The 72,089-nt window shown below is 39.9% G+C and overlaps 1 pseudogene; it reads right to left on the reverse strand.

Annotated features, from left to right (window-relative positions):
* Positions 1 to 38,227: 38,227 nt before the first annotated feature.
* LOC145120506 (AT-hook motif nuclear-localized protein 23 pseudogene) lies at positions 38,228 to 39,641 on the reverse strand (annotated as a pseudogene).
* Positions 39,642 to 72,089: the final 32,448 nt, after the last annotated feature.

The raw sequence follows: 72,089 nt of genomic DNA on the forward strand, positions 1-72,089 counted from the left end.
TCCCATATCCATTATCTCGGACATAGATAGTAGATTCACTTCGAGGTTCTAGCAGTCGCTACAAAGTTCCCTAGGAACTAGGTTGGACATGAGTACAGCCTACCATCCACAAACCGACGAACAAAGTGAGAGGACTATCCAAAGCTTGGAAGATATGTTGCGAGCCTGTGTGATCGACTTTGGGAAAGCATGGGATATTTATTTACACCTTGTCGAATTTTCCTACAACAACAGTTATCACACGAGCTTAAAGGCTGCTCCATTCGAGGCCCTCTATGGCCGAAAGTGCAGATCCCCTCTGTGCTGGGTTGAGGTGGGTGATACCCAGTTAGCTAAAGGACGAGTTCCTGAAAGCACTCTCACGGGTCCGATGATCATTCGGGAAACGACAGAAAAGATCGTTCAGATTCATGAACGATTGAAAGCCTCTAGAGACCAACAGAAAAGCTACGCAGATAAACGAAGGAAACCGTTGGAATTCCAGGTGGGCGACCATGTTCTATTGAAGGTCTCACCCTGGAAGGGCTTAATACGCTTTGGAAAGCGTGGAAAGCTAAATCCAAGATACATAGGGCCTTTCAAGATTCTCGCTACAATCGGCCCTGTAGCTTACAAACTTAACTTACCCCGCGACCTCAGTAACGTACATTCTACTTTCCACGTCTCGAACTTGAAAAAGTGTCTGTCCGACGATACTCTAGTAATCCCACTCGACGAGATCGAGATTAACGAGAGCCTCAACTTCGTGGAAGAACCTGCAGAGATCATGGACCGAGAGGTCAAGCAAACGAAACAAAGCCGTATCCTGATAGTGAAGGTTCGCTGGAACGCCAAGCGAGGACCGGAATTCACTTGGGAGCGAGAGGATCAGATGAAACTGAAATATCCTCGTCTTTTTACTTAGTTATTGGTGACTACTTATTTGTTTAAACTCTAATTTCGGGACGAAATTCCTTCTAACGGGGGGATGATGTGACAACCCAAAATTTCTACTTTGTACAACCATTCACTTCAATAGAAGTCAGAACTGTTTCTGCTAACTTTTGAGCTGTGTAGAGTCAGTTTGAGTGTTTTAAAGCTTAGTACTTCGGGAGATAACTGGAGAGAGGATGCTCTAGGGTTTATTGTGCATCAGTAAGGTCTCAAAACTCCAAGAGTTTGGAGTTTACAGCCTAAACATGGAGTTTACGGCCGTAAACTCCAAGGAGTATAAATATGACACTTAGTCATTTTACTCACTTTTTTCACATTTTCAAGACTAGAACTCGAAATCCTCTCAAGTATCATCCGATTTTCCTTCTTGATCTTCAACTTTGTAAGTGTTTCTTGCCCTAATTAGTTGATATCTTACTTAATCTAGTGATCTTACATTATTTCATCCGTGAAATCATTCCATATGTGTAGATCTTCAAGTGTTCTTAGTTTCACCAAGAACACCAAGAACACACACTAGTGTTCTTGGACTTTTAACACCCTTTCAAGCTCCTTTATTGTAAGTACTCTTACCCAAGTGTGTAATAAAGCTGGTTACACTTATTAATCAACTAGAAAACACAATGAAACACAGGATCAAAGGTGTTTACGGTCCAAGCATGTTCTTGGACCGTAAACCCTAATGAAAGGGCCATTGTGTGCCCTAGTCCCTTAGCAAGCCTTGGATACTAGTCTAGATCACATCCTTGAAGTGTGTAGGACCTTAAACATCGAAAACATCAAGGACCATTAGAGTTTACGACAGTAAACTCATGGAGCAGTGGTCCATGGGCCGTAAACTCCTCAAAGGGGTGAAATGTTGCCACAATCACTTCCTAAGGTTTAGACTTGAAGTAAGGATGCTTCATTATGACTTTTAGGACTTCAAAACACAAAATGGTAGAAGTACCATGAGTTTACGGCCGTAAACTCATGGGTTTATGACCGTAAACTCCAAGGGAGTTGGTTCCAAAACCGTAAACTCATAAAGAGTTTACCCTTGGACCCTAAACTCAAAAGCCAAGCTCTACAACCCTTAGATGCAATCCTTAGTACTTATAGCACTTAAGTAAAGTGTTTTTCATGTCCTAGGATGTCTTAACTTGGTTAATTAGTTGTTAAATGACTAATTGGATACATATATGTGTTATTATATGTTAACTAGGATCCTTGTGTGTGTTCAAGTCTTCACTTGACACTTAGTATCCTATACCATCCGTTCATCCAATCCACTCACTATAGGTGAGTTCATACCCCTTAATCAACCTTTTAAATGATTTTAAATGCTTTTATGGGGGGGATACAAGTTGATCTATTATAGTTATTATATCAATCACATGTGATTAATAACTACCAAACAAGTGGATTTCTTACTTTTCAAACTGTGTTATCAAACAAACTACTTCAAACTGTTTTACAAACTCTTTTACATGTCAAATACTTTTACAAACTCTTTTACATGTCAAATACTTTTACAAACTCTTTTACATGTCAAATACTTTGATTAAACTCTTTTAAACTTATATTCTGTTAATTGTGTATCTATATAGATATAGTTATATAAGTAGGATTGAAAGGACTTAGGACTGATAGCTCACCCTACCTCCTGTTCCTCGTTTGGTTGTGGACTTAGAGTATCGGTTGTTTGTCCGAAGGTCGTTTGAATCCTAGTTATATATTATGTATATGTATATAGATATAAAAGTTCCTTCTTTCTATTCAATGCCTTTGGGTAGAAAAGGTATACAACATGTTCATACATACATACCATACTACTAGTAAACTACAATAGGCGTAGTTTAGGAAGTTACTAATACTATTACTAGAACAATCATACTATACATTACAATACAGCTAGTACATACTATACATTACAAGACAGCTAGTACATACTATACATTTTACAAGAAAACATATATGCTAGACAGAGAGAGAACAAACATACATGCTAGACAGAGAGAGAACATACATACATACTAGACATAGAAAGAACACACAATACAGCTAGTACATACAATACATATACAAGAATATTACTACAGTTATGTGAGCCACGTAACGGAGCATGGCATCACCTGTCATGGCTCGTTTTGTATCCAGAATCTCCTTAATTGGAGAGTGTTGAGTTTGTGTATAGATCTATACTGGATTGACTATCCTACACTTTGTTGCTCACTACAGTGGGACTTGCAAGTCTACGGGTGCCAAACGTCATTTCTTCCGACGTCTTACATCGTTTTGTTCTAAGTTGGTAGTATGGTACAGGCCGATCACATGGTACTTTAAATAACAAATGGTTTAAGGTAGTTAGTACAGAAGTAGTTACTTAATACAATACTACAGTACTATTTTATTTCCCATTGCATTCACTTCGTGATCTTCACACAAAGAACCGTAATGCAAAAACTATATTTTTGGTTAATGATAGTCAGATTTGGGAAAATACATACTCTTACAAGAGACATACACACAAACACTTGATGCCTTGGTATAAGGCTACTTTTAGTAGTAAAACATACGGTTTCTAGGAAATTCGAACATTTTACAAACATACTCAAACTTTTACAAACTTACACATCACATACTTACAAACACTTTCATACAAACACAGACACTAAAATACTTATGACCTCACCAGCTTTAAAGCTGATACTCTCTTTCAAAATCACTTGTATTCTCACGTCACCAGTAGACAGGTACCGATGCCAGGTTTTGAGAAGATGGAGCTCGTGCAAGACTCATATTTTATTTTGATTCATATTTTTGGTGTCTATAAACTTGAAATAACACACTTGTATTAAAATTATTTTATTAATGCAATGGATGATGTTGTTGCTTGTTTACTACTATTCATTGTTGTGATACTGAACATGACGTCCTCCACCCCCGAACGATTCCGGCGTTCCGGTTTTGGGGTGTGACAAAATTGCCAACGACTCAGGACACGAAGATGACAATCCGAAACTTCCTCCTCTAATGCTCAAAACTCATGCAAGAGTACTCATAACGACCCTGAAGTTGGTTTCCCAATCAACTTCTTCCCTTCCTATACTTCATATTATAGCCCATACTCTGAACCAGAAATTCTCAACCGCCGAACTAACCTCACAAGCCAACCACCTCGAATTCACCATTTTAACCTTGAAGGATTCCTAACCATCACAAGGTCTCCGACCAACGGCCACTTGCCGTGGAGACACTCATCCTTTCTCAAACACGTACTACATGCACTATCTCACTCTACACCTCTCCTTGACCACCAATAACGCTGGTCTCAGGAATCCGCACTGCAGGCCTCTTTATCCAGTTCTCTAACCGTTCTTGAACAAATCTCTGATCTCCTCAAAAGTACCCGGTTCTCCCCCACTCAGGGTTCGAACCATCACCAATTGGTTCGCCAACCATCTAGCCCACAGACTGTTTTTACCAATAACATCGCACCTACTCTTGGAAGGCGATACACAATGCTCGATAATCCCCCCGATGGAGGTCAAGCAATTCCCAATACCCTGAATCTCCGATGAAATCCTCAGAAACTTCTCATCATGACTTCCTCTAGTCATTCAGAATCTCGTACCATCCCACTACCGGACATCTCAACTGTCTAGTCGTAACCCTGACTCTCAGTCTGAAAATAACGAACTAACATATTCGTCATCCTTGACTCTTCAACCAACGTTCCATCACGTGGGTTGTAATAAGAGTGGAGTCCTCATTACCACACTCGATACTCATCATAGACAATAAGAGCCACCGCTCCAATACTCTCTTCTTGATCGTCTGCCGTTGCAGCTAATACATGCCCTACTATGCTCAAATAGGGTGTATCCTTGTCCTTAATCATCTCAGTCCCCGCTGACAACCTGCTCATGCTCGAACATTATCTCTCGGCAGACATACTGCCCAAAATACTCTGATGAAAGATCGTAACCAAAGCTACCCCACAGGGCTCACCCCCAACCTTGGAAACCGAAAATCTCAATACCTCTCTTGTTTCTCACAGGAACAGAAATAACACCGCTCAGGTCACAGAAAATGACATCTCCACCATCGGCTGATTGCTCAACTCATGCCATAATCCTCCATAACCGCCATCTCTACTCATTCTTGAGTCTTGCGACTCCAATTGGCATCTCACCAACAATCCCTCGGAGCTAACTCGATTTCCTTTTTAAGGGATGCTTCACTAAAACTCATTCATCATGGACCTCTAGCCCCATACTCTTTCACCTCTGATCTCAGTCTAACCAATCACCACGGAATAACTGGTAGAACCAATAACACTAACTGCCACGGGTCATGGTACTCGAACCATGTGGCCACCTCTCAATCAGCTATGAATCATGGTACCAGAACCATGTTATCTCTTCTTAATCCGCTACGAATCATGGTACCCGAACCATGTTATCTCTTCTCAATCCGCTACGAATCATGGTACTCGAACCATGACATCACCTCTCTATCTGCTACAAATCATGGTACACGAACCATGAAATCACCTCTCGATCTGCTGCAAATCATGGTACACGAACCATGAAATCGCCTCTCGATCTGCTGCAAATCATGGTACTCGAACCATGGAATCACCTCTCGATCTGCTACAAATCATGATACACGAACCATGAAATCACATCTCGATGTGCTACAAATCATGGTACTCTAACCATGGAATCACCTCTCGATCTGCTACAAAGCATGGTACACGAACCATGAAATCGCCTCTCGATCTGCTACTTAAAACCTCCGGAATGTTCCCTGTATCGAGTATGGGTCCTCTGCTTTCAGTAGTACGGGCCCATACTACCTGCCACATCTACCCATACTTTCCACACGGACCATCCCCGAGTTCCTAAGTAGCTGCTCGACCTTCTCAATCACCAACCCCGTCATGCGTGTTTGCTCCTCTACGAAATATCCTACTCTGTCAGCGTACTCATCTGACTAGGGTCACCCTTTCCTTGGCTCTTCCTAGGTTCTCACACTTCTCCGCCATCAGCTGTTGAAGAACTCCTTATGATGCCAGCCATCTACCTCCTGAATATCGTCATATTCACTTAGTAGTTGACTCTCATCATCAAGAGTTCCACAAAGCACGAAGCAAGCAGCATTCGGCCATCGAATAATCTCTACCAACATGTAAAACCACTCTAGGTTATTACCCACTTGCTCTCCTCATACTCTAAGGATACCACCGAACCCAAGCAACTTTACCCCACGCGGGCATCTGACTACCCTCTCAGCGGACTCCATAATTGCTCATCTAGGTATCTCTCCTAGATTACTCCTCTACTCAAATCCCTCTCAAAAAAGATTCCTGCTAGATACTCTTACTCAGCACATACTCGAAAACACATCACCAATAACAACAACTCCTAGGCTAAGGCATCATAAATCAGGCCACTCTAGTCCTAAAATATGAAATACTTAGCCTATCTCTAACATGCATAATACGTCATAATTATCTCATAATACAAAAGTAAGATATTTTAGGGAATCACCATTCGGGCTCTGCCTGATTGTACACACTGCTCTTTCTCGTTTTCCCGTGGAAACTCTCGTTCACTTTAGAAAAATCATTTCTTTGAAAACTTTTCTCAAATCCCCAGTTTGAGTCCAGATTTACCCGAAGGTGCATCCGAATCCCTCAAACCAAGGTTCTGATACCAACTTGTAACACCGTAATTTTTCAAACAAATTTTTCATTCTAAAATCGCGTACTTTCAATAGCATATTGTATAGAAATCTCGTTTATTCAAATTACAAAACACAACTTCATTAGTAATCCAGGATCCTCAAAACATAACTCTCTCTCTGGTGTGTACAATCAAGCCGGTGCCTTCCTGAGATCCTCTGAGATACCTGAAACACATAACACATAACACGGTAAGCACGAAGCTTAGTGAGTTCCCCAAGATACCACATATAACACATACTAGCCACTCGAGGCTATAACTCTGTTGGCCTACTGGCCCTAACTCTGTGGACCCTCTGGTCCTAGCTCTGTGGACCTTCCGGTCCTAACTCTGTAAACTCTGGAATATACACATCATAAATCACATAGAAATAATACAGTGCAACACATCACATACATAGAATACAAGATACTCTGTCACATAACTCCACTTACCACTTAAGGTAAAGTATAGTGAGAAGACCCACCTCGCATGATGTTGGATACCCTCTCGTGCTCGATAATCCGACCTAGCCTCCTCCTATCAAAATGATAACATCTCTAATAAAAATCCTCTCATGTTCTCATCCCTAATAATGGGTAGAAGACCATTCTACCCCTCTCTGACCTCTCTTGAATCAGCTTGACCAAAACCCCAAGGTCAACTGAAGTCAACTCTAGTCAACGGTCAAACTTTGACCAGACTCGTCGAGTGCACTCGAGTGACTCGGCGAGTCCGTGCGTGTCCTCTGAATCCTCAAAAGCCTCACTCGACTCGTCGAGTTAACCTTTCACTCGACGAGTTACCACTGGTCACGAATCGCGGGGCAACCCGACTCGACTCGTCAAGTCCCCATATGGACTCGGCGAGTTCCCTCCATGGCAACACTCAAAAGACCTTCTGAGGTCAGATCTGTTTCTCTAACTTATAGATATGACCTTACGTAAAGGTTCAATCTTTAAGCTCATGCAACCCTCTTATGCCCTTATGTGAAGAAATAGCTCCTAAAATGGCAACCTAGATCCATAACCCCAAAGGGACTGCATAAAGCTGGAAGATTGGGACTCTCTGGACCTCTTAAGGTCCAGATCTAAAGCTTATTCCACATTGGGACCTCATATGCATCATATACTATCCAAGAAAGGGTAAAGAAAGCCCTAGATTCAAGGATTTTACACAAAAACAGAAGGAAGGGGCGAAATACTACCTCAAAATGGAGATCCTTGCTTAGATGTCTCAGGATAACAACCTCCTTTGGTCCTTCAAGCTGAATCCCTTCACTTCATTTGAAAAACTACACCAAAATTACTTGATTTCATCACAACAACTCTTTCTTGGCTCCAATGGGGATTTAGGGTTTCTCACAGGAGATATGAGGCGCACCCACGGTCATAAGTTCCTTTAAATACGCTCCAACCACGGAACTTAGGGTTTTCTCTGCCCAGTACCTACTCGACGAGTCCATCCTTGGACTCGTCAAGTCTGCTCATTAAGTCCACGCGGCAAATCTCGACTCGACTCGACGAGTTGGTCCCTCAACTCGTCGAGTCCCTCCTCAAATCTCAAGATTAACATACACAATAATGTCCCTGAAAATCCGGTTGTTACATTATCAGTGATAATATACTGATAAATTTGGATGAACCTTCTAATTACAAGGAAGCCATGACGGGCCCTGAGTCTGCCAAGTGGAAAGAACCAATGGACAGCGAGATCAAGTCCATGTATGACAACCAGTTTTGGAATTTGGTTGACAATGTACCAGGTCATAAGACAGTTGGGTGCAAATGGATCTTCAAGAAGAAGACCAACATGGATGGAAAGATACACACTTTCAAGGCATGAGTGGTTGCGAAGGGCTTTACTCAAACCCCATGGATTGACTATGATGAGACCTTCTCACCAGTGGCTAAGATTAAATCTGTTAGGGTTATGCTAGCCATAGCTGCGTTTCATGATTATGAAATTTGGCAGATGGATGACAAAACTGCTTTCCTGAATTGAAAATTGGTTGAGGATGTTTACATGAGTCAGCTAGAGGGTTTTGTGGATTCTAAGTAGCCTAATAGAGTGTGTAAGCTTGAGAAATCAATCTATGGATTGAAGAAAGCTTCTCGCAAATGGAATCTTTGCTTTGATGAGAAATTTAAAGAGTTTGGCTTCTCTAGAAGTGAAGATGATTCTTGTGTATATGTCAAAGCTAGTAGGAGTATAGTCACCTTCCTAGTGTTGTATGTTGATGACATACTACTTATAGGAAATGACATTCCAACTTTGCAAGAGGTTAAGTCTTGGCTTGGAAAGTGTTTCGCTATGAAGGATCTGGGAGTGGTTCCTTATATTATGAGAATAAGGATTTTGAGAAATAGGAGTAGAAGACTAATTCGACTTAGTCAAAGGGCATATTTGGATAAGGTGCTAAAGCGTTTTAGCATGGAAATTTCCAAGAAAGGAGAGTTGCCTATCCAGAGTAATACGAAACTGAGTAAGACTCAGAGTCTGAGTATTGATGAAGAGACATAAAAAATGAGTCGAGTTCCATATGCTTCCACCGTTGGATCGACCATGTATGCTATGGCATTTACTCGCCCTGATGTGACATTTGCTTTGAGCATGGTTAGTCGATATCAGAGAAATCGAGGTAAAGCTCATTGGATAGCGGTCAAGAACATTCTTTAGTATCTGTGAAGAATCAAGGACTAGGTCCTTGTGCTTGGTGGCAGTGATGACTTAAGAGTTATGGGGTATAGTGATGCCAACTTTCAGACAGACAAAGACAACTTCCATTCTCAATCTGGCTGGATGTTTACCCTTAATAGAGGAGCTGTAACTTGGAAAAGCTCCAAGAAGGAGACGGTGGATGATTCTACCTGTGAATCAAAGTACATTGCAGCAAGCGAAGCATCGAAGGAGGCTATAAGGTTGAATAACTTCATCGGAGACCTTGGAGTTTTGCCAGCCATAAAGGAGCCAATGGAGAATTTCTGCGATAATGAAGGAGCTGTTTCCTTGACAAAGGAACCAAGAGATCATGGCAGATCTAGACATATCGACAGAAAATACCACTTTATCAGACATAGAGTAGAAGAAGGACACCTCATCGTAAAGATGGTATCATCTGAAGAGAATCCTGCCGATCCCCTCACAAAGGGTCTAAGTAGGGTTAAGCATGTTCAACATGCGAGGAGCATTGGCCTGAAGGATGATATTAGTTTTAGTGATTAGATTAATTTTTAGAAACTTGTAACAAATAAATGTAATTGACATTTGATGATTAAATAATGGAGATTTATTTATGAGTATCTTCTACTATCTTTTGTCAATTGTTTATCATTGTGTTTCACTTTTGCATGTTTTACTTCCCGAATAATTAGATTATTCAAATATCCACAGTCGATCATAATTTGGAAGTAAGTAGTGAATTAAGGCTGTCATGAATTAGGTTGTAGGTTCATGGTGGTGACTTTGGTGGTTAGCGATCTCAACAGTGGTGGTGGTGCGGCGCCGGAAGTCGAAGAAGAAGGGTGGCGGCCGGTGGGAGACATAAGGTGGCGGTTGCATTCTTTTTAGGGTTAGGGTTTCAGGAGGGTTATATACCCAACTCCCATGAAACATCACCCCATAATGACAACATTAGCCCCTCTTTTTCCCTTTTCTTTCAAAACAAATCCATAACTTACAATTTAAACCCTGCCTTCTGAAATCCTTTACAAATTAAGTCCGAAATTTACCAAGCAGCCCCTCCCTCTACAAATTATTTTCAACTTAGGTCCATAATTTACTTTTTAGCCCCTGCTTCCATAAATCCTTTCATATTAAGTCCAATACTTACCAAACTCCCCCCTGACTTCTAAAAATCTTTACAAAATAAATCCCGAAATTACACTTTAACCCTCGAAAACCCAATTTATATCATTTGGCTCCCCGAAACCAACACCCCGCTAAATATTATTGATTTTAGGGCTACAATTCATATTAATTTTACCTATTTATTTATTTAATAAACGGGGTGTTACAGATCATGATGCTCACTATGGCTCATGGTGCTCCATCATGTATTTGGTTGATGCTCACGAATTTGAAGGTTCCATAAAGCTTCTACATGGCATTCTATGATTGGTTTGAAATTAGGCATCCCCTTAAATTGGCTGATTATGGGTAGGCCTAACCCATCAGTATTAGGGTTTCCCATACATGCCTATATATGGGCTCATATCCCCATCATTGTGAATTGCTAGATTTCTATGAGAACTTAAATTGAGATTCAATTTTGAGTTCTTGTAATAGTTCCAGAAAGTTAATAAAATTCTCTCTCTCTTTCTCTCTCTCTCTCTCTCTCTCTCTTTTTCGCCTGTGGACGTACGTCACATTAACCAAACCATGTTAAATATTGTGTTCCTTTTGATTTATGTTTTTTTTAGAAGTTTTATTTCTGCAACTTTCACCGAAGCTTGTTTGATATTTTTCTGAATTTCTTAACTGGTTTTGTTGTGACCCAACAAAGTGGTACACAAAATATGACATAACGCCTGCATGGAAACAAAAAATGTGTTGCACAAGTGGCACCCTTCCTTTAACCTAATAGCATCATTGAATCCTATACCCAGATCATATGTTGCCTGCTAAAATAGAGGCATGGAATGTAAGTACTAAGTAGACCACAAGATTAATCATATGCACAAGAAATAGACTGGATCTAAAACAACAATCATGTGAACTTATTTTCAATTGAATGTACTAGATTTAACAAGTTTACATATTGGAATATATAGAATTAGTCATTAATATCTATAATATCCTGACAAATATGAAAAACGTTTATGGCACTCATATGACATCGCATATAGTATGGTGTCATGGTGGGCCTCTCTAGTACACAACTTCACCAACTTGTACCCATCATCCATGCATGAACATTATATCTACCCTATGAGTTCCAATATATTAATGCCAATCGATAACCATCAATTGTAGCAACCCAAGCGTAAGAGTACCACTTGATAGAATCTGTCATTGTACATGTAACTAAACATAGTTATGGGTATGCAAAATTAGGAGAGAAATCATATGTATATCATTTAATTATGATTTTATTTTATATAGACTTGTATTCTCATTATTACATTTCATAATCATTGTATGCATTCTAAAATGCATTAACATTTGAATTTCTAATCAATACACTACTACAATATGAGCCTAATGCAATAGTTTGTGTTATTATAGTACCATTGTATATAATAGATGTAATTATTTTGTAATTATCGCCCCATAGGTTTCACCTAATCCTTATTGTTGTACTCTTATTTATAATTGATTAATGAGAGAAAAATATTCATGTGCAAAAAAATTCTTGATACCGCTCAGATGGCGTCTGCACCCTCATGGCCTCAACGATTAGCACATCCTTTTCTAACCTGCTCGAGCCTTCATCTCTAAGTAAGAGTGATAATGTATCCCACATCGGTATGAAACGTACACATATATCTTTATATATGTGAAATTCTTTCCTCTTAACACAAGGACTGTTTTGGATAGACAATCTTGATGTAACAACCCAAAACTAGGAGAAAATTTTTCATTTTTAATTAAGATTTACAACCATAACTTTGATTCCAAAATCCATTACATAATCATCATATCAAATCATCAGAGTGATAATATCAATAAATGCGGAAAATAGTGGAGAGTGAATGTTGCGACATCAAGCCGGGCCCTTCCCCTTAGTACCGGAAGTACCTGAAACCACAATACAAACTATAAGAAAAAGCACATTGAGTTTTCCCAAAATACCACATACCAACCATACAACTGGGCCAAGGCTTGGGGTATATTCCAACCCAAAAAGCAAGTATGGGCCCCGCCCTGGGGTATAATTCAACTCGATTGCACGATAGTGGGCCCCTCTTGGGGTATTTTTCAACCTGAACGTACCATCATTGGCCCCGCCCTGGGTATATTTCAAACTGACATGCCATATTGGGCCTCGCCATGGGGTATTTTTCAACCTGATCATGCAAACATAATATATATCGCACAACAATTAGCATATGTAACATCCCGAGATTTTAGAGGTAATTCCGAATCCTCTCTTCTATTATTATTTTGTCATTTGTAGTCCCTGGGGTTAGAAGAGTCGACCCATGAGAAGCCTAAGGGCTAAAGTTGCAACTTTGAAAACAAGGCTAGTACGCTAAGCGTACATAAGGTACACTAAGCGTACTAGGCACGCCTTAGTATGATGGGCGCACACTTGTGTACGCTAAGCGTACTCACGTTAGGAGGAAACCCTAATAATTAGGGTTTGAGTGTTATATAAACATCCTTATGAGCTCATAACCCTCCCTTACCTCAGTCTCCACAGTTTTGAGCCGTTTTCCCCAAACCCTAATCCTTTCCTTGAGTGTGTGAGCTTATAGAGTGTGTTTTGAGTAGTTGGAGAAGAAGGTGTTGCATCATGGAGTTAGAGAAGAAGGACAAGCTTGTAGATCTGAAGTTTCTTTGTACCCTAGAAGCTCCAGAAGGCAAAAAGTTTCAAACTTTATGCTTGTATGATATAGATCTTACCATGTTAGCTTTATGGAACCATTTCTTGTCCCAAAGTCCCCAAGTTGGTGCATGATATGATTTGGACGAGATAAGCTGTCCTTTCAGACCCTTGAAGAGGTCCTAAGTGATATAAAAATGATTTCCCAATAGCTAAATATGTCTCATGCATGGAGTAGGAAGGTCATAATGGAATAAGACCGTGTTTAAAGAACTTTCTAGGCATGTTTGGTCAATGGATATGAGTTTTGGCAAAACCTCGCGTACGCCCCGCATAGTTTCTGTACGCCCAGCGTACTGAGTCAACCACCCTGATGGTGGTCAACGCAAATGGAAGTACGCCCAGCGTACCATAGGAGTACGCCCCGCGTACGCCCTCTATTGGGCTTTTGACATTTTGGGCTTCGGGGTTGGGCCAATATTGGGCCAGTTTGACATGTGCCTTGCTGGACTTTCTGAACAATGATCTTTTGGGCCAGTTTTGGTAATGGATTTTAGAATAAAGCCCAATTAGGGAGTGGGGCCAAATTTGGAAAATTGGGCCATTAATGAGCTTATGTATATGGATACTTGGATAGTGAATTTGATATTGGGCCTTGGCCCAAATTAGAGAAAAAGGTGAAATGGACTATGTGGATTCTTAGTCAACATTAGTATTCCCATTTATTGACTTAATATTCGTTATTTTGGATAGTTTGGGATTTTGGTGAGACAGCGATTCGGGAGTTCGATTCATCAGTTGAGATCAAGATTGCGAGGTGAGTTCTCCTCACTATATCAACGGGGTCTAAGGCACCAATGTCGGCCCTTATCGGATTTGTATTCGGGTTTATTGCATGATATGCTTATTCATTTACATCCTGGTAATTAGGATGATGATATGCTTACTGACCTGGTTAGGTCGGTATCCTGGTATATAGGATGATGCTATGTTAGTAATCGGTTAGATCAATATCGTGATTATAGGATGGTTGCCATGATTAGTGATCTTTTAGATATTTATGACTATCTGTACTTGCTAGCTAGCATATGATATGTATGTGCACATGTTGTTGGTTTAGGGAATGGGTTGAGGCAAGTCCTGCTTCGTGCTGTAGGCCAAGATACCCAGGGCAGTCCGGATAGACTACAGGCCCAGGAAGGCTTGTGAGTCAGACCGAAGGCCCGACAAGCGGTCCGGATAGGCTGTAGACCCTGCGAGGCGGTCCAGACGTGCCGAAGGCTCGGAGAGCGGTCCAGATAGTTTGAAGGCCTGCGAGGCGGTCCAGTCAGGCTGAAGGCTCATTATGCATGCTGTTTGCTTATATGTTTATATGATATGGTTAAATCTGTATGGCGTTGGTATTTTGGGGGTAACTCACTAAGCTCTCGAGCTTACATCTATCAATTATTGTTTCAGGTACTTCTGATGATCGCGAGAAGGCCTTGGCGTGATCGTACCACTCCTCACACTTTATGATTTTATGACTTGATTTGGGATACTCTGACAATATACTATTTTGAAAACAAGTTTTGTAATAATCATGGGTTTTGAAATGTTTTAAAAAGTTTAAATTTGGCATGATTTTTATGGGTGTTACAACATACTACATAACTGGATAGTGGGTCGGCCTTGGTACCTTCGACCCATGGATACAGGGGAAAGACTCACCTCGGTCTGCTGATAAATACTAAATGCTCGACTGCTGATCCGGGAAATCCCACATTGAACATACACAAATTACCTTAATTAGGAATTGGTTAACAATCATGACTATGGGCATAAATTCCTATCCAATTCCTAAGGTCAAGCCCCCCCCCCCTTCCCCCCCCTTTCACCTTAACCTTAATGGGATTAATCATTCCTGGCCCAAAACACAATAATGGGCCCTAAGGCTAAAAGGCGCAAATCAAAACACTTAAGGCCCACAACAAAAGTCCAAAAACACCCTTAGCACAAAACAATATTTATGTGGCCCCCAATAAATCCCTAAATTACAAGGGCCCAAGATGAAGCCCAATACCGAAAATCCCAAACATCCGTAACCCATTTCTGAGTACACAGGGCTTATACACGACAGTGTACTCCCCCTGTTTCGCTAACTTCCCTTTTTGGCTCTTCATCGATTAAGACATTAGCCCAAAACTCAGATCTGGCCTCCTTGAGGTGGTTTATCATGTAAAGTTGCCAACTTTACGTGCATGCATGGCTTAATGAGGTCCTAGAGCTCCACAGAGCTTAATAAATGACTTAGTTCTTGCATGGGGTTACAAACACCATAAAGTTTGCACCTTTAAGCTTAAGGAGCCCACCAAACATCCAGTTCTACAAGATTTAGCATCCCAAATGGTTTTAACTCATCAAGACTAACAAAAAGGAACCAAAAGGACCATAACAAGATAAAGCAGTAGATAGAAGCAAAGGAAAGACAGTGTATGAACTTTATACCTCCAAAAGCTTTCTAAGATGATGTAGATTCAGGATCTTGAAGCTTAACCACGTCCAAGGCTTGCACACCAAGTTCTTTTTCTTGGAAACACACCAAAAAGGCCACCAAATTCACTTTATAGCTCAAAGATCACACTCACTAGAAAATTAGGGTTTAAAGGACGATAACAAGCAGTGGAGGCTGATAAGGGTAAGGGTCAAGAGTCATAATTGAGATTAAATAGGGATCGTGCCCTAAAATTAGGGTTTTGGTACTTGTCGTACGCCCCGCGTACGTGGCTCAGCCTCCCGCTTCCTCATACCCATGTACGCTAAGCGTATACATACGTACGCCGAGTGTACGTGGGGACTCTTTCAGAAAATTAATTTTGCAACAAGGGTTAAAAGAGAAAGATACCTGGGTCCAATTGTTACAAATCTTCCCCACTTGAACTAGATTTCATCCTCGAAGTTCGCTGATGCAAATAATTCTTGGTAGTGCCCTCTCATCTCGTCCTCTGGCTCCCATGTCCCCTCAGACCCTTTACGGTGCTGCCATTACACCTTCACTAGGTTCACCACCTTGTTATGCAAAATTTATTTTTCCTGTCAAGAATGGCAACCGGCTTCTCCACATAACTCATGCGCTCATCCACCCGAATATCATCCAACAAGATCACCGCTGAATCGTCGGCTACACATTTCCGCAACTGGGACACATGATAAGTGTTATGGATCTAACTGAGGTCATCAGGAAGATCCAGTCAGTATGTAACTCTGCCCACACGACCAGTAATCCTAAAGGGACTAATGAATCGGGGACCCAGCTTACACCGCTTTCGAAATCGGATGAAAACTTTCCAAGGTGACACCTACAGATACACAAAGTCTCCCATCTGAAACTCGAGGTCTGAAAGGTGTCGGTCCGCATAACTCTTCTGGCGACTCTGCACAACCCGCAACCTGTCACGTACCTGCTGAATCAACTCGGTGGTCTTAAGCACCACGTCAGTGCTCCCCATGACCCTATGTCTAACCTCCCCCCAACAGACTGGGGTCCTACACCTCCTTCCATACAACATCTTGAAAGGTGGTCGATCAATACTAGCATGATAACTATTTTTGTAGGAGAACTCTTCCAGTGGAAGGTAAGTATCCCAACTCCCTCCAAAATCCAGCATACATTCCCAAATCATATCCCCGAGCGTCTGGATCGTCCTCTCGCTCTGTTCGTCGGTCTGGGGGTGGTATGTTGTAGTAAAATGCAGTTGAGTTCCCAACTCCTCGTGGAACTTCCTCCAAAACCGGGAGGTAAAACAGACATCTCGATCCGAAACCACTGACACAGATACCCCATGCCTAACCACCACCTCCCGGATATAAATCTCAGCTAGTTTTTTGTGTGGATATACTCTTGGCAATCGGGATAAAATGAGCACTCTTGGTCAGTCTGTCGACAACAACCCATATCAAATCAACACCCTGCCCTGTTCTGGGCAATTTGGTGATGAAATCCATAGTGATCTCCTCCCATTTCCACATAGGGATGGGAAATGGCTGAACCTTGCCGTGAGGTGTCTGATGTTCGGCTTTGACCTTCCTACAAGTGAAACACCACTCAAAAAACTAGGCAACTTCCCTCTTCATGCATGGCCACCAGTAGCTCAATCCCAAGTCTCGGTAGATCTTTGTGGCCCCCGGATGGATAGAAAACTTGCATTTATGCGCCTCCTCCAAAATTGTATATCTCATCCCACCAGATGCCAGAACCCAAACCCTACCACACTGAGTCAATAACCCCCTACTATCCCTAACAACCAAAGGAATATGCCCTCAAATCCGTTCGGTCCTCCAATTTTCCTTTTTCAATCCCTCCATCTAGGTGACAGTCATCCTCAAACAAATATCTTGGATTGATGAGCACACCTCCTTACGACTCAATGTATCGGCCACCACATTGGGCTTCCCAGGGTGGTACAAAATCTCGCAGTCATAGTCTTTTGCCACATCCAACCAACTCAGTTGCCACATATTCAAGTTCGGCTGATCCATCAAATACTTCAAACTCTTATGATCGGTGTAAATAGTGAATCGGACCCCGTACAAATAGTGCCTCAATATCTTGAGGGAAAACACCTGCCCTCAACTGCAAATCATGCGTGGGGTAATTCGCCTCATGAGGGTTCAACTGCCTCGAGGCGTAAGCAATCACATGCCCTCTCTGCATAAGGACAGCTCCCAATCCCGAAATAGAAGCATCGTAATAAACCACAAAATCATCCAATCCCTCTGGTAATGTGAGAAAAGGGGCCTCATACAATCGCTACCTTAAAGTCTCGAAGGCCAACTGGTGTTCCAGACCCCACCGAAAGGTTACATTTTTCTTGGTCAGGCGGGTTAGAGGCACTGCAATCTTGGAGAAGTCCTGAATAAATCTTTGATAATACCCCAGAAGACCCAAGAAACTCCGAATCTTAGATGCATTTTTTGGAACTTCCCAACGCATCACAACCTAGATCTTGGCCGGGTCCACCAACACCCTGGTTGATGATGTGCCCCAAAAACTGCACCTCACAAACCAAAACTCGCATTTGGAGAATTTGGCATAAAACCTCTCCTTCCTCTAGGTCTCCAACACCTTTCACAAATGCTGCTCATCATGCTCCTTGGTCATAGAGTAGACCAGAATATCATCAATGAAAAAAATCACGGACCGATCCTGCATCACCCAACAAACCCAGTTCATGAGATCCATGAATGCTGCTGGTGCATTGGTGATACCGAAAAGCATCGCCAAAAACTCGTAATGATCATAACAAGTTGTAAAAGCCATATTCTGTACATCCTCATCCATGATCCTCATCTGATGGTAAGATGACCGAAGATCAATCTTGGAGAACCAAGATGCACCATGAAGTTGATCAAATAAGTCGTCGATCCTTGGAAGTGGGTAACGGTTCTTCACCGTTATCATGTTTAATTGCCGATAATGGATACATATCATGTGTGACCCATCCTTCCTTTTCACGAACATGATCGGTGCTCCTCACGGGGAACTGCTCGGATGGGTAAAACCCTTGTCTAGCAGCACCTACAACTGCATAGACAACTCCTGCATCTCAGGCGGTGCTAGGCGATATAGTGCCTTGGCTATCGGAGCCGAACCAGGCATCAAATCAATCCGAAACTCAACCTGCCGCTCGGGAGGCACTCACGGAAACTCCTTGGGAAATTCGTCGGGAAAATCTCGCACAATAGGTAGCCTACTCAACTCTGATATGGCCTCAACCAACGTATCCGAAACATAAGCCAAAAACCAAGAACAACCCTGCTGAAGAAGCCTCCTAGCCCTCGCAGCTGAACATAGATTTGGCCCATGCGAGGCTCTCTCACTAGTAATGACTAGTTCTCCCCCACTTAGGGATCGAACTCTCACCAAGTGCCAATCACAATCAATCACGACCCCATTGGACCCCAACTAGTCCATCCCGATGATCACCTTCAATTTCGTTAAGGGAATCAGCACCAAATCTATAGGAAATCTCTCACTGAACATGTTAAGAACACATCCTTAGAATACCCTCGCAGTGCTCACTATACGATCATCCGTGATCTCCACCTCCAGAGTCGAGTCCAAAGTCCCCGGAGCATCTCGAAACTTCTTGCTGATCGCAAGAGATTCAAAGGATTGGGTAGCGCCCGTATCGAATAAAACATGAGCCGATAACCCATTGACCAAAAAGGTCCCTATACAAGATCATGAAAATATATGCATAACAAGAAAACAATAAAAGATAGAGTTAATTCACATACCAATAACTACATTCGGCACTGCCCGGGCCTCATCGGTGGCCAACTTAAATGCCCTGATCTTCACCGCAGGAGCCTCCGCCTTGCCCTTGCGGCCATAGGTAATCTTCAAGGTGGATGGTGCAGGCGCCACCACTACCCCATCAGACAACCACAGCCAATCAGCCTTTTTATGGCCGGTCTGGTTGCAGTGAAAACAAATCAGAGCCTTCTTGGGGCAGTCCTTGCTCATGTGAACTGCCTGACCACAACCGAGACATCCAAAGCCCACAGATCGACAGGCTCCACTGTGTGGCTTTCCGTACTTGGCACATCGGCCCCGACCCGGATGGTCTCTGCTGTGAACATCGGAGGTCTTGGGCTGACCCATTGCTGTCTGAACCTGCTCCGGCTTCTGCTTTGTCTGGAGCTCCAACTCAATCTCCCGCTCACGGGCCTTCTCAATCATATCATTCAGGGTCTTTCACCCTGAAAAACTCACGACCTCCCTGATATTATCCCTCAACATAACATGATATCTCGTCTTCCTCATCTCCTCATCCGCAGCGTACTCTGGAACTAGCAATGCCCTCTCCCTGAATTTAGCGGTGATCTCCGCCACAATCTTCGTAGTCTGGTGAAGGTCCTCAAACTCCCTCACCAGCTGCTACACCTCAAAGGCCGATGCAAAGTCCCGATCAAACCTCTGCACAAACTCCTCCCAAGTCATCACTGTAACAGCCGCCATGCGAACCGCTCAGGTAACCTCCTCCCACCAGTCTCGCGCTCAGTCCCTTAGCAAGCAGGATGTGAATCATACCTTTTCCGCCTCGGGGTAAAAGCTCGTGCGCTGAGCATTCTCCATGTCAATGATCCAACGGTGACTAGGTATGGGGTCCTTAGCCCTAAAGAACTGAGGTGCTTTGCATTCCTTGAACTCCCAAAACGAGGGAGTTTGAGCCCTAATCTGTCCTGCGGAAATCACGACAAGAAAAGACCTAAGCCACTCCTCCATGATCTCCATAATCTCCTCCTTGACGGTACCAGAAATCACTGGGGTAGCGTCAAGGATGCCACGAGTAACCTCGACTGCGATAAGCTTGCACAACCTCTCATTAATCGGTTCCGCACCGGAACCTGAACCCGAACTAGAACCCGATCCCGAACCTGAACCTCCTCGTGTAGTCATCGCCATCCTCCACTGAAAATACAACATAGAAACAATCGATAAAGAAGTTAAAAGGGATTCTTCTTCGGTGGACTCCTTAGAGTCGGGTACAGGTCCTGTGCTCTCAGTAATACGGGCCCAATACTACCTTCCACACCTACATGGACCTTCCTCAAGTTTATACCTAATACCTCTAGTTCACCCAACTATACTCAGAAACATAACTCATACAACACAACACACACATATCCTAGACTCTTCTAGGATTTCTCAATCCTCACAGAACCAAAACCTTAATCAACACCGCAGTTGCCTTATGCATACAAGTTATACACTAACAGAATCACATAGACTGTCAGATAAAGTTTCTACCCTAAGTCCACAACCAAACAAGCAAGTGGAAATGAGGCATAATCCATCATTCTAGGGCTATGAAATCCTAATCGTATATAACTTTGAAATCATATACACTTAGCAATTAACTGAATCAACATCGATTTCAAGTAGTACATGGCATCAAATTTTTCCTAGGCTATATGGCATCACATAAGTCATTCAATTCTATAATATAGCTCCTGATGGTATCCTTAGCCCTACTCTAACATGCAATTTCACATATTAAGCATACTAATCATAACACATAAGCATGGGTAAATTGGGAAACACTTACTTGAGCTCGGCCGATCGCACGCATTGCAGTCTCCCTTTTTACTTAAAAGAACCTTTATCTGAAAAATTCAGTTATTTTTTCTTTTTAAAAGGTTATCATTCCTCAGTTTGAGTTATGACACACCCGAGAGTGTGCCCGAATCCCTCTAACCAAGGCTCTGATACCAACTTGTAACAACCCAAAACTAGGAGAAAATTTTTCATTTTTAATTAAGATTTACAACCATAAGTTTGATTCCAAAATCCATTACATAATCCTCATATCAAATTATCAATAGTGGAGAGTGAATGCTGCGCCATCAAGTCGGACCCTTCCCCTTAGTACCGGAAGTACCTGAAACCGCAATATAAATTGTAAGCAAATGCTTAATGAGTTTTCCCAAAATACCACATACCAAATATAAATTGCAAGTATGGGCCCCGCCCTGGGGTATATTTCAACCCGATCGCACAACAATGGGCCCCGCCCTGGGGTATATTTCAACCTGAACATACCATCATGTGCCCCACCCTGGGGTATATTTCAACCTGACATGCTATATTGGGCCCCACCCTGGGGTATATTTCAACCCGATCATGAAAACACAATATATATCACACAACAACTAGCATACTACATAACCGGATAGTAGGCCGGCCTTGGTGCCTTCGACCCAAGCATATAGGGGATAGACTCACCTTGGACTGCTGATAAATATTAACTGCTCGGCTACTGATCCGGGAAATCCCACACTGAACATACACAAATTACCCTAATTAGGAATGGGTTAACAATCACGATTATAGGCCTAAATTCCAATCCAATTCATAAGGTCAAGACCCCCATTCCTTACCCTTAATGGGCTAAATCATTCCTGGTCCAAAACACAATAATGGGCCCTAAGGCCCAACTCATAACATTTAAGGGCCACAACAAAAGTCCAAAAACACCCTTAGCCCAAAAAAATATTCTGGTGGCCCAAAATAAAGCCTAAAACTCCTAGGGTCCAAGATGAAGCCCAATACAGAAAGGCCCAAACATCTGCAACCCATTGTTGAGTACGCGGGGCGTACTTAGCTTGTACACTAAGCGTATACACTTAAGGGCTTGTATGCAGCGCGTACAACCTTGTACGCCCAACGTACTCCCCTTGTTTGGCTAACTTCACTTTTACGCTCTTAATCGATTAAGACATTAGCCCAAAACTCAGATCTAACCTGCTTGAGGTGGTTTATCTCGTAAATTTGTCTACTTTACGTGCATGCATGGCTTAATGAGGCCCTAGAGCTCAAAAGAGATTTATAAATAACTTAATACTTGCATGGGGGTCATAAACACCATAAAGTTGGCACCTTTAAGCTTAAGGAACCCACCAAACATCAACATATACAAGATTTAGCATCCCAAATGGTCTTAACTCATCAAGACCAACCAAAAGGACCATAACAAGCTAAAGAAGTAGATCTAAGCAAAGGTTAGGCAATGTATGAACTTTATACCTCCAAACGGTTCCTAAGATGATGTAGATTCAGAATCTTGAAGCTCAACCACGTCCAAGGCTTGCATACCAAGTTATTCTTCTTGCAAACACACCAAAAAGGTCACCAAAGTCACTTTAAAGCTAAAAGATCACACTCACTAGCAAATTAGGGTTTAAGGGACGATAACAAACAGTGGACGCTGATAAGGGTGAGGGTCCAAGAGTCATAAGTGAGCTTAAATATGGCTCATACCCTAAAATTGGGGTTTTGGCATTGGCCATGTGAGCCCCGCGTACGTAGCTAACGATCCCACTTCCTCATACCCATGTATGCTAAGCGTACACATACGTGATGGGTTTTTGAGCATTCTAACACTCCTATGGTGTACATGCAACCCTAGAAACCTTGGATCTATGTTTGACTAAGATACATGCAAATAATTATTTTTCCAAGGTTCTTATCCTAAGTAGCATGGCATGGGGTACTTGAATCAAATAAAACTAGTAGAATTACTTACCTTGTAGTAGTAGTTGATTGCTTGGAGTTTGAGAGCCTAGCACCAATAATGTCGATGCCTCAAATGGAAGTCACAATTCACCACAAACTTGGAACCTTGAGAGAATAGTCACAAACTTCTTGAAATCGGCCCTCTTAGTTTACACACATCAACTAGTACAATTTCAAGAACCAAAGCCTCCTTTATATAGTGTGGTGGATTAGGGTTACACCCATGTAAACCCTAATACCCATGTCTTTTCATTTCCATGAGATCCATGGGTTAAAGCTCCATGGAGTATCCATGGACTTTCCATGCAAGCCTAGCCCATTCCAAATAAGCATTAGCCCACACTATATAAATACAAGAGCCCATATTTAATTAGTCATATTTTTTATCTCTAAATTAATTCTAAATTAATTATAGATCGAAACTAATTAAATATTATGATTTTATATTAATATATTAGGACTTATATTATATTAATAAATCATAACTTATACTATTCTCAAACGATTATCCATAAATTGTTCGGGTGAAGTGCAACCCAAATGGACCATGCCGGGTCGGGTCAAGTACATACCAAATATAGTTATGGACTTAGACACTATATCTAACAGTCTCCCACTTGGATAAGTCTAATAACTATAGTTGCAAGTATGACTTCAGGAATCGATCAGCAATCGTTGCTCTTTAAACTCTGTTGAACTATGAAGCGCCATTTTAGATAAGTGATCATATAATCCTCTGTTCTAGATATCAGCCGGAAAAATACATGGAACATGGTCTTGCTTATTGTCCAGCATTTGTTTCCCGATTTCCGATTTGTTTGACATAGAACTTAACTGAACACATCAATAGTTCTGACCGGGCCCGGTACATAGGTCAAAACAAAATCATCGAGGGGCCCAGATATCGCTTCTAATCCTAGAAGGAACAGATAAACTTCGACTCATATGTTTGCTCTACTACTTGTTAAATTACACACAAAAGCACGGTTTATAACATCGAGTTACCAATGCGTTTTCGTGCAATCAATGCATAACCAACTCATAGGCACCAAATCATATCTCTAGGTTTGAAGACTTATATGATATTACCGTCTCACGATCACTCGAGATAAATTCCATGAAATGATACAAGTGAGCATGGGTTGAATCCAATACTCAGAACTTATGAGCACTCATGAGTGCTGTAGCCCCGCTTTGTCTAACATCTTAGACCTCTACAAGTCAACCCATGACAGTCTTGATTCATATCTACTTCCAACATATGACCGACTGTGGAGAGTTTGAATAATATGATATAAACCATAACATAATTATTCTGGAAGTCAAAACATGCAAAAAGAAATAATAGTAAACGATTTACAAGAGATAGCAACACTTTACTCATAAATAACAGCTTTTATTTATCATCAAATGTCAATTACATTTTACAAATTTCAAGATTATCTAACTACTAAAACTAATATCATCCTTCAGCCCTATGCTCCGAGCATACTGGAGATGCTTAGCCCGAGTCAGTCCCTTCGTGAGGGGATCTGCTGGGTTCTCATCCGATGATACCCTCCATGCCACGAGGATTCCTTCTTCTATTCGATGTCTAATGAAGTGATATTTTTTGTCAATTTGTCTGGATCTCCCATGATCTCTTGGTTCCTTGGCTAAGGCAACCGCACTATTGCTGTCACAGAAAATCTCCATTGGCTCCTTTATAGCTGGTACAACTCCAAGGTCTCTGATGAAGTTCTTTAGCCATATAGCCTCCTTTGCTGCCTCGCTTGCTGCTATATACTCTGATTCACAAGTGGAATCAGCCACTGTCTCCTGCTTGGAACTTTTCCAAGTAATTGCCCCTCCGTTTAGAGTAAAGACCCAGCCCGACTGAGAGCAGAAATTATCCCTGTCAGTCTGAAAGCTAGCATCACTGTACCCTACAACTCTCAAGTCCTCACTGCCACCGAGGGTAAGGACCCAGTCCTTAGTCCTCCGTAGGTACTTGAGGATATTCTTTACCGCAGTCCAGTGTGCCTTGCCAGGGTTCCCCTGATACCTGCTAACCATGCTCAAAGCAAAGGCTACATCAGGTCGAGTACACGTCATAGCATACATGATCGATCCTACAGCTGAAGCATAAGGTATTCGACTCATTTCTGCTATCTCAGCCTCAGTACTAGGGCTTTGTGTCTTACTCAATCTAGTGTTACTTTGGATGGGTAACTCTCCTTTCTTGGAGTTATGCATGTTGAACCTTTTCAACACTTTGTCCACATAGGTGCTTTGACTAAGTCCAATTAGTCTTTTACTCCTGTTTCTCAAAATCCTTATCCCTAGGATATTGGCAGCTTCTCCAAGGTCCTTCATAGCGAAACACTTCCCAAGCCAAGACTTTACTTCCTGCAGGGTTGGAATGTCATTTCCTATGAGTAGTATGTCATCCACATACAGTACCAAAAAGCTGACTATACTCCCACTAGCCTTGATATAGACACAAGATTCATCTTCACTCCTTGAAAAGCCAAATTCTTTGATTTTCTCATCAAAGCAAAGATTCCATCTGCGAGGTGCCTGTTTTAATCCATAAATGGATTTCTCGAGCTTACACACTCTACTAGGGTACTCTATACTGACAAAACCCTCTGGCTGAACCATGTAAACATCTTCAGCCAACTTTCCATTAAGGAAAGCGGTTTTGACATCCATTTTCCATATTTCATAATCATGAAATGCAGCAATGGCTAACAGAACCCTAATAGACTTAATCTTGGCCACTGGTGAAAAGGTCTCATCATAATCAACTCCCGGAGTTTGAGAATAACCCTTTGCAACCAGTCGTGCCTTATAAGTGTGTACATTACCATCCATGTCGGTCTTCTTCTTGAAGATCCATTTGCACCCAACTATCTTACGATCAGGTACATTGTCAACCAAGTTCCAAACTTGATTCTCATACATGTAATGTATCTCGCTATCCATAGCCTCTTTCCATTTAGCAGCCTCAGGGCCTGCCATGGCTTCCGTGTAGCTGTTAGGCTCATCCAGATTTACCAGTATGTTATCACTGATAAGTTTCTCACCTTCTGTAGTAATATGAAAACCATAATAATGCTCAGGTGCATTCCTAACTCTGGTGGAACGCCTCAGAGGTATAGATTCTTCAGTCGGCTCAACAGGAGTTTCCTCCTCAGGTTGAGGGCTAGGGTTTGAGGTTCTTTCACCACTTGACTCTTGAATTTCCTCAAGGTCAATTTGCCTCCCACTGTCTCCTTGGCTCATGAATTCTCTCTCTCAAAAGAATCCTCTTCTTGCTACAAAGACCACATTATCACTGGGTCTGTAGAAGATGTAACCAAAGGATTTCTGTGGGTAGCCGATGAAAATACACCTTTCGCTTCGGGGTTCGAGCTTATCGTGAGTCTCGCGTCTCACGAAAGCCTCGCAACCCCAAATCTTGATGTGGTCTAGATTGGGAACTTTTCCAGTCCACACCTCGTGAGGTGTTTTGGCAACCTTCTTTGTAGGGACTAGATTAAGGATATGGGCAGCAGTCTCTAAGGCATACCCCCAAAATGAGATTGGTAGCGAAGCTCGACTCATCATGGAACGAACCATGTCCAACAAGGTCCGATTGCGCCTCTCAGCTACACCATTCAACTGTGGTGTCCTAGGAGGTGTCAATTGTGAGACAATCCCACATTCCTTAAGATAGTCAAGGAACTCAGTACTAAGATACTCACCACCACGATCGAATCAAAGCATCTTAATGTTCCTGCCCAACTGATTCTCCACTTCTTGCTTAAACTCTTTGAATTTCTCAAAGGTTTTTGACTTATGCTTGATTAGGTAGACATATCCATATCTACTAAAATCATCAGTAAAAGTCACATAGAACCGATTAGCATCTCTTGTGGCGGTTCTGAAGGGTCCACACACATCCGTGTGTATGAGGTCCAACAAACCTTCGCCCCTAGCACAAGTGCCAGTAAAAGGTGACTTTGTCATTTTACCAAGCAAACAAGATTCACAACTATCATCTGACTTTAGGTCAAATGACTCCAAGACTCCATCCTTTTGGAGTTGGCCTATGCGTTTCTTGCTTACATGTCCAAGACGACAATGCCATAAGGATGCTTTATCTAAGCTAGTGGAAGAGTTAATACACAATACATTATTTCCTAGATTATCTACAACAGATACAGTTTCATACACGCCATCACAAGGTAATGCTTTAAAATAAAGAACATTATTAAAGAAAGCATCAATACTACCATTATTATTTTCAAAATAAAAGGTAAAACCTTGTTTATACAATGCATGAAAGGAAATAGCATTTCTTGCCATTTCTAGCGAATAATAACATTTATTCAAATCTAATGTAAACCCACTATTTAGCACTAAGGAATAAACTCATATCTTGGTGACAGGTGAAGCTTTCTTGTTTCCCATGATCAAGTTTATCTTTCCCTGCTCCACATTCTCACTTCTTTTTAGTCCCTGCAAATCACAACATATGTGAATACCACAACCTGTATCAAGGACCCAAGACTTAGAATGAGGTGAGTTATTAGACAATATAGTGTATATACCTGTATGGTTGGGTTTTACTTTCCCATCCTTCAAATCTTGCTGGTACTTTGGGCAGTTTCGCTTCCAGTGCGACTTTTCATGGCAATAGAAGCATTCAGCCTCAGTAGGGTTAGCAGAAGGAGTGACAAAACCTTTCTTGGTTTTTCTTGAAGAGGAGCCTTCAAGGGTCTTACCCTTGGTACCCTTAGAAGGGTTCTTTCTCTTCTTCCCTTTGCCATGCCCGATTTCCAAGACATTGGCCGCAATTGGAGTAGGAGTAGGAGTAGTAACAACCGACTTACCCTTTAGACCACTTTCGGCGGTCTTCAAGAGTCCTTGAAGTTTGCTGAGGGTGACTTCTTTCTTGTTCATGTGATATGTCATGCGGAATTGATCATAACACGATGGCATGGAGTGCAAAATGATGTCTATTGCTAACTCCTCAGGGAAGTTCACATTCAGCTTCAGTAAACGGTCCACATACCTTTGCATTTTCTGCATGTGGCCCGTGATGGGTTCACCATCCTTCATTCGGGTTTTTATCATGGAGGAGATTATTTCATATCGCTCTTGACGAGAACTTTGATGGTAGCGGTCCATCAAGTCCTGGTGCATCTCAAAAGGATAATAGTCCTCATAGGACTTTTGGAGCTCGGCTTTCATGGTGGCCATCATGATGCATGCCACTTTTGTAGCATCTCTTTCATGTACCTCATATTCAGCAAGCTCTTCAGGAGTAGCAGTTGGCTCGGGTACGTTCAGCTCCTTGTCGAGAACATATTCTTTGTTCTCATACCGAGTGACCATCCTGATATTTCTGATCCAATCTGTAAAGTTGGACTCATCAAAGATGACTCTCCCACAAAGATTCATGAGAGAGAAGGAGCTAGTAGGGTTTGAGCCAGAAGCATTGTTATTGGAAGACATCTGAAAAGAAGAGGGAATAGATTAGATTATATATAGATATAGTCCTTAACAAAACACCCAAATGTAATATTAAGGCTAGGACCCAACACAATATTTTATAACTTAAAAGTGGGATGTCGTAATCTAAGCTATAAGATATTTGAAGGTAGGTGAATGACGATTCACCAATTTCCACCATGAAAAACGAAATATTTAATTAGGTTTTAATTGGTTTAGAAACTCCTAGATTCTTTGAGATTCTTTGAACTCTCTTCAATGACATGTTTCAATCTCGAGTGTGCCCTTTAAGTTTTGTGACTGGGATGCCGAGGATCACAAAACAAGGTGTGAAGTAACCATGCAAATTACGTGGTACCCTTAATGTATTACCCCTCAATCGATGTGCCGGTTAACCACACACGCTCCATCGATACGATGATAAACATTAAGTCACCCTTTACCTACCTTGTTAAGTTCAATTTAGTGTGCCGGTTAACCACACACGCTCCACTAACGACTTAAACAAAGTGTAAAGTGTAATTTCATGGATTAGCACCTTATTCACATTTTTCTAAAATAACTAGGATTGGGAATTCAGTAAAGTTTAGTTACTTTAGTATTATCATTATACTTTTAATGAGAATTTATAAGTCCTTGTCCTACCCGTTCGGCTAACGACCCTCCACCAATCAAGGAAGCGGTGGGTGAGAGTGGACACCCATTAAGTTGCCATTTTATAGGCAACAACCTTATACCCCCCTTATAGACCGGCTTCGTGAATGAGGCGTACTAGCGGTAAGACAACTTGATCTTATACATATATAAATATTATTAAACTAATAATATTATAAAGTATAAGGGTTGAATTTTAACTTTTAAAATTCTAGGGGTTGGAACTAAAGTTTTTAATATGACTTTACATGTTCCAAAACTTGAGGGCAAGTTTTGTAAACTTTCAAAACTTTTCATTTCTCATAACTTATGAGTTAATGGTTATTAAAAATGAAGACTCTTCATTTTTTGTAACCTGCGTGTTCTTTTAATGGTTATTTATAAATGTGACTTTTGGTTATCCATAACTTAAAAACTAGTTATGGACTCCATTAAAACACATAAAGATCAAGAATTAATCTAATCAATTATTAGCACATAATTTCTATGATCTTCTAAACTCATATGTTTATGAATGTTCATATCAAAAATTTCAAGAATCGTAAGAACATATACAAAACTTGAAATTTTGATACGAGCTTTTGAACAAAACTTCGATTTTCAAGTTTTTTTTTTTTTTTTTTTTTTTGCATCAAGTATCAAATAAACAAACCAGGCTCTGATACCACTGATGAGTTTTTGAGCATTTTAACACTCCTATGGTGTACATGCAACCCTAGAAACCTTGGATCTATGTTTGACTAAGATACATGCAAATAATTATTTTTCCAAGGTTCTTATCCTAACTAGCATGGCATGGGGTACTTGAATCAAATAAAACTAGTAGAATTACTTACCTTGTAGTAGTAGTTGATTGCTTGGAGTTTGAGAGCCTAGCACCAATAATGTGGATGCCTCAAATGGAAGTCACAAATCACCACAAACTTGGAACCTTGAGAGAATAGTCACAAACTTCTTGAAATCGGCCCTCTTAGTTTACACACAATAACTAGTACAATTTCAAGAACCAAAGCCTCCTTTATATAGTGTGGTGGATTAGGGTTACACCCATGTAAACCCTAATACCCATGTCTTTTCATTTCCATGAGATCCATGGGTTAAAGCTCCATGGAGTATCCATGGACTTTCCATGCAAGCCTAGCCCATTCCAAATAAGCATTAGCCCACACTATATAAATACAAGAGCCCATATTTAATTAGTCATACTTTTGATCTCTAAATTAATTCTAAATTAATTATAGATCAACACTAATTAAATATTATGATTTTATATTAATATATTAGGACTTATAATATATTAATAAATCATAACTTATACTATTCTCAAACGATTATCCGTAAATATTTCGGGTGAAGTGCAACCCAAATGGACCATGCTGGGTCGGGTCAAGTACATACCAAATATAGTTATGGGCTTAGACACTATATCCAACAATACGTACGCCCAAGGTACGTGGGGACTCCTTCCGTAATTAATTTTGCAACAAGGTTTAAAATATAAAGATACATGGGTGCAAGTTTTACACTTGAACTCCAAATTTGTTATACATGGTATCTAAGACGATATCCCACATCCCCATTTCTTAACACATGCATATCTACTTAATCAAGCCTCCACTTATGGGGGAGTGTTATTGTATCACACATCGACGCAACACGATCCTATAAATGTGCGTGCATGTGTGCATGTGTACATGTGTATATATATATATATATATATATATATATATATATATATATATATATATATATATATATGAGTCTCCATTTCCATAACTATTGCACATACACGTTGCATGGTATTAGAGCCAAAATTAGTTATTCTCTCTCTGTCTCTCTTTGTCTCTCTCTATCTCTCTCTCTCTCTCTCTCTCTCTCTCTCTCTCTTAAAATCTAGTTGTCATTAGGTTCTTTGTCATATACCATCCTCCCCTTATCTTGCATGTATTCTTATTTATTTCATGGCAACACATACTAAGAAGCCCAATGGAATTACAAATATCAAATTGTATATCCTGCTTATTCTTGACTTGGACTGTTGAAATTATGATTCAGGACGTGAACTATTTGAAAGACACTACAATGGTTTCATTGTTTCATATCATCTTCAATAACAAACACTAAAGCCGCAAATTTTTTGGACAAATCAAAATAGAATCAAAGATATTCCAACATAAATTTATGGAGCCATTGTACTTTTCTTAATTAGTCTTTTAGATGATTCTAGAAGAGGAATGCAAGTACAAGATATATTTGGATTAGCTTCGAGACCTTCTTTAGAGAATAAAGATGCGAAACCATTCAATTGGATAATGAATTTCACAATATCATAATTGGAGACTCTACTATTACAGACAGTTCAAAATAATCAAAATGAATACTACATTTCTTGACAACATCGACACAACAGTCCAGAAACAGGATCCTATCACTTATAACATCAATGGTTTGTATCCTATGTTTGATTACATCGCAAGTCTTATCCACATTTGATCATTGGTTCTATCATTCCTAGTAACTCATTCGATGCTTTTTCTCAAAGAAAAATGAATATGGTAGGTAAAAAATCGATCCTAAAAAATTACTCACTTTGATCATTCATCCTCTACCACAGTAATTATATCCAAGAAAACAAACAATCAACAAAACTATCAAAACTTGGGCAATAAGAACTATCGTGGTAGTGTTGGAAGTTATCGGGACATCGGTGGTAGAAGCGGTGGCAAATTAACGACTATGACAGATTCAATTACACCATTAGAAATGAAAGTCAGAGTGCCTGAGGTCAATTCTATAATGAGCAACCAAAATATATGGTGCCACCCAGATGGGGATTTGACTGGTTCCTATGGTGATGCCCTCCACCTTATTCAGTCGCCCCAATGAGCCATTGACATAGCACATGGGGTGCCTTCCCATGCCTTCTGACCCACAAGATCTTGTCTGAATCTATCAATAACACACCCAACATGAAAATAGTGCCATTAGTAAACCTTCGACTACTTTTGGCATGTTTCCTTTCCAATAGTTGGCTTTCATATTCTCGACCCAGTCACTTTCTTAACCATAGTAGGTTGTTGTTATGTAGCCTTCCGGATGCCTGGTAGTTGTGCGGATAGATACTTGACTAATGAATACTCTAGATGAAATGATGAAAATATAGAAACACACAAGCTTATAAAGCAATATCGAGGGATGGACCCCAGTATTGCTCTCCGATGCCTAAGTTAAATGTCAGGTGGAAGTGTAGTTAAATTGCTTATAGTGAGAGTGTTTTGCCTTTACCAGTTCATATCAAAGTTCTTATATATATCGGCGGGATGGTCCGAGTTCTTGCTTCTTTCTCCAGGTGGTGCTTTTATCTACAAGGTTTAAGGGTTATACCCTTAAATATAATAACACTACTTTTTCCATGTTTCCCGAGATGTGGCATAAGGATTCCTACGGGTGATTTTGTTGCTATAATATATTTCTTCCCAGTTTAGGTGGTTGGTTTGCTATTGTTGAGGAGTACTGGCCTGGTAAGTGTTGGGCTTATTATACATAGTTGGGCAGCTTTTAGGTGATGCAGTATTGTCTTTGTGTATGGGCTGATCCCAATACACCATTAATCCACTAGAGTAATTGTTAAAGGCGTTTGCAAAACCTTTTATAATAAGTGGGCTTAAATGTGCTACTTAAATGCCCGGGTATTGAAGTGCCCAACATTAAGCACATGCACGTATGTATTTGCGTATCTATTCTATCTCTAGGTTTGTTAGCGGTTGATATTCCCACGTTATTGCAGCTCTGATACCAATTGAGAGTACAAGATTCAGTGCTCGGACAAGGTTTGAAAACTCAAACCTTGAATTAACTTTTAAGATCAATGTCTGCTGCTAATATTTTGGTCCAGTCAAGTCTGGTAAACCAGTTAAGACTTGAAGTATGAAAATCAACAAAGTGTTCAACAAAATATTTAAGTAGAGTAAAATTATTATGAGCAAAGTAAAGACAATTTAAGAACAAGAAGAATGATAGTGAAAAAGATTTGACTTGCAAGAGAATTTGTAATTGATGTGAAGAGAATAATGATACTTCTTGCTTACAATTATCCATCCATGCCTATGGAATCTTTGCTATGGAATCCGCTATATAATATACACCACGAAAATTGATAGAAATTCATCACCACGGAATTTGCTAGGAATTCATCATCACAGAATTTGCTAGGGATTCATCACCATGGAATTTGCTAGGGATTAACCACCACAGAATTTGCTAGGGATTCACCACCACGACATTTGCTAGGGATTCATCACCATGAATTTTGTTAGGAATTAACTACAACGGAATTTGTGACGGAAGAACTACTATGAAATTTGTGATGGAATCCTACAATGGAATACCATGTACAACGAATTTCATTAGTTGTCATATTTGCGACGGAATGATTGTTTCCCTAGCAAACCCTCGCTACGGGGTTTTTTGGGACGAAAATCGGTCGTCGCAAATTTCATCGCTATTCGTCTTTTGCAACGAAATTTCAACTTTTCGCAATGGATTCCTTCCCTAGCAAAATCGCGTTTTTCTTGCAATGATCAAAGTCACCATCTTCCGATAAGTAGTTGTCCGATGATGAGTTGGTACAAATCGCTTTCGAAGTTTCTTCTTCAAAGACACCAATGAAACAATATTTTCTTTTCTTTCACGAACCCTCTTGGCCTTCAAACCTTCATACCAAAGAGAGGCACCTCTACTTAACTTCAATATTGCATATTTGTAGCAATTCTCATCGTCCAACTCCTTGTACAAAAAAATTTGATCGATCTTTCTCTCCCATTCCAAATAATCTTCTGGACCAGCTCCACCAGTGAACTCGGGCAATTCGTTTATCTTGCAATCTTCAATAATCCTTACTGGTCCACGCCTAGGCTGTTGCCTTTCTTCCTCTTGCAATCCACGCAAAGCATTAACAAAGTTTAGATCATCAACATTCATGGTTACTGATGCGATTTCCATCAACACCAACAACAAGATCTGGACAAAATCAAAACGAAAATCACAGCAGCAAATCAAACTCCACCAAAAACAAAAGCAATTTTTTTTTCGAATGGCAGCAAACGAAATAAAAAAATACCCGACAGGATTTTGGAGCTCTGATACCACATTTGATGTGTATACGGGGACCTAAGTTCTTTTTGGATTTTCTGATTATAAAATTGCAGCGGAAAAATAAGAAACAACAACAAGAACACAAGAACAAAGATAACTTGTTCGACAAGAAAACAAGAAAAGATAGATTTTGATAAAAAAAATCTAGACTTATAGATTGAGTATCGATGAAAATAAATCAAGACCTATCAATTTGAATTCGTATCAAACTAGAATCCGCCTCCTAGACTTGACAAAGGGGCGAGTAAGCAACTCAAAAGAACAACGTTCTTCAAATTCAATTCATTCAACTATATCAAAAAGGTTCGACATAAAGAACTATGTATAGTCCTAAAATGCTCACAAAATAAAATGAAACTAATAGATGAAATGAAATTATTAAATAAAAAGATTTATCAAATAAAAGCTAAACATAACTCCAAAAATGTGTCTATAATATTTCAACTTTAACCAACATCTACCACCAAGCAAGTTCCATGCAAAAAGCTTTTAGAAGTCCACAGTTCGCATCCAAGGTTCCGAGATTCGCATCGAAAGTTCCAAAGTGGTTCGCAACTGGACTTATTCCGAAGTGGTTCTCGGTCGCATCCAAAAACTTTAGACTGAGATGGATTACGATCGATCGCATCCAATCGCATCCAATCCCAACGACCCCTTTCACATCCAACATCGTCTTCGGATCCATCACCCTTCGCACCCAAATGACCCTTCACACCCAAATGATCCTTCACACCCAAACCTCCCTCCTCGCACTCGACACCCATCTCGGAGGTTTTCCCTTCGCAACCATGACCCAGCTTGGAACTTAAGAGACGACCATTCCCATTCGCATCATGCACACAATTTAATTTATGACATGTTTGTAAAGACAACCATTATCTTGATAGAAAACACTTTTGAGCGTAAATATTTTATGATTATAGTTTAATTTCGTATTTCTCTAGAATATGAAATCATACTAAAAGAAAATTTGTAAGTATAATTATTTTATAGTCATGGTTATCAAAAAAAAAATATATATCGACTACAAATACAAATATCGTTGTATAGCCATATTTATATTCTATGACTATAGTCTGGCGCAGACTTCTGTCTTTTTAGGTCGAACGGTATACATATCACGAAACTTGTTAGTGGTGAGGTGGTTGGTACACCACTACCATGCACATCATCCTCGATGCCACGATTGTGGTTTCTTTGGTATATATCGTTGTAGGCCATGCCTAATCAGGAGTAATCCTTTCTTGTCTCTCCCTATCTCTCTCTTGCTTCTCTTTTCTCCTCTCCTCTCTTCTTATCTCTTCCTCTTCGTTGGGGGTATTTAGGATGGTGCTTTTTACTCACCTGGAAGCTCTCCATGCTTTTTGGCGTGGGGAGTATACTGAAAGGCCCTATAGGTCGTGAAATATGTTAATTGACAATTTCAAACTCCACTTCTACATTCACTTTGTTAAAAAAATATTTATGATCTTCTTACAACTCTAAAAAATGCGTTAGACACTTAAATTATTCTCTAGTGTTCATTATAAGAAAAGACTAGGATGTTTTGACCAATCCGAAACTTGTTTTCAAAGAATTCATTAGCTAAACGTCTGCGGACTGATTTAATATGCAAGTGTACGTAAACACGTTTTTGCCCGTGTAAATGACAGTGATCCAGGACACAAGTGTACCTATCGGGGTTATCCAACAAAAATTGCACTACAATTTACTAACCTTTCTACGACAATTGGAGGTGAATTAATTAAGGTCAGCTTCCATATTAAAATATGGTTTTAAGATAAAGTAATCAGAAAACGAGTAGGTAGCTGTACACTAACCACTCCTTTAATTATATTACTTAATTATGGCACTTTGAATAGTTTATATGACCAATTACTACTTTCCCTTTTATTTCAGCATTAACAGCTATCCAGTCCTTAATGTAAAATTATTCGCACAAACTCCAAAAGCAAAGTTATGTTCATCACTAGAGAACCTCTTTGAAAGAACAAGTCCAACTGCATATTATATTCAATCTTTTATCTAACAAGATAGAATCACAAGCCAAGACAACCACGGCCGGCATATTCGCAATTTTATATTGTTTGAGGAATCTAGCATGATACAGATCTACGCTATCCGGTTTCCTTTAATTGCAATGATCCTTGATAATTAAATGAATACACATAAAATTGAAGGGCAACAGATATACATACATAAAAGTTTTGATTAAGCGTGTAACGATGTTTTATGTTTGTATATGAGTGTTAGAAAACAAAAATACTGCTGACTCATATGACTGAATAAGAACAAAATTTCATGTTTATAAATGTGTTGAAATAATAATATAGGGATAGCTTTCGCACTTAAAAGTGTAAAAATTTAGGCAATTTGTAGAGTCTTTTAAGATTTAGCATTAATTCGTCACATCATAGTTCTCACAATACAAGTTCATAATTTCGTACACTTTAAGTTTGTGAATACGTTAAAAATGTATTTAGTAGCTTCAATTGTCCTAATGATAATATAAAATTCAGTTGAGACTAAAGTTAAGTGCTTATGATTAATTTGAACTCTTGGATGTGTTTTAATCTAATGTTGTGAAAGATAAACAAAGTAAAATAGAGGATGAATCAAATAAAACTAACAACTCGGAACCATTTGAAGTAATTTCTTCTGCATACTAGTGTCTTCAATAACATTAAGTACGCTAACAAGATATATCAATAAAAGCGGATAATAGACAACCATGTTGCTACACGAATGTTTGTGATATCTTAAGCGCATTTTATGGTGATCAGATCAAGAAGAGATGAATTATTTATCAGAAGGAGATTCTACAGAGTTAAATATAGAGTAATGGTTGGTATTTCTTGTTACTTGTGTCTGTTAGATGCTTTTAGCGCAATCTAAAAGTCAATATGAAACTATACAATAAAAAAGAACATCCGTCGATAATGGATGCTGCTAAGCTTCCTACCCCTTAGATGTAGTTTCTAAAGCCTTATAATTGAAAATAAACTAACTGAGTTTTTCCCAATTGAATACCCTCCATAACTGTTACAAATGAAGTGCGTATGTGTGTGTTTGTGTGTGTGTGTGTGTGTGTGTGTGTGTGTGTGAGAGAGAGAGAGAGAGAGAGAGAGAGAGAGAGAGAGAGAGAGAGAGAGAGATCCGTTACACTTCGACAAGATGGCATGGGTTTCAAGAAAAAAGATAGCTATGTTCAAAAACTTTAATGAGGAAAACGTGCTCCTGTTCTACATGGTAAAGAACTAAAAAAAGAAAGAGCAAATTTGGTAAATTTGCTAGACAAAACTCCCATATAATCTTGAATGAGGTCTCCCAACGGAGGAAAAACGACATTCCATACATAGTCAGTCCAGAGAAAACCAGTTGGTAAAGATGATGATCATTATGTGTGTGTATTCATATAAGATAAGATTAAACTTAATAAATTTAATTTACATCTCTAGTCGATTAAAGTACCGTTTATAAACAGTAATTAACAAACAAGAAGAATCTCACTATCACTCAGTTCTGTATCTAATTAGATTAAACTTGAATAGTTTCCGTAAATATCTTGTACTATATTTATTGCTTGTACTGAAAACGATGCAACAAAAACAAAAAAAAAAAACCCAGTGCCCAAAAAGCTTGATTTCATCATGTTTCATCATCAGGAAACAGCAAGTTTTAGTGTCATAAAGATCGACCACGACACAATCTGGAATTCCCATATTAATGATATCATGAGAGTGATAGTGAGATGAACAAAAACAACTGGTTCCATGAAAACATGTTAAACAAAAAACCAAATATAGAAAAAAGAAAATAGAAAAAGAAAAATGGAAGATGGAAGATGGAAACCCCAACCATTACAAGAGAAGAAAAAAGAACATTATAACTAAATTGTTGCACATATGCTTGCTGACCTTTGTTTATGATCGAAATGAAGCTATCTAACCAGATCCAAAATAAACAAACAGCCAGTGATAATTCATCCGATCCAAATCAGAATGGATTATTATTGTTCGATCGTCCACCTGAACTGCTTCCTTCACCCCATCCATCAACAGGTAACTGACCATTTGGAGGCATGCTTAACGGTAAGTTGAAGAACGGTAGCCCAGAAGACGGGTCTGGAAAAGGGTGGTTGCTGTTGATTCCACCACCGCCGTTGCCGTTGCCGTCTCCTTGAGAAGATGGTGGTTGAATCTGAAGCCCATCAACTGCCGTCGACTCTTCTTCTTCCAGTGGTAATCTCTCGTAAGCGACATTTGTAAAGGAGGAAGCGATAACGATGACTGGCCCCGCAGCGGTCAACTCTCCCATCACGTTCCCACCCACCACTTGTCCCTGTCCGCCGGCCAAAAATATGGTAAGGCTGGTGGCCCCTGGTGGTGCAGGCGGAGGCAAGAAAGAACCCGACAGAGACAAGATCTCAAACCGACCTTGGAGAGCTATTACTGACCCCGGAGCTGATGGCTGCCGGAGACTGACGTTGGTAACGGTGCCGCTTCCAGATAATATGCAGATCCCGCGTTGTCTCCGCCTTGCATACGTTGCTATAGATTCAAAGACATCGTACCCGTTACTGATTTCCAATATATGAGCTCTGAGCGTGTTGGCACTCTCTCTTGTAATAATGACCGGAGGCTTTGGCTTGTTCTTTGATCCTGGTGGACGACCTCTCGGCCGCCGGCCAACTATGTCGCCTGGTCCACCGACAGCACCACCACCTGAGTTAGGAGAGATGAGGTCAAGACCCTGATTGTCCCCACCGTCATCCTCCTCATGATGCTGAAAGTTGTCGGAGAAAAGCTGGTGGTGGTGATGTTGTTGTGGTTGACTGGTTGGAAGTTGCAAGTCAGCACGATGGAGTTGATGATGAATATAACGAGAAGCTGTGCCTAAATCTAAACCCGCCATGGATTATACAATTTATGAAAAGAAAACACAGTCAGAAGCAACAGAAACCAAGAAAATTATAAAAAAATGAATGTTTATTTAAAATAATATGATTATATAAAGGAAATTATAGAAAAACAAAGATCTGGATGGTGAACCCTAGAGATTAGAAAACAAAGGGGGATATGATATGAGTGCAGCGAAAGGGAAGAGAGAAAGAGGTGATAGGGGGACAAACGCAGTCATTTCTCACAAGTTAAAAGTTCAAATATACGCATAAACAATTACAAACTTCATATTTAATACTTTGTTTTTATATCAATAATTTTGCTGGGTTTCAAGAAAGGGAGTGTTTTCTTTAATTAAAATATTGATTTAAATTATTTGTTCGATCTAATGAAAAATAAAAAGATAAAACTTTGAAATTGGTATAAGTAGTTTGTAAAAAAATGTAAATAGTATTAAAAAAGTTTTCAATTTGTATTCAAAGTCCAAAAATCAAAAAATAATCATGGTTTTGGTTTTTGGAATACTTGAAAGGACCATTTTGCATTTTTAATTTGGTTTTTGTATTTTTTTTTTAAATTTATTGTAGTATCTTTTTAAATTTTTTTTTAATATTTTTTAATTAAAAATAAGAATTAGGCACATCCCACCCCTATGAGTACGTCTCTCTCTCTCTCTCTCTCTCTCTCTCTCTCTCTCTCTCTCTCTCTCTCTCTCTCTCTCTTAACCCTGAAAATTGACATTATTTACTCTCTCTTCGATCTCTCTACTTAGTTTGTATCACAAACCCAAAAAATTGTAAGAAAATTCGGAATAAAATAGCCTTCGAAATTATGAGAATTGTGGTTTTCACTTTCAGATTAAAGTATTTGGGTGGTACTCCCAATCTTTAATTGGATAAGACTCAGAATTGAGAGAAAACAGAAGAGAGAATGTTTTGATGTTATGAAGAAGAAGTGTATCAACACAGATTCGGATATGATCATATAACAGAAAAACCGTCCTGTCTTAAAACTGTCACATGACAGTTTTATGTCCTAAAACTGTCCACAAACGGTCATAAACAACCTTAACTCCGGGTCTATAATATGGATCACAAAACCGGGTACATTTATCAAAAATCCGGATTTCTGATGCAATTTTAATATAGTAACATAATATATATAAAAAATATTAGCGGGGTCCAAGGGGCAGAGCCCCTGGCTGGGATCGAAATCCGATTTTTGATAAATGTACCCGGTTTTGTGATCCATATTCTAGACCCGAATTTAAGGTTGTTTATGACCGTTTGTGGACAGTTTTAGGACATAAAACTGTCATGTGGCAGTTTTAAGACACGAAGGTTTTTCTGTTATATGATCATATCCGAATCTGTGTTGGTACACTTCTTCTTCATAACATCAAAACATTCTCTCTTCTGTTTTCTCTCAATTCTGAGTCTTATCCGATTAAAGATTGGGAGTACCACCCAAATACTTTAATCTGAAAGTGAAAACCACAATTCTCAGAATTTCCAAGGCTATTTTATCCCGAATTTTCTTACAGTTTTTTGGGTTTGTGATACAAACTAAGTAGAGAGATCGAAGAGAGAAAGTAAATAATGTCAATTTTTAGGGTTGAGGGAGAGAGAGAGGGAGAGAGAGAGGAGGGAGAGAGGGAGGGAGAGAGAGAGAGACAGAGAGAGAGAGAGAGAGGATATTGACATAGTAGAAGCGTAAAGTACTTACCTTCACATACGAAAGCGAAGTTGTATAGAATCAAGAATTCAATCAAGTATTGATTTCATAACGTAAATGAGTATGTGACCTAAATAAATTTGTTTAAGCACTCATTAGTCTGGAAAGAAGCAAAGATTACAACACACAAATGAAAGAGAGTGAAAAAGCTCGTTACAAATAACCTATGCTACATCATTATTTATAGTGTTATGAACAGACGCGAAACATACAAGGAGACTTCGACATTAAGTATACAAAACACTAATGCTCCTTAAAATACATAGATATATCGAAGTTACGTAAACATCGATAAAGACAACATGACTACCTTTGGCATTAAGACCTTAAGAGCTCGCTATGAATATCTTCACAATATTTTGTACACTGCATTCTCTCCCTCTGTGAAGAGTATTCAAGTCTTCAAACTGAAGGTAGTATGTTTACAACTTCCATCAATATCTTCCTAATCTCGAAATACCAACAAATCATCTTCCTTATCTCATGTTTTTCAGCATCAAAATTATTGTAGCACTTAGCAATCTTGAGTAGGAGGTTACTTAAGTTCGCTATTGAATACATATCCTTCACCTCTCTATAGAAGAAATGTTTCCTTTGTTTTCCATTTACTTTCCTCCCTTAAAAATCTAGACTCAAAGGTTTCAAGATTATCTCCCCATCTTCATATTGCTCTAAGTCCACCCCATCAATTGTTGACTTTGGATTTGTGACCACTAGGAAAAACTTTGTCACTAACCACGGTTAGAAATTAGCGCAGACAAATAAATGTAATAGAGTATCAATATAATATTTCATTTTATAAATAAATATGATTGAGTATACTCTTACATATAAAGATAAATCGACTCATAGGCTCAAAAATGAGTGTCCAAAAAATCGTATCATCTTCTCAATTGGTTAACATATTCGGAAAGTTCACGACGACGTGATTCTAGGGATATAAGCTTCATAAGAGGAGTTATGATTTTTGTAAAAATTAAAATCAATCATGTAATTAAAATTATTAACATCAAAACAATATTAAAAGATCGGTCGAGTTTTGGCTACTGTCACCAAAAGGAGGGTCGTAGTAACTCCCGAGATAAGATCTTTAAGACAAAGAACGCCGAAAATGGACCCCGTATGAGAAATATATGATTTTTTTTTATAAAAATCATTTAGTTATACCCCCATTAGGCCAAAACACTAAAGCTAAACTAGCCAAAACAACATAAAGATAAGTTGTAGTAGTAGTCGAGATACTCACATAGACATAAAGAGGGTAAAGATCAGAGCTCGTGCGCAGAAGACATGATTTTTCATAAATCATTTATGTGTTCGTGATGCACGGAATGCATTTTGACCCTGGTTTGACCCCGAATTCGACAAGATTGTGGGTGACGTGGCCTAGAGTGAGAGTGATACATGGTGACTCCGCCACGATGTTCATGCATGACGCGCATAAATATTTACATGGCGTGCACCTCAAAATCCTGCGATAAATAAAAGTTTCTACGGAACTACTATCCACACATCTCAAGAAATTCTCTGTGTGTGTGTGTGTAACATCCCGAAATTCAGGTACAACTATTTAACCATTCTCTTTTGTCAAGTTGTCAAGATTGGTCCCTGAGTGGAAAATGTTGCAAATGAGTACGTTGGGCGTACTGGAGAGTACGCTGCGCGTACTCTTGCGCTTGAAATGGACGCGAACTCTTTAAAGTACGTTGGGCGTACCAAAGTTACGCTGGGCGTAACTGGTCCAGATGCAAACCCTAAATGAGACTTGTGCACTATATAAGGAATGATATGGCCTTATCCTCAGCCACCATTCACAGAGAGAAACCCTAAGAGAGCATTGCCTTCGTCCTAAAGCTTGTGTGTGAGTGTTTTGAGCTAAAAGTGCCTTCGTGTGTTAGTGAAGAAGAAGGGGAGGTGCTTGTGGAGGCTAGGGTTCGGAGTTCAAGCTTGGATCTGAGTTCTTCAGAGGAAGGAGCTTCACTTAGAGGTAAAAAGCTCATAACTTTCCTCTTTATTTTGGTTTGGTGTTTCATGGTCCATTTCTAGGGTTTAAGTCCCAAAGGTGGAGATTTTATGAGCAAAAGGGGCTCCATGGACCTAGATCTGTCCCATTTCAGTGATATGTGTGTTGTAGATCCATAAAAATCCCAACTTGGTCGTCATTAGGGAGTCATGTTTGAGTTATGGGCTTAAAAGTGTTGGAAGTGGAATGATTTGGGTGTTGGTGACTCTTACAGACATGCAAAGGCTTAAAGTCACCAAGTTTATGGATTAAGAGGCTTAGGGGTAGTCAGATCTGGGAGTTGGACGTGTGTCTTAACCGTTTAAGACCCCAAGAGCAGAGGAGCATGAAACTGGGACTTACGCGGGGCGTAATCCCAGTACGCACAACGTAGGGGGTCGCGTTCCCTGATTCTGTGAGGTTGCCGGGTACACCCAGCGTACAGGTTTGGTACGCGCAGTGTAACCCAGAGAGTTGACTTTTGTTGACTTTTAGGGTTTGGTCAATGTTTGGGTCTTTGAGCCATGAGAGGGGTAAAATGGTCTTTTACCCTTCTGAGAGTGCTAAGAGAGGGATTAGTCTAGCCTTGAGAGTTGTATTGATTAGAGTACTTATTCCATGTGATTAGGCAGAGGCTAGACCAGATTTTTACCGAGTTCGAGATTTACCGAGTCACCCGAGGTGAGTCTTCACACTATACTAGAGTATTTGACAGAGTATCTTGTATGCTATGTATGTGATGTGTGGCAGTGCATTATTTCTATGTGATTTATGCTGTGTGTATTCCAGAGTTTTACAGAGATAGGACCGGAAGGTCCACAGAGTTAGGACCGGAGGGTCCACGGAGTTAGGGCCAGTGGGCCCACAGAGTTATAGCCTCGAGTGGCTAATATGTGTTATATATGGTATTTTTGGGAGCTCACTAAGCTTCGTGCTTACCGTGTTATGTGTTATGTGTTTCAGGTTTCCTCAGAATCGCGGGACGACACTGACATGATTGTACACATCAGAGAAAGAATTATGTTTCAAAGATCCTGGATTAATAAGTAACTAATGAGGGATTGTGTTTTGTAAAATAAATAAACGAGTTTTATGAAATGTGATGTGAAGGTTATATGATTTAAAATTCAAAAATTTGTTTTGAAAATTACGTTGTTACAAGTTGGTATCAGAGCCTCGGTTTGAGGGATTCGGATGCACCTTCGGGTAAATCTGGACTCAAACTGAGGATTTGAGAAAGAATTTTCAAAAGAAATGATTTTTCTAAAAACGAGCAAGAGATTCTAAGAGAAAACGAGAAAGAGAAAGTATATACAATCAGCCAGAGCCCGAACGGTGATTTCCCAAAATACCTTTACTTTTGTGTTATGAGATATGTTATGATATATTTTATGAGATATTATACATGCTAGAGATAGGCTACGTAATTCATAATTTAGGAGTAGAGTGGCCTGATTTTTGATGCCTTAGCCTAGGAAATTGCTGTTATCTGTGATGCACTTCCTAGATGAGCATTGTGGAGCCTAATCGAGAGAGTAGCTAGATACCCGCGAGGGGTAGAGTTGCAGAGTTCGGTGATATCTTTGAGTATGAGCAGAGAAAGTGGAGTTATCACCTACAGTGAGTTCTACGTATTTATTCGATTCCCTAATGCTGCTTGTTTTGTGCTTTGTGGAACTCTCGATGATGGGAGTCAACTACTAAGTGAATATGACGATATTCAGTAGGTAGATGGCTGGCATCATTAGGAATTCTTCAGCAGCTGATGGCGGAGAAGTGTGAGGACTTAGGGAGAACCTAGGGGTGATCACGGTCAGATGAGTGCGCTGACAAAGTAGAGCATTTCGCTGGGGAGCGAGCACGCATAATAAGATTGGCGGCTGAGAAGGTTGAACAACTACTTAGGGAATCTGGGATGGTCCGTGTAGAGATTATGGGTAGATGTGGCAGGTAGTATGTGTGACAACCCGAAATTTCTATTTTGTACAAACATTCACTTCAATAGGAGTCAGAACTGTTTCTGCTAATTTTCAAGCTTTTTGGAATAAGTTTGAGTGTCTTAAGATTAGTACTTCAGGAGATAACAGGAGAGAGGATGCCCTAGGGTTTATTGTGTAGCAATAAATTCCCAAAACTCCAAGAGTTTGGAGTTTACGGCCTAAACAAGGTGTTTACGGCCGTAAACCCCAAGGGTATAAATATGGCACTTGGCCATTTTATTCACTTTTTCACTTTTCAAGAACAAAACTCAAATCCTCTCAAGTATCATCCGACTTTTCTTCTTGATCGTCAACTATGTAAGTGTTTCTAGCCCTAAAAAGTTGATATCTTACTTAATCTAGTGATCTTACATGATTCCATCCGTGAAATCATTCCAAAAATGTAGATCTTCAAGTTTCACCAAGAACACCAAGAACACACACTAGTGTTCTTGGACTTTTAGCACCTTTTCAAGCTTCTACCTAGTAAGTACTCTTACCCTAGTGTATTATAAGGCTTGTTACACTACTAATCATCAAGAAAACACCAAAGAATCAAAGGATCAAAGGTGTTTACGGTCCAAGAACACCTTGGACCGTAAACCCTAACAAAGGGGCCAAATTGTGCCCTAGTCCCATACCAAGCCTTGGAAACTAGTCTAGACCCCTTCCTTGTTGTGCTTAGGAATGCTTCTTATGACTTTTAAAGCTTCAAAACACAAAATGGTATGAGTACCATGAGTTTACGCCCGTAAACTCATGGGTTTACGACCGTAAACTCAATAAGAGTTGGTCACAAAACCGTAAACTCCAAAGAAGTTTACCCTTGAACCCTAAACTCAATTACAAGGTCCTGCCACCCTTAGATGCAATCCTTAGGACTTATAGCACTTAAATCAAGTGTTTTACATGTCTTAGGATGTCTTAAATTTGGTTAATTAGTTGTTTTATGACTAATTGGATACATATATGTGTTATTATATGTTAACTAGGATCATTGTGTGTGTACAAGTCTTCACTTGACACTTAGCATCCTACATCATCAATTCATCCAAACCACTCACTACAGGTGAGTTCATACCCCTTTAATCAACCTTTTTAAATGATTTTAAATGCTTTCATGGGGAGGAATACAAGTAGAAAGCAGGAAGTTATAGAATCAATCACATGTGATTTATAACTGTGTTTTCAACCAACTGATTTCACATACTTCAAAATGTGTTAAATACAATGGTTTTCAGTTATTTTATACTTTGTTATCAAATAAACTACTTTTGAATCGTTTTATAAACTGACATCAAGTCATTATTACTTATTGTTCAAAACTCTTAAATGTATTACAAAACCTCTTTCAACTTATTGTTAAAAACCATATCTATACACTTATGTTTCATACATATATGCATTGATATGAGAGCTTTCATTCTTTCTTCAGTTCCGATACTCTTGAGTAGCAAGGGTGTATAAACCTACTTGGACATTCAATTTACATTCAAGTAAACTATTATAGGTATAGTTTAGGAGATACAAATTACTATTCCTGGTACAAGAAATTACACAAGAGTCAGTTCATTCATGAGTCTATACAAATATACTAAATACTATATGAAGAGATACTATTACATGTTATACAGAGAGAAATACTATATACTATACAGAGAGATATACTATATATACTATACGAGACTGACCATCCTACACCTGGCTGCTAGCTACAACGGGACCTGTTCATCGACGGATGTTCTCGGTTGTACTGTTCGGCGTGTTTCCACGCCGTGATTATCCTAAGGCAAAAGGATACGATTTCAATGATTATATAATTTTCCCTATTACTTTTATTTTGTGACACATTCGCATAAACGATGAGGTAGACTATATATTTATAATAATAGTCGCGCATGGGAAAAAACCTTCATTGATGCAGAAATGCAAACTTTCAAAGCATTCGGGTCTTGGTAGAAGACTACCTTTTATACTAGTAGGAAATATGGGATTTTCTAGGGTTTTCACACTTATACTAAATGTTTCATTTAACATTTACAAGTCTTTCATAACAGCTTTTCGAATCAATGACACTAAAATACTTATGAATTCAACAGCTTTATGCTGATCTACGCTTTCAAAATAACTTGTATTCTCAGGTCACCAGTAGACAGGTACGATGACCAGGCTATGAGAAGACGGAGCACATACAAGACTCGTCTTTTATTTTGATTACATATTTTGGTGTCATATTACTATGAAAGAACACTCATGTATTAAAACTTTACTTTTAATGCAATGGATGATGTTGTTGCTTGTTTACTACTTTGCACTGTTATGATACTTTACATGACGTCCTCCACCCTTGAACGTTTCCGCCGTTCTTGGTTTTGGGGTGTGACAGATTGGTATCAGAGCTTTGTTTATAGTGAATGGAGTATATCAACCCATAAAAGATATACAGACTATAAATACAATGGGATTAAAATAATCTGACCAAGAGTTTATACTTTTAAATAATAAAATATTTAACTAAGTATACATGCCTGCATTCATACTAAAATTAGTGTCATAATGACAAAAACAAAAGTATTACGATTGTTGAATATCACAAGTAAGCTCGGGGATGTATGGTCAGTCCTGGGAGTGGCATAGCCTGATCAACTATGCTGGTCCGAGGAGTGATTAGCATATGCCCAAGAATGGTTGTGATATGGCAACAAGTCTAAAAACTTACCAACACTACCACAATGAAATACTATGGGAGTATTTGGTATTACTATAATTACCTATCTGAGAACTAAAGGTCTTTATTAGTATGTCAATAGTTGTTTAGTGGATACACTAAGGTTATATGTACTAGGATGTCATAGAGTTAGAATCTGTGACCTTTGCTTTACTTCTAGTTCCTTGTTTGGTTGTGGATTTAGAGTTAGGGTCACCTATTCGAAGGTCTATTCTATTTTGAGTACATATAACTGGTATGCACTAAACAAGTATTGGAGTAACTGATAAAGATCATCTTATAATTATCTAATTAGTACGTCTATTTAGTTATTTCTTATATCCCTTTTCTCGCGTAGATATTATGGCTAGATTCCATCCCCACGGCGACCCGTACTTTCCAAACGAAAGCAATGATGGATGGTTAGAGGAAGAACCAGAAGATGGTCACCCAATCCCTTTAGATGATCACCATGCTGAAGGCTTTTCTGATAGCTCTGACTCAGAGCCTGAAGTCAACAACCTACCCCAAGTGGGTCAGGCCCCGAATCTCAACCCCAACCCGCGTTTCAAGGTCCCACACCCTTGTGGGCAACAAACTTGAATCGCTGGAGCGACGAACAGGCTCAACCCTTACCCTTCTATGGGGACCGAAGCTTCTATGACCTTAGCGGAGGTGGCTCTGCGGATCGAGCTCTGCCTGTTATGATCCGTAGGATTGCTTGGAATGTCGAGCAAGGTCGAGCAGCCACCGACCGAGTCATGGAAATTGATGCCAACTCAGGCGTTAACACCGTCCGCATTCGACATCTGGAAGACGCTGTCGAAGGGACCAGAAGAACCAATGAGACTCTGCGGCAACAATTAGCTGCATCTCGGACCGAAGTCATAGAACTTTGAGTTCGTCAGAGGACTCACGAGCGACATCTCCAAGAGGTGGTACGTCAACTGGCGGATATGAGGATTATCCCCAGGAATTCCCATCGTCGGTAGAAGATGTCTAGTACATCTTTTCTTTTGATATAAGGAATAGCCTTTTCTAACTAAGCTTGAATTAGCACTTTTCTGTAAAATATTCCTGTCTCTCAAGTACTTTCTTAGATTTCTAAACTGTCGACATTTTCCTTATGGTATGATGTAAGACCTATAGTTAGGTCATTTTCCCGAACTCATTTACATCTTATATACTAGTAATTTTGGCAGTTATCTAATCTATTTAGAAATTCATACTCTCATTTGATATGGAACTATGGCGACTTAGTTCACAAGACACTTTCATTCTTTATACTATTGGATTCTTATCATTGTTTCTATCTTTTAAACTTGAAGTTAAAAGATGCCTCCTCGCAGAAATGCAAGGCGTAACAATAATAACGAAACACCGATACCACCACCTCCACCACCTCCTCAGTTCGACGCTTCTATGTTCCAAGCAGCTGTCACGGCGGCCGTAGCGGCTGCCATGTCACACATCAATACTCCTGTCCCTAGTGGATCGGGAACAGGTGCACCTCCTTCCAACCATGGCGAGAGCTATGAGCACCCCCGGGAATGCACCTACAAGGATTTTACGAATGCCAAACCCAGGAATTTCAATGGAACTGGAGGGGTTATGATCTTAAGGCAGTGGATAGAAAAGACAGAAGCAGTCATTGAAGTCTGCGCCTGCCCAGAGAACAATAAGGTCAAGTTTGCTACTTGTACCTTTTCTGACAGGGCTTTAACTTGGTGGAATGGCCACGTTAAGTCACTGACTCTAATAGTGGCAAATTCGATAAGCTGGGAGAATTTGAAAGCCATGCTGATGAGAGAGTACTGTCCACGAGGGGAAATTCAAAAACTCGAGCAGGAACTTTGGGGTCTAGTAATGGTTGGTTCTGACATATCAACCTATACTAATAGATTCTGTGATCTGGCAATTCTTTGCCCTGATATGGTTGCTCTTGAGAGCAAGAAAATATAGAGATATATTTGGGGACTATCGCCCCAGATCCAGTCAAGTGTGTTAGCATCAAGGCCTGTTACTTTTGACAGCGCTAAAGAGCTGGCACAATCTCTTATAGATCACGGAAACTACCAGAACCCAACAATTTCTACACCTGAGCAACAACAGGGAAACAACAACAACAACAAGAAAAAGGGGTGGAACAAGAGGAAAAGCGGGACTTCACAAGAATCCTCAAAGAGACAACAACTAGTTACAATCAATGCTGCCACGGTAACTCCGGTTGTCCCTACTAATCCCTTACCAGCGAAGCCTTATGCCGGTAATCTTCCGAGGTGCAACAAATGCACCTTCCATCACAGCGGACCTTGCCGGGAAATGCAGTGCACAAACTGCAACAGAAAGGGGCATACTGCTCGTTTCTGCAAGACTCCAGCAAGGCCGAGCGCTCAAGTTCCTAACACCGGTATGGGCCAAGCTTGCTACGGTTGTGGCGAAGTGGGCCACTACAAGAGGAACTGCCCTAAGGCAGGGATAGCTGGCGGAGTAGGAAGAGTTCTGGCCATAGGCCACGAGGAAGCGGTTGCCGACCCCACAGTGGTCACTGGTACGTTTCTCCTCGATAACTCTTATGCATGCATACTTTTCGATAGTGGAGCGGAGAAAAGCTTCATAAACCAGAAATTTGCACACTTGCTTAAACAAAAACCACGTGCACTAGATGAATCATTCATTGTAGAAATGGCAAATAGGAAAACGAAAAGTACTAACTGCATATACGTAGGTTGTACTCTAACTTTAGATGGTCATACTTTCAAAATAGACCTCATGCCGGTCCCAATTAAAAGTTTCGACGTCATAATCGGCATGGATTGGTTAAGTCATCGTCGCGCCCACATCATGTGCTTTGAGAAAGCAGTTCCTCTTAACCTAACTAACAACGAAACCCTAGTTATCTACGACGACAAACCTGGTACGAACCTTCGCATCATTTCGTGTATCCAAGCTCAGAAGTGCTTGCGAAAGGAATATCATGCATTCCTCGCACACATCGTTGATACGAGTCAAGAAGTAAAAGACATTCAGAACATCCCAGAGGTACGCGACTTTCCCGACATATTTCCAGAAGAACTACCGGGATTACCACCTCAACGCCAAGTCGAGTTCAGAATCGACTTAGTGCCAGGGGCTACTCCAGTAGCCAAATCTCCATATCGTCTGGCACCAGCAGAGATGCAGGAACTTTCCAGTCAGCTTAACAAACTTCTCAAGAAGGGATTCATTAGGCCAAGCTTCTCACCATGGGGAGCACCCGTCTTATTCGTCAAGAAGAAAGACAGATCGTTTCGTATGTGCAACGACTACATGGAACTCAACAAGCTTACCATTAAGAAACGTTATCCCTTACCCAGCATTGACGATTTATTTGATCAACTTCAAGGAGCCAACTACTTCTCGAAGATAGATCTACGATCCGGGTACCACCAACTACGAGTGTTAGGGGAGGATGTTCCCAAGACAACCTTCCGAACTCGTTATGGACACTACGAGTTTGTAGTGATGCCGTTCGGATTAACAAACGCGCCCTCAGTATTCATGGATTTAATGAATAGGGTGTGTCGTCCTTACTTGGATCAGTTCGTCATTGTCTTCATCGATGACATACTCATCTACTCTCGAAGTAAGGAGGAACATAGTCAACACCTACGAAGAGTCTTAGAAACATTACGATCGGAGAAGCTCTATGAGAAGTTCTCTAAGTGCGAATTTTGGGTTCGAAGAGTCGAATTGTTGGGCCACGTAGTTAGTGAAGAGCGAATTCACGTGGACCCTTCCAAAATCAAGGCCATTGAGAACTCGTCAGCACCGAAGACACCTACGGAAATTCGTCAATTTCTAGGTCTCGCTGGCTACTATCGCAGGTTCATTCAGAACTTCTCCCACATTGCGAAACCTCTTTCAACCCTGACCCAGAAGGGCGTGGCCTTTGACTGGGAAGAGAAGCAGGAGAGAGCGTTCCAAACGCTCAAGCGAGCCTTGTGCACCGCACCAATACTATCCCTCCCTAAAGGGATAGAAGACTTCGTTGTCTATTGTGATGCTTCAAATCAAGGGCTCGGCTGTGTTATGATGCAACGAGGTAAGGTCATCACCTATGCCTCGAGACAGCTGAAGACACACGAGGTCAACTACACCACACATGATCTTGAGCTAGGAGCAGTTGTGTGTGCTCTGAAGATCTGGAGACACTACCTGTATGGTACAGAAAGTACTATCTTTACAGACCACAAAAGCCTACAACATATGTTCGACCAGAAGGAGCTCAACATGAGACAACGACGATGGGTCGAGCTACTCAGTGATTACGAATGTAAAATTCGTTATCATCCGGGTAAAGCCAACGTAGTAGCCGACGCCCTAAGTCGGAAAGAATACTCTGGTCGTAGAGTCAAATCATTGACTATGACTATCCATTCACACTTGTCCACGCAAATTAACGAGTCTCAGCTCGACGCTTTGAAACCTGAAAATGTGGCGAGTGAAACCCTAAGAGGGATGGATAAGAATTTGGAAGTCAAGGGTGGCAGAGCTTATTATCTCATGGACCGGATTTGGACCCCGAAACTTGGTGGTTTCAGAGACTTGGTCATGAACAAGGCACACAATACTCGTTATTCCGTCCACCCAGGTTCAGATAAGATGTATCTGGATCTTAAAAAGCTATACTGGTGGCCTAAAATGAAAGCAGAGATTGCTACCTTCATGAGTAAATGTCTTACTTGCGCCAAGGTCAAGGTCGAATACCAGAAACCCTCCGGGCTACTTCAACAGCCAGAGATACCGGAGTGGAAGTGGGAGCGGATCACTATGAGTTCCTGACAGCACTCTTACCGGTCCGGAGATCATTCGGGAAATGACAGAGAAGATCGTTCAGATTCATGAACGATTGACAGCCTCTAGAGACCGACAGAAAAGCTACGCTGATAAACGAAGGAAACCGTTGGAATTCCAGGTAGGCGAGCATGTTCGATTGAAGGTCTCACCCTGGAAGGGCTTGATACGCTTCGGAAAGCGTGGAAAGCTAAATCCAAGGTAGATAGGGCCTTTCGAGATTCTTGCCAGAATCGCCCCTGTAGCTTACAAACTTAACTTACCGTGCGAACTCAGTAACGTACATTCTACTTTCCACGAATCGAACTTGACAAAGTGTCTGTCCAACGAGACTCTTGTAATCCCACTCGACGAGATCGAGATCAACGAGAGCCTCAACTACGTGGAAGAACCTGTAGAGACCATGGACCGGGAGGTCAAGCAAACAAAACAAAGCCGTATCCCGATAGTGAAGGTTCACTGGAACGCCAAGCGAGGACCTGAATTCACTTGGGAGCGAGAGGATCAGATGAAACTGAAATATCCTCGTCTTTTTACTTAGTTATTTGTAACTACTTATTTGCTTAAACTCTAATTTCGGGACGAAATTCCTTCTAACGGGGGGATGATGTGACAACCCGAAATTTCTATTCTGTACAACCATTCACTTCAATAGGAGTCAGAACTGTTTATGCTAATTTTCAAGCTTTTTGGAATAAGTTTGAGTGTCTTAAGATTAGTACTTCATGAGATAATAGGAGAGAGGATGCCCTAGGGTTTATTGTGTAGTAATAAAGTCCCAAAACTCCAAGAGTTTGGAGTTTACGACCTAAACAAGGTGTTTACGGCCGTAAACCCCAAGGGTATAAATATGGCACTTAGCCATTTTATTCACTTTTTCACTTTTCAAGAACAAAACTCAAATCCTCTCAAGTATCATCCGACTTTTCTTCTTGATCTTCAACTATGTAAGTGTTTCTAGCCCTAAAAAGTTGATATCTTACTTAATCTAGTGATCTTACATGATTCCATCCGTGAAATCATTCCAAAAATGTAGATCTTCAATTTTCACCAAGAACACCAAGAACACCAAGAACACACACTAGTGTTCTTGGACTTTTAGCACCTTTTCAAGCTTCTACCTAGTAAGTACTCTTACCCTAGTATACTATAAGGCTTGTTACACTTCTAATCATCAAGAAAACACCAAAGAATCAAAGGATCAAAGGTGTTTACGGTCCAAGAACACCTTGGACCGTAAACCCTAACAAAAGGGCCAAAGTGTGCCCTAGTCCCTTACCAAGCCTTGGAAACTAGTCTAGACCCCTTCCTTGTTGTGCTTAGGAATGCTTCTTATGAATTTTAAAGCTTCAAAACACAAAATGGTATGAGTACCATGAGTTTACGGCCGTAAACTCATGGGTTTACGACCGTAAACTCAATAAGAGTTGGTCACAAAACCGTAAACTCCAAAGAAGTTTACCCTTGAACCCTAAACTCAATTACAAGGTCCTACCACCCTTAGATGCAATCCTTAGGACTTATAGCACTTAAATCAAGTGTTTTACATGTCTTAGGATGTCTTAAATTTGGTTAATTAGTTGTTTTATGACTAATTGGATACATATATGTGTTATTATATGTTAACTATGTCACAACTAGGAATTTTGATGCTTTGTAACAACAACAATGATATGTGAACCAAAATGTGAAAGCATGTATGATGCTTATTCAATAACAACAAACCTCCAACAAACACTTTATACAAGCATTGCAAATAGTCAACAAAGAATTGGAAACCGTAGAAATCCCGGTTTAAGTCCATTTTGGACTAGGATTTTCTTATTGGGCCTAATGGACCGATAAGCTTCCAATTTGACTATTTTGAGCTTAGAACTCTTAAATGGACCCTAATTGGACCCATATGCATGAAACTTAATATTTTGGGCCTTATACGCCTAAAATAAACTAGGATATATTCAATGGGCCTTATTGGGCCATAACAAATCTAAATAACCCTAATGGGCCATAAAACTCATTCCTTTACTTATTTTGGGCCGTGAACCCTCTCCAAAGACCAATTGGGCCAAAAATCATCTAATTGGGCCATAAAATGGACTTAAGCACAAAAAGGCCCAATTTCTTTTCTTTCTTCTCCTTCTCTCGGCCCAACTACACAAATGGGGGGAATAGAGTTGACTTTCCTACATGCCACCTCACCATTATACATGGGACATCCGTGCAAATATCCCATACTTCCAAGCACCTATCCTTTCATCTCTCTCTCTTCTCCTCTCTCTTTTTCTTCTTCGGCCGAGAACCACAAAGGGAAAGACACACAAACACACACAATTCACTCAAACACTCTCAAAGAAACACTCTTACTTCTTCTTCAAAAATATCGAGATTTAAGAGCTGTCAAGTAGGATTCTCCCTAAGAGTCATCATCTAAGGTAAGTTGATGCTTAAATCCATGATCTAGCTACTTCATTTCATCAAAAATCTCTTCTAAATCTATTCAAACTCGTGATCTTGCATCTTAGAACACATCTAAGCCAAAGATCCTCCAAGAAGCTTGTTACGCCGAGATTTGCATCAAACTTCTTCCATTCTTCTTCAAAACCGAACCCACAAACTCAAGGTGAGTTCATACCCCTCTCTTTTCGGTTTTCATAAGTTTTATGGGGGAGAATACAAGTAAAATGTGTAGATCTATATGTATGTGTATGCTATGTATGATTTTATGCATGTATGTATGATTATAAGTGTTTATGTGGTAAATATGTAACAAAAGGGAAGAAATCACGAATTCTATGGCATAAGAAGGAAAACGAACATGAACTAAGATATATTACACTAAACAAGTCAAGAAAATTACCCTCCAAGATTATGATAAACATATTGTAACATAAAACCCATTTTTGGGATTAAATTGTCAAATAAACAAAAGTTGAGTTAAAAGTTGCCATTCACGGTTTTTCTCAAAGGTCAAAAGAGTCAAAACAGTTAAAATAAATGTTTTTATGAATATTATGCTTTTCAAAGGACTTGAAATGTAAATATTAGCTTAATGGGCCAATTTTTGGGCTTTTCGGCCCATTAAGCCCAAAATTGCGAAAAACATGATTTTCAAGGGGTTGAAATGGTAAATTCTTCAAAACAGGGGATAAGAAGTTAAAAAAAACTATTTCAAGGGTTAAAATGCTTTTCTTTTCCAAAAAGGATCAAAAATGTAAAGTTTTTGGATTTTGGGCCAAAATTGTAAATGCTGCAAAAAGTTTGGACTTTAACCGAAAAACACTTTTCTGGAAGGGCTGAAACTGCCAAAGAATAAGTTTTGAGCCAAAAATATCACTTGAACAAGTCTATGGGTCAAATGTGTCAAAAAAAAGTGGTTTAAGGGCTAAAATGTCTTTTTTTTATTTATAAGGGACTAAAATTGTCATTTTTATTAAAGAAGGGTTGAAAAGGTCAAACCAATATTTTGCACCAATTCTTTTACTATTAAGATGTTTGAGTCAAAAATACAAGACTACAACTCATGAAGATGTATATATGTATAATTCCAAAATCGTTAAAAACAACCGAACGACCTCGTGCCGATCCAAAATTATCAATCGTTAAATCAAACCTTCCAACAATTATGCAATACCTAAAACAAGTAAACATTCAAAACTTTGGGCTTGAAAGTTCCAAACATGCTTGTTGGGCCATCGTGATCCATTAACGTGATTTTTGGGCCCAAGAGATAATAATAATAAATGTTATTGGGCCTTCTATGACCCAATTTCATATTTAAGGGACACTCAATGGCTTTTAAGTGCTATTGGGCCTTAGTGGCCCATTAGCATTGCTAGTAAGGTCCAAGTAATCAAATGCGAAATGGGCCAACGTGTCCTTCGTATACCCAACAGCCTAAAATAACTCACGAAAGTAGCAGAGCTTTGTATTCCTCTTCTCCTCGTTTGTTAGGCATATGCGTAATCAAAGTAAACAAATTCAGGTCGTTAATCAGTAGTAATCAATGTTGTTTGGATTAAGTGAGTAATAACGGGCGACACATCTAAGGGTTGTTCGTAGTCTGTAGTTATAATCAAAGTCTCCTGGAAGGAGAGCGAGAGTTTGTGTATAGATCTATACGGGGGTGACTCCCCCACACCTCAGCTGTTCGCTACAGTTAGACTCGGCCAATCTAGGGTGACAAAATCTTAAGATCAATCCGGACGCACGATAGGTAGCCAAGACAGACGAACTAGTCATTATTATGCATGGTTATAACGACTCACAAAATTAATTAATCCAATACCATCCGAATAATCAAGGAAGAGTAATCAAAAATCATTCGTTGTGGCGGTATAACAATTCGAGAAATAACTGTATTTTATGTATTCGGAAAACATCGGGTTTTTCGAGGAAATCAACATCACTCGCTTGTATCTTTCTATAACTATAATACAAAACTCCCTTTTTATACACGTTTTGAAATCATTCATGCATCAACTTATAGATCTTCACACTTTGGTAAACTATTGTCTTTTCAGAAAATATCGGATTTTCTGGGTTTTACAAACTACACAAATCATTTTTATCACAACCCTGCTTATGAACTCACCAACATTTCATATGTTGACGTTTTTCAAAATAACTTGTATTCTCAGGTAACAGGTAAGCTGAAGGGTAATATCAAGTATGGTAGGATGTTATGTTTTGAAAACTCTCAAACAATTTATGTTATGAATGTGTAATATTTAAAACAATGTACTGGATGTGAACAATATCAATTGTTATGTATTGATGCATGGTGATGTTTATGTTATGATTCATGTATATTCATTGTGATGATATTCAATTTAAGTCATGCGAGCCGTCGGACGTTTCCGCCGTCTGGTTTCGGGTGTGTGACAGGTTGGTATCAGAGCTCTGTTTATAGTGAATTGGCATATCTAACCACACATTGATATGCAACTATAAACCAAAGAGGGACTAAAACAACTCTGAACAAAACAAAATAAAACACAACGATAAAAACATCTTTACTTGTGCGATAGAGGAAAAAGAACATAATACCAAATCAAATAAGATAATACTGACATCTTGGTTAAGTCGGGATTGTTCTTAGTTGTATTAAGGGGTGGATGTAGCCTGATCAACTACATTTTCTCCGAAGTACAACTATTGCATGCTCCGGGAAAACCTCGATGGTCGGTAAACCTAACAACATACCCCTTGTTACCAATAAAAGAACATCAACTCAAATTACATAATAACTAAAACATATTAGTAGTAATAATAGTTTACTCATACACCTCCTCTCAGTCACCATGGAAGGAGAACACCAGGGCATTCAGTTTCATCAGGTCATAGTGGCCCACGGGATGATTGAGGATGAGCCTGAGGGAGATCAGGGAGGGGCACACGGCGTGGGTCCCGACGAGTACACGGACACAGACTACGAGTTTGAAGGTACCGACGACGACATGGATGAAGAACAAGACTCAGGCAAGGATTCTGCCACATCACCTACCAGCGAGATGCAGCAGGACCACCCCGCCCCACCAGGGAATCCCGTGAGGGAGAATCGCTCTCCGGAAGCTGAGATTGCTGCTCTGCGGCAACAACTATTCGCCATGGAAGCACGAGCGGTGCAAGCTGGACAGGAAAGAGATGAAGTCATTGGAGAAATGACTGAGATGGCCTAGTTGTTGGCACAACACTTCGGTATATGACCTCACTACCGCCGTCGAGCGCTCCTTAGAGTGTTAGGACTAGTCATATCTATCCTTAGTATTATGCTTATATGATCTATGCTATATACCATCAACTCTATGTTTAAGTGATTACACTACTCATAGAGCCGTTACGCTGCCGAACTTGCACCACTTATGTATGCTCTTTCGAGCAAATTTTCATGTAACAAATTGCGGATAATATTAATGGAAAATTTTATGTGTTCTATTGTGATGTTGTGATCTGCTATGTGTTATGTACCCATGATTGTATGCTAATTTGTGAAACTACTTAAGTTCATGCAATACACCTAGTTTATAGGACCACGATCTCACAAAATCATAGACACTCAACATCTTTCCGTTCCATGACAGAAAGATGCCCCAATGACCAACCCGTGGAAACCCTGGACCAACGCCACCTAAAGTCAACTCAGCTGCATTCCAAGCAGCTGTATCTGCTGCGGTTACCGCAACCATGGCGTAAATCCACCAAGGGAACAATGGTGGAGTCAATGGACAAGGGGCTGGAAGTTCGAACAACGGAACAAATCAAGGACCTACCAAGACATGCTCCTACAAGGATTTCACCAATGCCAATCCACGAACCTTTAATGGCACGGGTGGAATGATAACCCTAAAGAGATGGATGGAAAAATTGGAATCGGTATTTGAATGGAACCTCACCGTGAATGCCCCGAGGAGGTGAAAGTAAAGTTCGCCGCATGCACATTCGTTTACCAAGCTCTCACTTGGTGGAATGGACATGTAGAGACTCTCCCTGTAGCCAACGCTATGCCGTGGGCGGAGCTGAAAGAAATGCTGATGGCCGAGTACTGCCCACGAGGCGAAATTCAGAAAATGGAGCAAGAGCTGTGGAACCTCATCGTCCGAAATTCCGACATAGATGCATACATATCAAGGTTTAGCGAGCTGTCACTGTTGTGCCCTGGTATGATTACTTCAGAGGGAAAGAAAATCGAACGATTCATGTGGGGATTAACCTCCGCAATTCAAGGAAATGTAATAGCTGCAAATCCTGAAACATTCGACAGTGCCAAGAGGTTGGCTAAGAAACAGTACGACCACAACAACAAGAAGGGCGAGAAGCCAGTGGAAACTAAAGGCAAGAAGGAGAGTGACAACAAGAAAGGAAAGAACAACAAAAGAAAAGGACCACAAGGCTCAGAGTCGTCAAAGAAGCAACAGACAGTGACAGTCAATGCTGCAACCACCCAAGTTCCCTCCACACCACATGCTCTAGCCTCAGCTAATCCAAGTGCCCCTAGGCAGTATTTTGGGAATCTCCCAAAGTGCAACAAGTGCACCCTCCATCATAATGGTGAATGCAGGGAGATGCATTGTACCAGTTGCAATCGGAAGGGTCACACGGCAAGGTATTGCAGGACCTATGCTCCCCAAAACCAGCAACAAGGAAACAACAACAACCGCAACAAAAAAAACAACACCAACAATAGCGGAAATAACACGGGATCAAGCCCCACCTGCTATGGATGTGGAAAGACCGGGCATATCCGTCGAAACTGCCCCACCATCAACAACCCTGGGAACGGAGGAACAGGAAGAGTGCTAGCTATGGGTCAGGGAGAAGCGGTTCAGGATCCCGCTGTTGTTACCGGTACGTTTCTCCTAAACCACACTTATGCATGCATCCTATTTGATACCGGGGCAGAACGAAGTTTTGTGAGTAATAAATTCAAACACCTGTTAAAACAACAACCCCAGAAGCTTAATGAAACCTTTACGGTGGAAATGGCTAATGGGAAAACAGAATCCACTGGGGAAATCTACATCGGATGTACCCTGGCCTTAAATCATCACGTCTTTCAAATAAACTTAATGCCTGTTTCCATTAGGAGTTTTGATGTGTTTATCGACATGGACTGGTTAAGCCCCCACCATGCTGAAATTATGTGTCACGAGAAGGCCGTTCGCCTTCGCCTCCCAAATCACGAAACCCTAATTATATACGAAGACAAACCCAACACGAACCTTCGTCTTATCTCGTGCATTAAGGCACAGAAGTATCTACGAAATAAGGACTTGACGTTTCTAGCTCATATAGTGGATAAGTCCAAAGAAGAGATCAATATTCGAAACATCCCTGTGGCTTGCGATTTCCCAGATATCTTTCCGGAAGATCTTCTAGGGATACGCCCAGAAAGACAAGTCGAGTTCCGAATTGATCTAGTGCCAGGAGCTACTCCCATCGCCAAATCGCCCTACAAATTGGCTCCTGCGGAGATGCAAGAGTTGTCCAGTCAACTCAGCGAGCTTTTGGACAAAGGATTCATCTGACCGAGCTTCTCACCTTGGGGAGATCCAGTTCTCTTTGTTAAAAAGAAAGACGGTACCTTTAGGATGTGTATTGAGTACAGGGAACTTAACAAGCTCACTATCAAAAACCGCTATCCACTTCCAAGAATCGACGATCTATTTGACCAACTCCAAGGAGCAAGTTACTTCTCTAAGATAGATCTGCGATCTGGATACCACCAACTCAAAGTCCGGGAGGAGGATATCCCCAAAACCGCCTTCCGAACTCGTTATGGACATTATGAATTTGTCGTGATGCCCTTCGGTCTAACGAATGCCCCTGCCGCATTCATGGACCTAATGAATCGAATCTGTCGACCATTCCTTGACAACTTTGTCATTGTTTTCATCGACGATATCCTCGTCTATTCCCGAAGCGAGGAAGAACACGGCCGACATCTCCGACAAATCCTGGAAACCCTGCGAACCGAAAGGTTATACGCAAAACTCTCTAAGTGTGAGTTTTGGCTCCGTAGTGTGAACTTTTTAGGTCACGTTGTTAGTCAAGAAAGGATACATGTGGATCCTTCTAAGGTCAAAGCCATTGAAGGATGGGCGATCCCAACAACACCCACATAAATTCGCCAATTTTTAGGCCTCGCAGGCTACTACAGGAGGTTTATTCAGAACTTCTCCAAAACAGCCAAGCCACTTACCTTGCTTACACAAAAGGGCGTACCTTTTGAATGGACGAATAAACAAGAAGCTGCATTCCGAACTCTGAAGCAAGCACTCTGCAGTGCACCGGTACTATCACTACCGGAAGGAACATAAGACTTTGTAGTTTACTGTGATGCGTCAAATCAAGGTTTAGGCTGTGTGCTCATGCAGTGGGGAAAGGTGATAGCTTATGCGTCCCGGCAACTAAAGACACATGAGGTGAATTATACCACCCATGACCTTGAATTAGGAGCTGTGGTCTTCGCCCTGAAGATTTGGAGGCACTACCTTTATGGTACCAAGTGCACCATTTTCACCGACCACAAGAGTCTCCAGCACATCTTAAATCAAAAAGAGTTAAACATGAGGCAACGAAGATGGGTTGAATTGCTGAACGATTACGAGTGCGAAATCAAGTACCACCCAGGTAAAGCTAACGTAGTAGCTGATGCCTTGAGTCGGAAGGATTACTCAAATCGTCGTTTGAAGACTCTCTCCATAACCATCCAATCCCACCTAACCTCGCAAATCAGAGCAGCCCAGTCGGATGCCATGAAGGCAGAAGACAGAACGAGCGAAGCGTTATGTGGAATGGAAAAGAATTTCGAAGTGAAGGAGGAGGGAACATATTACTTCATGAACCACATTTGGGTCCCTAAACTTGGGGGATTCAGAGAAGTAGTCATGAATGAAGCCCACAAGACGCGATACTCCATTCATCCGGGTTCAGATAAAATGTACTTGGATATCAAGCAACATTATTGGTGGCCTAACATGAAGGCAGAGATTCCCATTTACGTTAGCAAATGCCTCACATGTGCTAAAGTAAAGGTGGAATATCAGAAGCCCTCGGGATTACTACACCAACCAGTAATTCCCGAGTGGAAATGTGAAAGGATTACTATGGACTTTGTGACCAAACTACCCAAGACGACTGATGGTTTGGATACCATATGGGTAATAGACGATAGGTTAACAAAATCCGCTCATTTCCTGCCAATAAAAGAATCATACAAGATGGAACGTCTGACAAGGATCTATATCAAGGAAATCGTGAGACTCCACAGAGTGCCAATATCTATCATCTCAGATAGAGATAGTAGGTTTACTTCACGCTTTTGGCAATCCCTTCAGAAAGCTATGGGAACACAACTTGACATGAGCACTGCCTACCACCCACAAATGGATGGTCAAAGCGAACGAACCATTCAAACCCTTGAAGACATGCTTCGCGCGTGTGTGATAGACTTTGGAAAGTCGTGGGATACCCACTTGCCTTTGATCGAATTCTCATACAACAACAGTTATCACTTGAGCATCAAAGTCGCTCCTTTCGAGGCATTGTATGGGCGTAAATGTAGATCACCGTTGTGTTGGGCTGAGGTAGGGGACACTCAGTTAGCAAAAGGACAAACATTAGACAATACACTAACGGGACCAGAAATCATACGCGAGACGACCGAGAAGATAATTCAAATCAGAGCCCGATTGCAATCATCACGAGACAGACAAAAGAGTTACGCTGATAAGCGGCGAAAGCCCTTGGAATTTAGAGTCGGGGATAGGGTGTTATTAACGGTTTCTCTTTGGAAAGGGGTGACTCGTTTTGGGAAACGGGGAAAGCTAAACCCTCGATACATTGGACCCTTCGAGATTCTTGCCCGAATAGGTCCAGTGGCTTATAGGCTGCAGTTACCCGCTGAACTCAGCAGTGTACACCCTGTGTTCAATGTTTCAAATTTGAAAAAGTGTTTATCCGACGAAACCCTCTTCATTCCACTTGAAGAGATTGAAATCAAAGAGAATCTCCTGTTCATCGAGGAACCAGTCGAAATCATGGACAGGGAGGTGAAGCGTACTAAGCAAAGTCGCATTTCGATTGTGAAAGTTCGATGGAACGCGAGACGCGGACCAGAATTCACATGGGAACGTGAAGACCAAATGAAGCAGAAGTACCCTCACCTATTCTCGCATTCTCAAATCTAGCTTTCAAAAGAATTTCGGGACGAGATTCCCTCTAACGGGGGGATGATGTCACAACTAGGAGTTTTGATGCTTTGTAACAACAACAATGATAATATTTGTGAACCAAAATGTGAAAGCATGTATGATGCTTATTCAATAACAACAAACCTCCAACAAACACTTTATACAAGCACTGCAAATAGTCAACAAAGAATTGGAAACCCTAGAAATCCCGGTTTAAGTCCATTTTGGATGAGGATTTTCTTATTGGGCCTAATGGACCGATAAGCTTCCAATTTGACTATTTTGAGCTTAGAACTCTTAAATCGACCCTAATTGCACCCATATGCATGAAACTTAATATTTTGGGCCTTATAAGAATAAAATAAACTAGGATATATTCAATGGGCCTTATTGGGCCATAACAAATCTAAATAACCCTAATGGGACATAAAACTCATTCCTTGACTTATTTTGGGCCGTGAACCCTCTCCAAAGATCAATTGGGCCAAAAATCATCTAATTGGACCATAAAATGGACTTAAGCACAAAAAGGCCCAATTTCTTTTCTTTCTTCTCCTTCTCTCGGCCCAACTACACAAATGGGGGGAATAGAGTTGACTTTCGTACATGCCACCTCACCATTATACATGGGACATCCATGGAAATATCCCATACTTCCAAGAACCTATCCTTTCATCTCTCTCTCTTCTCCTCTCTCTTTTTCTTCTTCGGCCGAGAACCAGAAAGGGAAAGACACACACACAATTCACTCAAACACTCTCAAAGAAACACTCTTACTTCTCCTTCAAAAATATCGAGATTTAAGAGCTTTCAAGTAGGATTCTCCCTAAGAGTCATCATCTAAGGTAAGTTTATGCTTAAATCCATGATCTAGCTACTTCATTTCATCAAAAATCTCTTCTAAATCTATTCAAACTCGTGATCTTGCATCTTAGAACACATCTAAGCCAACGATCCTCCAAAAATCTTGTTAGGCCGATATTTGCATCAAACTTCTTCCATTCTTCTTCAAAACCGAACCCACAAACTCAAGGTGAGTTCATACCCCTCTCTTTTCGGTTTTCATAATTTTTATGGGGGAGAATACAAGTAAAATGTGTAGATCTATGTGTATGTGTATGCTATGTATGATTTTATGCATGTATGTATGATTATAAGTGTTTATGTGGTAAATATGTAACAAAAGGGAAGAAATCACGATTCTATGGCATAAGAAGCAAAACGAACATGAACTAAGATATATTACACTAAACAAGTCAAGAAAATTACCCTCCAAGATTATGATAAACATATTGTAAAATAAAACCCATTTTTGGGCTTACATTGTCAAATAAACAAAAGTTGAGTTAAAAGTTGCCATTCACGGTTTTTCTCAACGGTAAAAAGAGTCAAAACAGTTAAAATAAATGTTTTTACGAATATTATGCTTTTCAAAGGACTTGAAATGTAAATATTAGCTTAATGGGCCAATTTTTGGGCTTTTCGGCCCATTAAGCCCAAAATTGCGAAAAACATGATTTTCAAGGGGTTGAAATGGTAAATTCTTCAAAACATGGGATAAGAAGTTAAACAAAACTATTTCAAGGGTTAAAATGCTTTTCTTTTCCAAAAAGGATAAAAAATGTAAAGTTTTTGGATTTTGGGCCAAAATTGTAAATGTTGCAAAAAGTTTGGACTTTAACTGGAAAACACTTTTTTGGAAGGGCTGAAACTGCCAAAGAATAAGTTTTGAGCCAAAAACATCACTTGAGCAAGTCTATGGGTCAAATGTGTAAAAAAAAAAGTGGTTTAAGGGCTAAAATGTCTTTTTTTATTTATAAGGGACTAAAATTGTCATTTTTATTAAAGAAGGGTTGAAAAGGTCAAACCAATATTTTGCACCAATTCTTTTACTATTAAGATGTTTGAGTCAAAAAAACAAAACTACAACTCATGAAGATGAATATATGTATAATTCCAAAATCGTTAAAAACAACCGAACGGCCTCGTGCCGATCCAAAATTATGAATCGTTAAATCAAACCTTCCAACAATTATGCAATACCTAAAACAAGTAAACATTCAAAACTTAGGGCTTGAAAGTTCCAAACATGCTTGTTGGGCCTTCGTGATCCATTAACGTGATTTTTGGGCCCAAGGGATAATAATAATAAATGTTATTGGGCCTTCTATGACCCAATTTCATATTTAAGGGACACTCAATGGCTTTTAAGTGCTATTGGGCCTTAGTGGCCCATTAACATTGCTAGTAAGGTCCAAGTAATCAAATGCGAAATGGGCCAACGTGTCCTTCGTATACCCAACAGCCTAAAATAACTCACGAAAGTAGCAGGGCTTTGTATTCCTCTTCTCCTCGTTTGTTAGGCTTATGCGTAATCAAAGTAAACAAATTCAGGTCGTTAATCAGTAGTAATCAATGTTGTTTGGATTAAGTGAGTAATAACGGGCGACACATCTAAGGGTTGTTCGTAGTCTGAAGTTATAATCAAAGTCTCCTGGAAGGAGAGCAAGAGTTTGTGTATAGATCTATACGGGGGTGACTCCCCCACACCTCAGCTGTTCGCTACAGTTAGACTCAGCCAGTCTAGGGTGACAAAATCTTAAGATCAATCCCGGTGCACGATAGGTAGCCAAGACAGACGAACTAGTCATTATTATGCATGGTTATAACGACTCACAAAATTAATTAATCCAATACCATCCGAATAATCAAGGAAGAGTAATCAAAAATCATTCGTTGTGGCGGTATAACAATTCGAGAAATAACTGTATTTTATGTATTCGGAATACATCGGGTTTTTCGAGGAAATCAACATCACTCGCTTGTATCTTTCTATAACTATAATACAAAACTCCCTTTTTATACACGTTTTGAAATCATTCATGCATCAACTTATAGATCTTCACACTTTGGTAAACTATTGTCTTTTCAGAAAATATCGGATTTTCCGGGTTTTACAAACTACACAAATCATTTTTATCGCAACCCTGCTTATGAACTCACCAACATTTCATATGTTGACGTTTTTCAAAATAACTTGTATTCTCAGTTAACAGGTAAGCTGAAGGGTAATATCAAGTATGTTAGGATGTTATGTTTTGAAAACACTCAAACAATTTATGTTATGAATGTGTAATATTTAAAACAATGTACTGGATGTGAACAATATCAGTTGTTATGTATTGATGCATGGTGATGTTTATGTTATGATTCATGTACATTCATTGTGATGATATTCAATTTAAGTCACACGAGCCCTCAGACGTTTTCGCCATCTGGTTTCGGGGGTGTGACAAACTAGGATCATTGTGTGTGTACAAGTCTTCACTTGACACTTAGCATCCTACATCATCAGTTCATCCAAACCACTGACTACAGATGAGTTCATACCCCTTTAATCAACCCTTTTAAATGATTTTAAATGCTTTCATTGGGGGGGAATACAAGTAGAAAACAGGAAGTTAAAGAATCAATCACATGTGATTTATAACTGTGTTTTCAACCAACTGATTTCACATACTTCAAAATGTGTTAAATACAATGGTTTTCAGTTATTTTATACTTTGTTATCAAATAAACTACTTTTTAATCATTTTATAAACTGACATCAAGTCATTATTACTTATTGTTCAAAACTCTTAAATGTATTACAAAACCTCTTTGAACTTATTGTTAAAAACCATATCTATACACTTATGTTTCATACATATATGTATTGATATGAGAGCTTTCATTCTTTCTTCAGTTCCAACACTCTTGAGTAGCAAGGGTGTATAAACCTACTTGGACATTCAATTTACATTCAAGTAAACTATTATAGGTATAGTTTAGGAGATACAAATTACTATTCCTGGTACAAGGAATTACACAAGAGTCAGTTCATTCATGAGTCTATACAAATATACTAAATACTATATGAAGAGATACTATTACATGATATACAGAGAGAAATATTATATACTATACAAAGAGAGATACTATATATACTATACGGGACTGACCATCCTACACCTGGCTGCTAACTACAGCGGGACCTGTTCATCGACGAATGTTCTCGGTTGTACTGTTCGGCGAGTTTCCACGCCGTGATTATCCTAAGGCAAAAGGATACAATTTCAATGATTATATAATTTTCCCTATTACTTTTATTTTGTGACACATTCACATAAACGATGAGGTAGACTATATATTTATAATAATAGTCGTGCATGGGAAAAACCTTCATTGATACAGAAATGCAAACTTTCAAAGCATTCGGGTCTTGGTAGAAGACTACCTTTTATACTAGTAGGAAATATGGGATTTTCTAGGGTTTCCACACTTATACTAAATGTTTCATTTAACATTTACAAGTCTTTCATAACATCTTTTCAAATCAATGACACTAAAATACTTATGAATTCACCAGCTTTATGCTGATCTATGCTTTCAAAATAACTTGTATTCTCAGGTCACCAGTAGACAGGTACGATGACCAGGCTATGAGAAGACGGAGCACAGACAAGACTCGTATTTTATTTTGATTACATATTTTGGTGTCTTATTACTATGAAAGAACACTCATGTATTAAAACTTTACTTTTAATGCTATGGATGATGTTGTTGCTTGTTTACTACTTTGCACTGTTATGATACTTTACATGACGTCCACCACCCCTGAACGTTTCCGCCGTTCTTAGTTTTGGGGTGTGACAGTATAGGCCCGTACTACTGAAAGCAGAGGACCCATACTTGATGCAGGGAGTATTCCGGAGGATTCTAAGTAGCAGATTGAGAGGTGATGTCATGGTTCGAGTTCCATGATTAGTAGCAGATTGAGAGGTGATGTCATGGTTCGAGTTCCATGATTAGTAGCAGATTGAGAGGTGATGTCATGGTTCGAGTTCCATTATTGTTAGCAGATTGAGAGGTGATGTCATGGTTCGAGTACCATGATTGGTAGCAGATTGAGAGGTGATGTCATGGTTCGAGTGCCATGATTGGTAGCAGATTGAGAGGTGACGTCCTAGTTTGGGTACCATGCTAAGTAGTAGAATAAGGGGTGATGTCATGGGTTGAGTGCCATGATTCATATTAGATGATGCTTGTGCCTATTTCATTTATTCCATCATGGTTGATTAGACCGAGTTCGGATGCAAAGGAGTATGGGGCTAGAGGGCCAGGTTGAGCGAGTTTCATCGGAGTATACCTTAAGAGGGTATTTGAGATAGTTCCGAGTGATTTTGGTGAGATGCCAGTTGGAGTCGCAAGACTCAGGGGTGAGTAAGGATGGTGCTTTATGGAGGACTACGGTCCGAGTTGAGCAATCGACGATAGTGGGAATGTCACCTTCTGTGACCTGAAAGGTGCAAATTCTGTTTTGTGACAACCCGAAATTTCTATTCTGTACAATCTTTCACTTCAATAGAAGTCAAAACTGTTTCTGCTAACTGTTAAGCATTTTGGAGTCAGTCTGAGTGTTTTAAAGCTCAGTACTTCAAGAGATAAGAGGAGAGAGAATACCCTAGGGTTTATTGTGCAACAATAAAGTCTCAAAACTCCAAGAGTTTGGAGTTTACGGCCTAAACATGGTGTTTACGGCCATAAAACCCAAGGGGTATAAATATGACACTTAGTCATTTTATACACTTTTTTCACACTTTTAAGAACTAGAACTCAAATCCTCTCAAGTATCATCCGATTTTCCTTCTTGATCTTCAACTTTGTAAGTGTTTCTTGCCCTAATTAGTTGATATCTTACTTAATCTAGTGATCTTACATGATTCCATCTGTGAAATCATTCCATTTGTGTAGATCTTCAAGTGTTCTTAGTTTCACGAAGAACACCAAGTACACACACTAGTGTTCTTGGACTTGTAACACCCTTTCAAGCTTCTACATAGTAAGTACTCTTACCTTGGCTTGTTATAAGGCTTGTTAAACTTCTTAATCATCTAGAAAACACAAAGAGTCACAAGATCAAAGGTGTTTACGCTCCAAACATGTTCTTGGACTGTAAACCCTAATGAAGGGGCCATTGTGTGCCCTAGTCCCTTACCAAGCCTTGGATACTAGTCTAGAGCCCATCCTTGATGTGCTTATGACTTTAAACATCAAAAAGACCTTAAACCATTAGAGTTTACGACCGTAAACTCATGGAGAAATGGTCCATGGGCCGTAAACTCTACAAAGGGGTGAAATGATGCCACAATCACTTCCTAAGGCTTAGACTTGAAGTAGGAAGCTTCTTTATGACTTATAAAGCTTCAAAACACAAAATGGTAGAAGTACCATGGGTTTACGACCGTAAACTCATGGGTTTACGACCGCAAACTCCATGAGAGTTGGTCCCAAAACCGTAAACTCCAAAAGAGTTTACCCTTGGACCCTAAACTCAAAAGCCAAGCCCTACAACCCTTAGATGCAATCCTTAGTACTTATAGCACTTAAATCAAGTGTTTTACATGTCTTAGGATGTCCTAACTTGGTTAATTAGTTGTTTAATGGCTAATTGGATACATATATGTGTTATTATATGTTAACTAGGATGCTTGTGTGTGCTCAAGTCTTCACTTGACACTTAGCATCCTATAACCTCTGTTCATCCAAACCACTCACTACAGGTGAGTTCATACCCCTTAATCAACCTTTTAAATGATTTTAAATGTTTTTATGGGGGGGATACAAGTTGAACTATTCTAGTTATTATATCAATCATATGTGATTAATAACTACCAAACAAGTGGATTTCTTACTTTTCAAACTGTGTTATCAAACAAACTACTTCAAACTGCTTTATTAAACTCTTTTACATGTCAAATACTTTTATTAAAATATTTTAAACGTATATTCTGTTAAATGTGTATCTATATAGATATAGTTATATAAGTAGGATTTAAAGGACTTAGGACTGATAGCTCACCTTACCTCCTGTTCCTTGTTTGGTTGTGGACTTAGGGTATCGGTTGTTTGTCCGAAGGTCGTTTGAATCCTAGTCATATATCATGTATATGTATATAGATGTAAAAGGTTACTTCTTTCTATTCAATACCTTTGGGTAGCAAAGGTATACAAACATGTTCATACATTCAAACAACATTACAAGTAAGCTATAATAGGTATAGTTTAGGAAGATAATAATACTATTACTAGAACAGTGAAACATACAAAGACTCAGTTCATACATGAGTCAATACCATACAGAGAGAACATAACATACAGATAGAGAATACTATGATGAGAAACAAACAATACCATACAGAGAGAACATACATACATACTAGACAGAGAGAGAACATACAATACAACTAGTACATACAATACATTCACAAGTGCACTAATACAGTTATGTGAGCCACGTACCGGGGCCTGGCATCACCTGTCATGGCCCGTTTTGTATCCAGAATCTCCTTAAATGGAGAGCGTTGAGTTTGTGTATAGATCTATACTGGATTGATTATCCTACACCTTGCTGCTCGCTACAGTGGGACTTGCAAGTCTATGGGTGCCAAACGTCATTTCTTCCGACGTCTTACATCGTCATGTTTATAGTCGGTAGTATTTGTACAGGCCGATCACATGGTACTTTAAATAAAAATTGGTTTAAGGTAGTTAGTACAGCTGTAATTACTTAATACAACACTACAGTACTATTTCATTTTCCCATTGCATTCACTTTGTGATCTTCACACAATAAACAGCTATGTAAAAACTATATTTTTGGTTAATGATAGTCGGATTTAGGAAAATACAAACTCTTACGAGAGACATACACACGAACACTTGATGCCTTGGTAGAACGCTACTTTTAGTAGGAAACATAGGGTTTTCTAGGAGAGTTCAAACAACTTACAAACATTTTCAAACTTATACATTACATACTTACAAACACTTTCATACAAATTTAGACACTAATACACTTATGATCTCACCAGATTTAAGACTGATAAACTCTTTCAAAATAACTTGTATTCTCAGGTCACCAGCAGACAGGTATCGGTGCCAGGTTTTGAGAAGATGGAGCTCGTTCAAGACTCATCTTTTATTTTGATTCATATATTTTTGGTGTCTATATAACTTGACAGAACACACTTGTATTAAATTGTATTATTAATGCAATGGATGATGTTGTTGCTTGTTTACTACTATGCATTGTTGTGATACTGTACATGATGTCCTCCACCCCTGAACGATTCCGCCGTTCCAGTTTTGGGGTGTGACAGATTGGTATCAGAGCATTGTTTATAGTGAATCGAGTATATCAACCCATAAAAGATATACAAACTATAAACACAGCGGGATTAAAATACTCTGATAAAGAGTTTATACTTTTAAATAATAAAATATTTAACCTAGTATACATACCTGCATTCATACTAAAAACAGTGTCACTAGGACAGAACAAAAGTATTACGATTGTTGGGCAACACAAGTAGACTTAGAGGCATATGGTCAACCCTGGGAAGATATAGCCTGATCAACTATATTATCTGAGGAGTGACTAGCATGTGCCTAAGGATGGTTGTGAGGTTGCGACAAGTCTAAAAACTTACCAACACTACTATAATGGAAACAATAGAACAAAACATAAACATTAAAATACTATAGGAGTATTTTGTGTTACTATTAATTACTTATCTGAGAACTAAAGGTCTTTATTAGTATGTCAATAGTTGCTGAGTGGATACGCTAAGGTTATATGTAACTAGGATGTCATAGACTTAGAATCTGGGATCTTTGCTTTACTTCCTGTTCCTTGTTTGGTTGTGGGCTTAGAGTTA

Source organism: Lactuca virosa, chromosome 6 (genome assembly GCF_052849685.1).
Source record: "Lactuca virosa cultivar CGN04683 chromosome 6, Lactuca_virosa_CGN04683_v6, whole genome shotgun sequence".
Taxonomy (NCBI): domain Eukaryota; kingdom Viridiplantae; phylum Streptophyta; class Magnoliopsida; order Asterales; family Asteraceae; genus Lactuca; species Lactuca virosa.